The 72089-nt window shown below is 44.0% G+C and overlaps 2 protein-coding genes and 2 pseudogenes across 2 annotated transcripts; 2 read left to right on the plus strand and 2 right to left on the minus strand.

Moving 5' to 3' along the window:
* Positions 1 to 1094: 1094 nt before the first annotated feature.
* On the minus strand, positions 1095 to 31604 carry LOC119842015 (olfactory receptor 5V1-like). Its single transcript, XM_038369903.2, has 2 exons — positions 31524 to 31604; positions 1095 to 1948 (listed from the first exon to the last, which is right to left on the minus strand). Exon 2 carries the CDS (start codon positions 1694 to 1696, stop codon positions 1121 to 1123), a length of 576 nt encoding a protein of 191 aa, XP_038225831.2. The 5' UTR covers positions 1697 to 1948; positions 31524 to 31604; the 3' UTR covers positions 1095 to 1120.
* On the minus strand, positions 27593 to 31565 carry LOC119842037 (olfactory receptor 6F1-like). Its single transcript, XM_038369942.2, has 2 exons — positions 31520 to 31565; positions 27593 to 28527 (listed from the first exon to the last, which is right to left on the minus strand). Exons 1-2 carry the CDS (start codon positions 31563 to 31565, stop codon positions 27593 to 27595), a joined length of 981 nt encoding a protein of 326 aa, XP_038225870.2.
* Positions 31605 to 42183: 10579 nt separating the features above from the next.
* Positions 42184 to 43088, plus strand: LOC119842222 (annotated as a pseudogene).
* Positions 43089 to 69405: 26317 nt separating this feature from the next.
* LOC119841947 lies at positions 69406 to 70495 on the plus strand (annotated as a pseudogene).
* Positions 70496 to 72089: the final 1594 nt, after the last annotated feature.

A 72089-nucleotide genomic window follows, 5' to 3' on the forward strand; every position in this document is an offset into this window, starting at 1 on the left:
ATTGCAAAGGGGAGGACACTTAAATGTGATGTATATGGGATATGGAGTGTTCTCCTGGGAATGCATGTAACAATCCTGCAATGTAACACTAAAGGGAAGAAACACAACAACACATAACCAAACTGCACACACCTATAAGCTGTTATCAGGACTATGTTGCACAAATGGGTCATTGGAACAAATTGTTGTGAATACCTGGACCAGTGTGTACTACCCCATCCCACACCAAGTGGTCAAGTTGTTTTGGAAGATACCAAATTTTACTATTGACATTGAATGGACTTATAATATGGACAAAAGCACTCAAAAATTGCAAGAGCTGCTCACTGCAGCAGCTGACAATTGGACGCACTTGAGATGTATGCTTCAGAACAATGCTGAAAGAATTCTAGCCATGTCAAAGAAGGAGGAGCAGTGCCAGTGGTGGTGGCCAAAATGACAGACTATATTTCATTGAGCCGGACATTCGATATTGCTATGAATTATCATGACACTTGGCCTATTATTAAGTGTTGCTTTTGCAACACTTAGAAGGCAGTGGGCAAGGAGGATATGGCAGTGAAATCAAGAACAGCCATCAATTGTAACATGTGTAAATAGTAGTAAACCCACCCCAGAGTGTACAATCTGGACCCAACCTTCCTGGGCCCCCTATAATGGGAAGCCTGAGACACTGATTGGAATAGTGCAGAATGCCTGTATGAAGAAAGGTGCAGGGCACTAACTCGCAGTAGGGCACATCAGTCAACAGCACATTCCATTTCGAAACCTGGCCCTATCAGGAAAGGTGCCACCCTATGTCCTATGCTTTTCCCAGGATGCCTGGGCAGTGTCTCTTCTACCCAATGGGCCTGCTGAGTTCAATGGAGCCACACCGATTTACACCAGCTGAGCCTTTGACCCAAACTGTCAGTCAGATACCTGAGCTGAGAATCTCCAAAACGCAAGTTACCCACAGTTTTATGCTCTTTGATTTTTTTTTAAATAAAATTGACACTACTTGAGAAACTTGAATTTCCCCAGTAATTTCCCCCCAGCTGTTTTCATCTCTGTATTTTCAGGCTGTAGATGATGGTATTTAGCATGGGGGGGTCAAGATGTTGTACTGGAGAGAAAACATTTAATCCACAACCACGGAAGAGACTGAGCTGGGTTTTGTGTTCTGGACAGAACCTGTTGGGTACCATAAACCAACCACAATCAGGGGGGAGCTGCAGGTGGAGAAGGCTTTACACATGCCCTCTGCAGAGTGTATCCTCAGGATGGTGGCGATGATGTGAATGTAGGAGATCAGGGTGAAGGGAAAGGAGCTTGATCCAAGTATAACAACAGAAGTGAGAAGCACCACTTGATTGGTGAAGGCATCAGTGCAGGACAGATGCAATAGGGGAGGGAGCTCACAGCTGAAATGGCTGATTTGACTCTGGCCACAGAAGTGCAACCTGAGGGCTAAACCTCTGTTAAGCAAGGAATTTATGAAGCCTATTGCCCATGCCCCACTCACTAGCAGAACACAGATCCCTTTGCTAATGGTCTCCATGTAACACAATGGGTCACAAATGGCAGTGTAGCAGTCATACGCCATTGCTGAGAGAATAAAAATGTCAGCACCAGCAGGCAGGAAAATGAAGAATATCTGGACAAAGCAGCCATCAGCAGAAATGGTTTTGTGCTCTGCTAGGAAATTCACCAACATCTTAGGGACAATGGCTGAGGAATAGCAGATGTCAACAAAGGATAAATGAGACAGGAAGGGTGTGAAGGTGAGGATCAGCCCTTATCTGTATGATCACCACGTTCGCTACAAGCATGATTAGGTAAATAACTATAAACACCAGGAATAGGAAAATCTGCATCTGTGAGTCACTGGAAAGTCCCAGGAGAATAAATTTATTCACTTTGGTTTGATTCCCCATTGATGCTGACTCAGGAAATCTGACCTGTCAGACTGGGGGAAAAAATGAAATTAACACATAGAAGTAAATTGAAATGACCTGTCAAAATCATCTGACCAAAAGGATTAATGTAAACCGAGGCTGACTACATCCTATAAAATATGTGCTGTAAAAAGACAAAACGGGCTAGTTGCACAGAACGACTTTGGTACCTACTTACCATTTTAGGTGCCTAAATCCCAGAATCAAGCCCCACTGGTACTCACAAAAACCCTGCTCAGCTGTGACATCGAGGGACCCCATGTCAGTCTGTCCCAGTCTCTCTTGTTGAAGCTGCTCCACTGAGGTTAAATAATAAAAGAGGCTTTGGAGCAGAGGGACTGGATACTCAGCCATCTGCATCAGAGGGTGAGTGCTCTAACCACCAGCATATACAGTCATTCATGCTCTTGCTGTCTCTCTCTGGCCCAATATCTCTTTAATCTGTCCCACTAACTTTAACAGAGCAATATCTTATTTACACCAGCTGGAGATTTGACCCATTGATGCCTATGGAGCTATGGATGATTTACACCAGCATGGGATCTGGCCAATTCTATAAATACTTTACCAAAAATACAGAATGTAATATTGTAGAATTTTATTGGATGGATGCCTTTTAACATCTCTAGGATTCTAGAAGAATCCAAAGACAAAGACGACAAGGAGGAGGCGGAGGAAGTGGAAGAAACCTCCAAGGCCTAGAAATTCTGGTTTACCACCCAGCAGGGTATAGTCTGTCAACCCAAACTAATATGGAGAATACAGGTAATTGATAAATATTATGAATGCCATAAAGGGGCGAGGGGGTCAGAAAAGCTTATCTGGGACAGCCTCCTCCCCTAGCAGAGTGAGTTGTGTGGAGGTGGGCAAGCTCATGTATCATTTAACTATTCAATAAACAACCAGAGATCATTAGCGACAAGAGAGTGAAAAGGACTCATCTTATAAACCAAAAAGTGATCTGAGGTTGTCTTTTGCAAAACCAGAAGAGAGAGGCTGGAGCAAACAAATGCTCCAACACTGGAAGGAGAGAAATGACAACACAGAGAAAGAAATGAAGGAGTGTAGATTCACTGCACAACTGAGAGCTTTGTTCCAAAGAGGAGAATTTATGCAAATGGAGATTGAAAACCTGAAAAGGGAGATTAGTCATGTAGAACTGCATGCAAACATTTTGGTAAAAGCAATGATACACCATAAACAGAAACCAGCAATGGAAGAAAAATTGAGGAAAAATATGAATGAAACACCACCTGAAGAAAGTACAGGAAATATGAATAATTTGTTGATTGAGATCATGCAAAGTGTAACAGACATTGAGGATTGACCAGTGTTGCCAAGTATGAAATCTGTACACCAGGAAAGACTGGATGATAACACAAGCACTTAATGAAGGATTCAAGGAAACTGTGGAGTAAAACCACCAAACGCTGGTAGAATTATATAATTTATGCTACAATAACAGTAGCAGCTCATCAGTGTAAGATCAAGCCATCTGAGGATGTGAGCCATCTTTCATGGCAATGAAGGTTAAAGCAGAAGAGTAAGCTTTTACATCAGCCTACGGGATGCATAAGAAAAACCATGTGAAGAGATAAGAGAAGCAAATGGCCTTGGAGATGAGAGAGTCATGAAGGAACAATGTAAATGAAAGCTGGTCCATCTGAGTCATAGCCTTGAAAAATATTGAGCACAAAGTTATTAGTACCAAGAGAACAGTCTCTTCACCAGAGGCCCTAGGAGATTCTTTGATCTGATGGATGTTAAAAACAGAATAGGCAAAAATAGAGAGCCAATAAATGAAGTAAAAAGAAAAGGAGTACTTGTGGCACCTTAGAGACTAACAAATTTATTAGAGCATAAGCTTTCGTGAGCTACAGCTCACTTCATCGGATGCATTTGGTGGAAAAAACAGAGGAGAGATTTATATACACACACACGCACAGAGAACATGAAACAATGGGTTTATCATACACACTGTAAGGAGAGTGATCACTTAAGATAAGCCATCACCAACAGCAGGGGGGGGGAGGAGGAAAACCTTTCATGGTGACAAGCAGGTAGGCTAATTCCAGCAGTTAACAAGAATATCAGAGGAACAGTGGGGGGTGGGGTGGGAGGGAGAAATACCATGGGGAAATAGTTTTACTTTGTGTAATGACTCATCCATTCCCAGTCTCTATTCAAGCCTAAGTTAATTGTATCCAGTTTGCAAATTAATTCCAATTCAGCAGTCTCTCGTTGGAGTCTGTTTTTGAAGCTTTTTTGTTGAAGTATAGCCACTCTTAGGTCTGTGATCGAGTGACCAGAGAGATTGAAGTGTTCTCCAACTGGTTTTTGAATGTTATAATTCTTGATGTCTGATTTGTGTCCATTCATTCTTTTACGTAGAGACTGTCCAGTTTGGCCAATGTACATGGCAGAGGGGCATTGCTGGCACATGATGGCATATATCACATTGGTAGATGCGCAGGTGAACGAGCCTCTGATAGTGTGGCTGATGTGATTAGGCCCTATGATGGTATCCCCTGAATAGATATGTGGACAGAGTTGGCAACGGGCTTTGTTGCAAGGATAGGTTCCTGGGTTAGTGGTTCTGTTGTGTGGTGTGTGGTTGCTGGTGAGTATTTGCTTCAGATTGGGGGGCTGTCTGTAAGCAAGGACTGGTCTGTCTCCCAAGATCTGAGAGAGCGATGGCTCGTCCTTCAGGATAGGTTGTAGATCCTTGATGATGTGTTGGAGGGGTTTTAGTTGGGGGCTGAAGGTGATGGCTAGTGGCGTTCTGTTGTTTTCTTTGTTGGGCCTGTCCTGTAGTAGGTGACTTCTGGGTACTCTTCTGGCTCTGTCAATCTGTTTCTTCACTTCAGCAGGTGGGTACTGTAGTTGTAGGAATGCATGATAGAGATCTTGTAGGTGTTTGTCTCTGTCTGAGGGGTTGGAGCAAATGCGGTTATATCGTAGCGCTTGGCTGTAGACAATGGATCGAGTGGTATGATCTGGATGAAAGCTAGAGGCATGTAGGTAGGAATAGCGGTCAGTAGGTTTCCGATATAGGGTGGTGTTTATGTGACCATCGCTTATTAGCACCGTAGTGTCCAGGAAGTGGATCTCTTGTGTGGACTGGTCCAGGCTGAGGTTGATGGTGGGATGGAAATTGTTGAAATCATGGTGGAATTCCTCAAGAGCTTCTTTTCCATGGGTCCAGATGATGAAGATGTCATCAATGTAGCGCAAGTAGAGTAGGGGCATTAGGGAACGAGAGCTGAGGAAGCGTTGTTCTAAGTCAGCCATAAAAATGTTGGCATACTGTGGGGCCATGCGGGTACCCATCGCAGTGCCGCTGATTTGAAGGTATACATTGTCACCAAATGTGAAATAGTTATGGGTCAGGACAAAGTCACAAAGTTCTGCCACCAGGTTAGCCGTGACAGTATCGGGGATACTGTTCCTGACGGCTTGTAGTCCATCTTTGTGTGGAATGTTGGTGTAGAGGGCTTCTACATCCATAGTGGCTAGGATGGTGTTTTTAGGAAGATCACCAATGGACTGTAGTTTCCTCAGGAAATCGGTGGTGTCTCGAAGATAGCTGGGAGTGCTGGTAACGAAGGGCCTGAGGAGGGAGTCTACATAGCCAGACAATCCTGCTGTCAGGGTGCCAATGCCTGAGATGATGGGGCGTCCAGGATTTCCAGGTTTATGGATCTTGGGTAGCAGATAGAATACCCCAGGTCCTGGCTCCAGGGGTGTGTCTGTGCGGATTTGTTCTTGTGCTTTTTCAGGGAGTTTCTTGAGCAAATGCTGTAGTTTCTTTTGGTAACTCTCAGTGGGATCAGAGGGTAATGGCTTGTAGAAAGTGGTGTTGGAGAGCTGCCTAGTAGCCTCTTGTTCATACTCTGACCTATTCATGATGACGACAGCACCTCCTTTGTCAGCCTTTTTGATTATGATGTCAGAGTTGTTTCTGAGGCTGTGGATGGCACTGTGTTCTGCATGGCTGAGGTTATGGGGTAAGCGATGCTGCTTTTCCACAATTTCAGCTCGTGCACGTCGGCGGAAGCAGTCTATGTAGAAATCCAGGCTGCTGTTTCGACCTTCAGGAGGAGTCCACCTAGAATCCTTCTTTTTGTAGTGTTGGCAGGAAGGTCTCTGTGGGTTAATATGTTGGTCAGAGGTGTGTTGGAAATTATTCCTTGAGTCTGAGACGTCGAAAATAGGATTCTAGGTCACCACAGAACTGTATCATGTTCGTGGGGGTGGAGGGGCAAAAGGAGAGGCCCCGAGATAGGACAGATTCTTCCGCTGGGCTAAGAGTATAGTTGGATAGATTAACAATATTGCTGGGTGGGTTACGGGAACCATTGTTGTGGCCCCTTGTGGCATATAGTAGTTTAGATAGCTTAGTGTCCTTTTTCTTTTGTAGAGAATCAAAGTGTGTTTTGTAAATGGCTTGTCTAGTTTTTGTAAAGTCCAGCCACGAGGAAGTTTGTGTGGAAGGTTGGTTCTTTATGAGAGTATCCAGTTTTGAGAGCTCATTCTTAATCTTTCCCTGTTTGCTGTAGAGGATGTTGATCAGGTGGTTCCGCAGTTTCCTTGAGAGTGTGTGGCACAAGCTGTCAGCATAGTCTGTGTGGTATGTAGATTGTAATGGATTTTTTACCTTCAGTCCTTTCGGTATGATGTCCATCTGTTTGCATTTGGAGAGGAAGATGATGTCTGTCTGTATCTGTGCGAGTTTTTTCATGAAGTTGACAGATTTCCACTCTATACGGCTAAATTCAGTGCCTTGCATAATCACAGGTTTCAGAGTAGCAGCCGTGTTAGTCTGTATTCGCAAAAAGAAAAGGAGTACTTGTGGCACCTTAGAGACTAACAAATTTATTAGAGCATAAGCTTTCGTGAGCTACAGCTCACTTCATCGGATGCATTTGGTGGAAAAAACAGAGGAGAGATTTATATACACACACACGCACAGAGAACATGAAACAATGGGTTTATCATACACACTGTAAGGAGAGTGATCACTTAAGATAAGCCATCACCAACAGCAGGGGGGGGAAGGAGGAAAACCTTTCATGGTGACAAGCAGGTAGGCTAATTCCAGCAGTTAACAAGAATATCAGAGGAACAGTGGGGGGTGGGGTGGGAGGGAGAAATACCATGGGGAAATAGTTTTACTTTGTGTAACGACTCATCCATTCCCAGTCTCTATTCAAGCCTAAGTTAATTGTATCCAGTTTGCAAATTAATTCCAATTCAGCAGTCTCTCGTTGGAGTCTGTTTTTGAAGCTTTTTTGTTGAAGTATAGCCACTCTTAGGTCTGTGATCGAGTGACCAGAGAGATTGAAGTGTTCTCCAACTGGTTTTTGAATGTTATAATTCTTGATGTCTGATTTGTGTCCATTCATTCTTTTACGTAGAGACTGTCCAGTTTGGCCAATGTACATGGCAGAGGGGCATTGCTGGCACATGATGGCATATATCACATTGGTAGATGCGCAGGTGAACGAGCCTCTGATAGTGTGGCTGATGTGATTAGGCCCTATGATGGTATCCCCTGAATAGATATGTGGACAGAGTTGGCAACGGGCTTTGTTGCAAGGATAGGTTCCTGGGTTAGTGGTTCTGTTGTGTGGTGTGTGGTTGCTGGTGAGTATTTGCTTCAGATTGGGGGGCTGTCTGTAAGCAAGGACTGGTCTGTCTCCCAAGATCTGAGAGAGCGATGGCTCGTCCTTCAGGATAGGTTGTAGATCCTTGATGATGTGTTGGAGGGGTTTTAGTTGGGGGCTGAAGGTGATGGCTAGTGGCGTTCTGTTGTTTTCTTTGTTGGGCCTGTCCTGTAGTAGGTGACTTCTGGGTACTCTTCTGGCTCTGTCAATCTGTTTCTTCACTTCAGCAGGTGGGTACTGTAGTTGTAGGAATGCATGATAGAGATCTTGTAGGTGTTTGTCTCTGTCTGAGGGGTTGGAGCAAATGCGGTTATATCGTAGCGCTTGGCTGTAGACAATGGATCGAGTGGTATGATCTGGATGAAAGCTAGAGGCATGTAGGTAGGAATAGCGGTCAGTAGGTTTCCGATATAGGGTGGTGTTTATGTGACCATCGCTTATTAGCACCGTAGTGTCCAGGAAGTGGATCTCTTGTGTGGACTGGTCCAGGCTGAGGTTGATGGTGGGATGGAAATTGTTGAAATCATGGTGGAATTCCTCAAGAGCTTCTTTTCCATGGGTCCAGATGATGAAGATGTCATCAATGTAGCGCAAGTAGAGTAGGGGCATTAGGGAACGAGAGCTGAGGAAGCGTTGTTCTAAGTCAGCCATAAAAATGTTGGCATACTGTGGGGCCATGCGGGTACCCATCGCAGTGCCGCTGATTTGAAGGTATACATTGTCACCAAATGTGAAATAGTTATGGGTCAGGACAAAGTCACAAAGTTCTGCCACCAGGTTAGCCGTGACAGTATCGGGGATACTGTTCCTGACGGCTTGTAGTCCATCTTTGTGTGGAATGTTGGTGTAGAGGGCTTCTACATCCATAGTGGCTAGGATGGTGTTTTTAGGAAGATCACCAATGGACTGTAGTTTCCTCAGGAAATCGGTGGTGTCTCGAAGATAGCTGGGAGTGCTGGTAACGAAGGGCCTGAGGAGGGAGTCTACATAGCCAGACAAAAAGCCTAAGTTAATTGTATCCAGTTTGCAAATTAATTCCAATTCAGCAGTCTCTCGTTGGAGTCTGTTTTTGAAGCTTTTTTGTTGAAGTATAGCCACTCTTAGGTCTGTGATCGAGTGACCAGAGAGATTGAAGTGTTCTCCAACTGGTTTTTGAATGTTATAATTCTTGATGTCTGATTTGTGTCCATTCATTCTTTTACGTAGAGACTGTCCAGTTTGGCCAATGTACATGGCAGAGGGGCATTGCTGGCACATGATGGCATATATCACATTGGTAGATGCGCAGGTGAACGAGCCTCTGATAGTGTGGCTGATGTGATTAGGCCCTATGATGGTATCCCCTGAATAGATATGTGGACAGAGTTGGCAACGGGCTTTGTTGCAAGGATAGGTTCCTGGGTTAGTGGTTCTGTTGTGTGGTGTGTGGTTGCTGGTGAGTATTTGCTTCAGATTGGGGGGCTGTCTGTAAGCAAGGACTGGTCTGTCTCCCAAGATCTGAGAGAGCGATGGCTCGTCCTTCAGGATAGGTTGTAGATCCTTGATGATGTGTTGGAGGGGTTTTAGTTGGGGGCTGAAGGTGATGGCTAGTGGCGTTCTGTTGTTTTCTTTGTTGGGCCTGTCCTGTAGTAGGTGACTTCTGGGTACTCTTCTGGCTCTGTCAATCTGTTTCTTCACTTCAGCAGGTGGGTACTGTAGTTGTAGGAATGCATGATAGAGATCTTGTAGGTGTTTGTCTCTGTCTGAGGGGTTGGAGCAAATGCGGTTATATCGTAGCGCTTGGCTGTAGACAATGGATCGAGTGGTATGATCTGGATGAAAGCTAGAGGCATGTAGGTAGGAATAGCGGTCAGTAGGTTTCCGATATAGGGTGGTGTTTATGTGACCATCGCTTATTAGCACCGTAGTGTCCAGGAAGTGGATCTCTTGTGTGGACTGGTCCAGGCTGAGGTTGATGGTGGGATGGAAATTGTTGAAATCATGGTGGAATTCCTCAAGAGCTTCTTTTCCATGGGTCCAGATGATGAAGATGTCATCAATGTAGCGCAAGTAGAGTAGGGGCATTAGGGAACGAGAGCTGAGGAAGCGTTGTTCTAAGTCAGCCATAAAAATGTTGGCATACTGTGGGGCCATGCGGGTACCCATCGCAGTGCCGCTGATTTGAAGGTATACATTGTCACCAAATGTGAAATAGTTATGGGTCAGGACAAAGTCACAAAGTTCTGCCACCAGGTTAGCCGTGACAGTATCGGGGATACTGTTCCTGACGGCTTGTAGTCCATCTTTGTGTGGAATGTTGGTGTAGAGGGCTTCTACATCCATAGTGGCTAGGATGGTGTTTTTAGGAAGATCACCAATGGACTGTAGTTTCCTCAGGAAATCGGTGGTGTCTCGAAGATAGCTGGGAGTGCTGGTAACGAAGGGCCTGAGGAGGGAGTCTACATAGCCAGACAATCCTGCTGTCAGGGTGCCAATGCCTGAGATGATGGGGCGTCCAGGATTTCCAGGTTTATGGATCTTGGGTAGCAGATAGAATACCCCAGGTCCTGGCTCCAGGGGTGTGTCTGTGCGGATTTGTTCTTGTGCTTTTTCAGGGAGTTTCTTGAGCAAATGCTGTAGTTTCTTTTGGTAACTCTCAGTGGGATCAGAGGGTAATGGCTTGTAGAAAGTGGTGTTGGAGAGCTGCCTAGTAGCCTCTTGTTCATACTCTGACCTATTCATGATGACGACAGCACCTCCTTTGTCAGCCTTTTTGATTATGATGTCAGAGTTGTTTCTGAGGCTGTGGATGGCACTGTGTTCTGCATGGCTGAGGTTATGGGGTAAGCGATGCTGCTTTTCCACAATTTCAGCTCGTGCACGTCGGCGGAAGCAGTCTATGTAGAAATCCAGGCTGCTGTTTCGACCTTCAGGAGGAGTCCACCTAGAATCCTTCTTTTTGTAGTGTTGGCAGGAAGGTCTCTGTGGGTTAATATGTTGGTCAGAGGTGTGTTGGAAATATTCCTTGAGTCTGAGACGTCGAAAATAGGATTCTAGGTCACCACAGAACTGTATCATGTTCGTGGGGGTGGAGGGGCAAAAGGAGAGGCCCCGAGATAGGACAGATTCTTCCGCTGGGCTAAGAGTATAGTTGGATAGATTAACAATATTGCTGGGTGGGTTACGGGAACCATTGTTGTGGCCCCTTGTGGCATATAGTAGTTTAGATAGCTTAGTGTCCTTTTTCTTTTGTAGAGAATCAAAGTGTGTTTTGTAAATGGCTTGTCTAGTTTTTGTAAAGTCCAGCCACGAGGAAGTTTGTGTGGAAGGTTGGTTCTTTATGAGAGTATCCAGTTTTGAGAGCTCATTCTTAATCTTTCCCTGTTTGCTGTAGAGGATGTTGATCAGGTGGTTCCGCAGTTTCCTTGAGAGTGTGTGGCACAAGCTGTCAGCATAGTCTGTGTGGTATGTAGATTGTAATGGATTTTTTACCTTCAGTCCTTTCGGTATGATGTCCATCTGTTTGCATTTGGAGAGGAAGATGATGTCTGTCTGTATCTGTGCGAGTTTTTTCATGAAGTTGACAGATTTCCACTCTATACGGCTAAATTCAGTGCCTTGCATAATCACAGGTTTCAGAGTAGCAGCCGTGTTAGTCTGTATTCGCAAAAAGAAAAGGAGTACTTGTGGCACCTTAGAGACTAACAAATTTATTAGAGCATAAGCTTTCGTGAGCTACAGCTCACTTCATCGGATGCATTTGGTGGAAAAAACAGAGGAGAGATTTATATACACACACACGCACAGAGAACATGAAACAATGGGTTTATCATACACACTGTAAGGAGAGTGATCACTTAAGATAAGCCATCACCAACAGCAGGGGGGGGAAGGAGGAAAACCTTTCATGGTGACAAGCAGGTAGGCTAATTCCAGCAGTTAACAAGAATATCAGAGGAACAGTGGGGGGTGGGGTGGGAGGGAGAAATACCATGGGGAAATAGTTTTACTTTGTGTAACGACTCATCCATTCCCAGTCTCTATTCAAGCCTAAGTTAATTGTATCCAGTTTGCAAATTAATTCCAATTCAGCAGTCTCTCGTTGGAGTCTGTTTTTGAAGCTTTTTTGTTGAAGTATAGCCACTCTTAGGTCTGTGATCGAGTGACCAGAGAGATTGAAGTGTTCTCCAACTGGTTTTTGAATGTTATAATTCTTGATGTCTGATTTGTGTCCATTCATTCTTTTACGTAGAGACTGTCCAGTTTGGCCAATGTACATGGCAGAGGGGCATTGCTGGCACATGATGGCATATATCACATTGGTAGATGCGCAGGTGAACGAGCCTCTGATAGTGTGGCTGATGTGATTAGGCCCTATGATGGTATCCCCTGAATAGATATGTGGACAGAGTTGGCAACGGGCTTTGTTGCAAGGATAGGTTCCTGGGTTAGTGGTTCTGTTGTGTGGTGTGTGGTTGCTGGTGAGTATTTGCTTCAGATTGGGGGGCTGTCTGTAAGCAAGGACTGGTCTGTCTCCCAAGATCTGAGAGAGCGATGGCTCGTCCTTCAGGATAGGTTGTAGATCCTTGATGATGTGTTGGAGGGGTTTTAGTTGGGGGCTGAAGGTGATGGCTAGTGGCGTTCTGTTGTTTTCTTTGTTGGGCCTGTCCTGTAGTAGGTGACTTCTGGGTACTCTTCTGGCTCTGTCAATCTGTTTCTTCACTTCAGCAGGTGGGTACTGTAGTTGTAGGAATGCATGATAGAGATCTTGTAGGTGTTTGTCTCTGTCTGAGGGGTTGGAGCAAATGCGGTTATCCTCTGATCCCACTGAGAGTTACCAAAAGAAACTACAGCATTTGCTCAAGAAACTCCCTGAAAAAGCACAAGAACAAATCCGCACAGACACACCCCTGGAGCCAGGACCTGGGGTATTCTATCTGCTACCCAAGATCCATAAACCTGGAAATCCTGGACGCCCCATCATCTCAGGCATTGGCACCCTGACAGCAGGATTGTCTGGCTATGTAGACTCCCTCCTCAGGCCCTTCGTTACCAGCACTCCCAGCTATCTTCGAGACACCACCGATTTCCTGAGGAAACTACAGTCCATTGGTGATCTTCCTAAAAACACCATCCTAGCCACTATGGATGTAGAAGCCCTCTACACCAACATTCCACACAAAGATGGACTACAAGCCGTCAGGAACAGTATCCCCGATACTGTCACGGCTAACCTGGTGGCAGAACTTTGTGACTTTGTCCTGACCCATAACTATTTCACATTTGGTGACAATGTATACCTTCAAATCAGCGGCACTGCGATGGGTACCCGCATGGCCCCACAGTATGCCAACATTTTTATGGCTGACTTAGAACAACGCTTCCTCAGCTCTCGTTCCCTAATGCCCCTACTCTACTTGCGCTACATTGATGACATCTTCATCATCTGGACCCATGGAAAAGAAGCTCTTGAGGAATTCCACCATGATTTCAACAATTTCCATCCCACCATCAACCTCAGCCTGGACCAGTCCACACAAGAGATCCACTTCCTGGACACTACAGTGCTAATAAGCGATGGTCACATAAACACCACCCTATATCGGAAACCTACTGACCGCTATTCCTACCTACATGCCTCTAGCTTTCATCCAGATCATACCACTCGATCCATTGTCTACAGCCAAGCGCTACGATATAACCGCATTTGCTCCAACCCCTCAGACAGAGACAAACACCTACAAGATCTCTATCATGCATTCCTACAACTACAGTACCCACCTGCTGAAGTGAAGAAACAGATTGACAGAGCCAGAAGAGTACCCAGAAGTCACCTACTACAGGACAGGCCCAACAAAGAAAACAACAGAACGCCACTAGCCATCACCTTCAGCCCCCAACTAAAACCCCTCCAACACATCATCAAGGATCTACAACCTATCCTGAAGGACGAGCCATCGCTCTCTCAGATCTTGGGAGACAGACCAGTCCTTGCTTACAGACAGCCCCCCAATCTGAAGCAAATACTCACCAGCAACCACACACCACACAACAGAACCACTAACCCAGGAACCTATCCTTGCAACAAAGCCCGTTGCCAACTCTGTCCACATATCTATTCAGGGGATACCATCATAGGGCCTAATCACATCAGCCACACTATCAGAGGCTCGTTCACCTGCGCATCTACCAATGTGATATATGCCATCATGTGCCAGCAATGCCCCTCTGCCATGTACATTGGCCAAACTGGACAGTCTCTATGTAAAAGAATGAATGGACACAAATCAGACATCAAGAATTATAACATTCAAAAACCAGTTGGAGAACACTTCAATCTCTCTGGTCACTCGATCACAGACCTAAGAGTGGCTATACTTCAACAAAAAAGCTTCAAAAACAGACTCCAACGAGAGACTGCTGAATTGGAATTAATTTGCAAACTGGATACAATTAACTTAGGCTTGAATAGAGACTGGGAATGGATGAGTCGTTACACAAAGTAAAACTATTTCCCCATGGTATTTCTCCCTCCCACCCCACCCCCCACTGTTCCTCTGATATTCTTGTTAACTGCTGGAATTAGCCTACCTGCTTGTCACCATGAAAGGTTTTCCTCCTTCCCCCCCCTGCTGTTGGTGATGGCTTATCTTAAGTGATCACTCTCCTTACAGTGTGTATGATAAACCCATTGTTTCATGTTCTCTGTGCGTGTGTGTGTATATAAATCTCTCCTCTGTTTTTTCCACCAAATGCATCCGATGAAGTGAGCTGTAGCTCACGAAAGCTTATGCTCTAATAAATTTGTTAGTCTCTAAGGTGCCACAAGTACTCCTTTTCTTTTTGCGAATACAGACTAACACGGCTGCTACTCTGAAACCAATAAATGAAGTGGAAGAGTTTCAGCACTACTGGAAAGAAATCTGGTCTGAGACTTTACAACATAATCAGACAGTGAACCGGATTAAAAACAAGAGGAAAAAATTACAAATCACACCCCAGAGGAATACCTAGAAAGATCAAAGAAAGAAAGAGAAATGAGGTACTGAGAGGAATGAAAAATTGGAAAAAACACTCAGACCAGCTGGTATGTTTGGATTCTGGATGAAACGTCTTAGATACACTCCATGACTATTTATTTTAACAACTTCATAAATGTTTGAAGAATGGATTTCCAGGGTGGATGATGACAGGAACAACTCTCCCCATGCAGAAAAGAAAGACAGACATAGTGATCCTAAGAATTATAGACTGACCATATGTTTACCCGCTATATGGAAACTTCTAACAACAATTCTGGCAAAAAAAATCTGAAAAGTGCCAGTTAGCAATGGGATGCTGGTTCCTGAGCAAAGAGACAATACAGTAAATATGAAAGGGACAAAAAACAGCTCAGGCCGAACAGGAGGATCACATGAGTTGCAAACAAAAAAATAGTTAGTGACCGTGCGGATAGACTACCTTCAAGGCATACAAAAGCATCTCACAGTCATGGATCATTGAAACACTGAAAATGCCTAAGGCTCATCCAAAGATCATTTCCTTTCTGCAGCAATCTATGTTTAACTGGAGCACTTGACTCTCACTGGAAGGGACTCATTGATGAGGTCTAAATTAAAAGAAATCTTTCAAGGATATGCCTTAGCACCAGTGCTGTTTGTGGTAGCCATGGTGCCACTGGCACAGATCTTGTTGAGATATGATAAATTGTGGTGATCAGCAAAGAGCAATGACCAGTTAACCATTTGTTAGACCTGGGCAATCTGAAACTCCATGAATAGTCACGAAAAGGGGCTACAAAGATGGATAATATGTGGAAAAGTTTGGTGAAGATACAGAGCTACTGATTGGCTTGGCTAACTGTGTGCCAGCGTCTGTAAAGATGGCCAGACTGGTACAATCTGATGACATACACATTAATGAAGGAACTGTCCATGCTATCTCAGCATGACCCCTACAAATATCTTAGAATCAGGGAACCGTCGGAGCTACGACATAAGAAATTGAGAGACAAAACAAGGAAAGAATATTGCAGATGTGTAAGAACTACACTCTACAGACAAAACTCAAGTCTTAAGAATTTGATCTGAGCCATTAATATGCGGGTGATGCCAGTAGTACACAAGATTGCTGCAATAATCAAGTAGAATCAAGAGGAGAAGAAAAAAGTATGTATCAGCAACAGCTGTCTTGCTTGGATGTCAGTGTATTGACTAGCAACCAAGGCATGGACAAAATGTAAATCCCATGATGTGACAAAGGGAAAATCTGCTATCTGTGGAGGAAGCACTTGATAATGAAGAATATTATATCAAAATATGTGAGGAGTCAATCAGAATAAAGATCATCTGATCATGTTAACAAGCAATGATTGAGCTGCATCCTAGCCCAAGAAATCATGAAAGAAAGGAGAAAGGATACTGCTAGAAAAGACTGGAAAGATGTACATAGAAATCAATGCACAGACAATGGTGGAGAGAGATCAAGCCTATTAATGATTGAAGTTTAACAAATTCATGGCTTGTAGAAGGATCCCTCAAAAGAGAAGCAGAGAGCCTCATTATGAGTGGACAAGAAAAAAGCCTTAAATCTTAATTCTGTAAGAAGTAAAAGCGATCGACAGGACTGCTCCTTGAAGTGCAGAATGGGTTTTAAAAAGGAACAGATGGTGGAACAAGTATTAAGCATCTGCTAGAGCCTATCTGGGAGAGAATATAGGAACAGACACAGTGAAGTGAATGAAGAGGGTAAGATGTTATGGAATATGGCAATTGTCAAAGACTGAATGAGAATGACATAGTTCGAGAAAAGAAGACAAAACAAGCCTGTGTACATTGATGTTGCCATGCCAGCAGACAGCAACATAAAGAAACAAAGGAGAGAAGATGCTGAAGTATGAAGAATTCTGCCTCCAATGGCAGCACTTATGGAAAACTAGAAAAAAGGCAATCCCAGCAGTTAATGGAGCACTTGGAGAGATTCCTATGGTATGGACATGTTCAGACTGCAAGACATCATGGTCAGTGACTTCCAGCAGACAGCACTCTCAGCCCTGGTCTACACTAGATGTTGAGGTCGAATTTAGCAGCGTTAAATCGATTTAACCCTGCACCCGTCCACATGACGAAGCCCTTTTTTTCGATTTATAGACTCATAGACTCATAGATACTAAGGTCAGAAGGGACCATTTTGATCATCTAGTCCGACCTCCTGCACAGCGCAGGCCACAGAATCTCACTCACCCACTCCTACGAAAAACCTCACCTATGTCTGAGCTATTGAAGTCCTTAAATCATGGTTTAAAGACTTCAAGGAGCAGAGAAGCCTCCCTCAAGTCACCCATGCCCCATGCTAAGAGGAAGGCGAAAAACCTCCAGGGCCTCTCCAATCTGCCCTGGAGGAAAATTCCTTCCCAACCCCAAATATGGCAATCAGCTAAACCCTGAGCATATGGGCAAGATTCACCAGCCAGATACTACAGAAAATTCTTTCCTGGGTAACTCAGATCCCATCCATCTAATATCCCATCTCAGGGGATTAGTCCTATTTACCCTGAATATTTAAAGATCAATTACTTAACAAAATCCCATTATCCCATCATACCATCTCCTCCATAAACTTATCAAGTAGAATCTAAAAACCAGATAGATCTTTTGCCCCCACTGCTTCCCTTGGAAGGCTATTCCAAAACTTCACTCCTCTGATGGTTAAAAACCTTGGTCTGATTTCAAGTCTAAACTTCCTGGTGGCCAGTTTATACCCATTTGTTCTTGTGTCCACATTGGTGCTGAGCTGAAATAATTCCTCTCCCTCTCCTGTATTTATCTCTCTGATATATTTATAGAGAGCAATCATATCTCCCCTCAACCTTCTTTTAGTTAGGCTAAACAAGCCAAGCTCCTTAAGTCTCCTTTCATAAGACAAGTTTTCCATTCCTCGGATCATCCTAGTAGCCCTTCTCTGTACCTGCTCCAGTTTGAATTCATCCTTTTTAAACATGGGAGATCAGAACTGCACACAGTATTCTAGGTGAGGTCTCACCAGTGCCTTGTATAATGGTACTAAAACCTCCTTATCCCTACTGGAAATGCCTCTCCTGATGCATCCCAAAACCGCATTAGCTTTTTTCACAGCCATATCACATTGGCAGCTCATAGTCATCCTATGATCAACCAATACTCCAAGGTCCTTCTCCTATTCTGTTACTTCTAATTGATGCGTCCCCAACTTATAGCTAAAATTCTTGTTATTAATCCCTAAATGCATAACCTTACACTTCTCACTATTAAATTTCATCCTATTACTATTACTCCAGTTTACAAGGTCATCCAGATCCTCCTGTATAATATCCCGATCCTTCTCTGAATTGACAATACCTCCCAGCTTTGTATCATCTGCAAACTTTATTAGCACACTCCCACTTTTTGTGCCAAGGTCAGTAATAAAAAGATTAAATAAGATTGGTCCCAAAACCGATCCCTGAGGAACTCCACTGGTAACCTCCCTCCAACCTGACAGTTCGCCTTTCACTAGGACCCGTTGCAGTCTCCCCTTTAACCAATTCCTTATCCACCTTTTGATGTTCATATTGATCCCCATCTTCTCCAATTTAACTAATAATTCCCCAGGTGGCACAGTATCAAATGCCTTACTGAAATCTAGGTAAATTAGATCCACTGCATTTCCTTTATCTAAAAAATCTGTTACTTTTTCAAAAAAGGAGATTAGGTTGGTTTGGCACGATCTACCTTTTGTAAAACCATGTTGTATTTTGTCCCATTTACCATTGACTTCAATGTCCTTAACTAATTTCTCCTTCAGAATTTTTTCCAGGACCTTGCATACTACAGATGTCAAACTAACTGGCCTCTAGTTACCCGGATCACGTTTTTTCCCTTTCTTAAAAATAGGAACTATATTAGCAATTCTCCAATCATTCGGTACTACTCCTGAGTTTACAGATTCATTAAAAATTCTTGCTAATGGGCTTGCAATTTCAGGTGCCAATTCCTTTAATATTCTTGGCTCTTAAAATCGATTTCCTTACTCCACCCCCGACGAGGGGATTAGTGCTGAAATTGGTTTTGTTGGGTCAAATTTGGAGTACTGTGGACACAATTAGACAGTATTGGCCTCTGGGAGCTATCCCAGAGTGCTCCATTGTGTCTGCTCTGGACAGCACTTTCAACTCAGATGCACTGACCAGGTAGACAGGAAAAGGCCCGTGAACTTTTGAATTTCAATTTCCTGTTTGGCCAGTGTAGCAAGCTGCAGGTGACCATGCAGAGCTTATTAACAGGTGACCATGATGGAGTCCCAGAATCGCAAAAGAGCTCCAGCATGGACTAAACGGGAGTTTACTGATCGCTGTATGGGAAGAGGAATTAGTGCTATCAGAACTACGTTCCAGTTTTCGAAATGCCAAAACATTTGTCAAAATATCCCAGGGCATGAAGGACAGAGGCCATAACAGGGACCCGAAGCAGTGCCGCGTGAAACTTAAGGAGCTGAGGCAAGCCTACCAGAAAACCAGAGAGGCGAACGGCCGCTCCGGGTCAGACCCCCAAACATGCCGCTTCTATGATGAGCTGCATGCCGTTTTAGGGAGTTCAGCCACCACTACCCCAGCTGTGTTGTTTGACTCCTTCAATGGAGATGGAGGCAACATGGAAGCAGGTTTTGGGGAAGAGAAAGACGATGATGATGAGGTAGTAGATAGCTCACAGCAAACAAGTGGAGAAACCGGTTTTCTCGACAGCCAGGAAGTGTTTCTCACCCTGGACCTGGAGCCAGTACCCCCCAAACCCACCCAAGGCTGCCTCCCGGACTCGCCAGGTGGAGAAGGGACCTCTGGTGAGTGTACCTTTTAAAATACTATACAAGATTTAAAAGCAAACACGTTTAATGATTAATTTGCCCTGGCATTCGTGGCTCTCCTGGATATACTCCCAGAGCCTTTGCAAAAGGTTTCTGGGGAGGGCAGCCTTATTCCATCCACCATGGTAGGACACTTTACCACTCCAGGCCAGTAGCACGTACTCGGGAATCATTGTAGAACAAAGCATTGCAGTGTATGTTTGCTAGCGTTCAAACAACATCCGTTCTTTATCTCTCTGTGTTATCCTCAGGACAGTGATATCATTCATGGTCACCTAGTTGAAATAGGGTGCTTTTCTTAAGGGGACATTCAGAGGTGCCCATTCCTGCTGGGCTGTTTGCCTATGGCTGAACAGAAATGTTCCCCGCTGTTAGCCACGCGGTGGGGGGAGGCAAAATGCGACCTTGTAACAAAAGCACATGTGCTATGTATGTAATATTAACAGCAAGGTTTACTGTGAAAGAGTGTACCCCTTGTTCTATAAAAAGTGTCTTTTTAAATACCACTGTCCCTTTTTTTTTTCCTCCTCCAGCTGCATGTGTTTCAAGGATCACAGGATCTTCTCCTTCCCAGAGGCTAGCGAAGATTAGAAGGTGAAAAAAATGCACTCGCGATTAAATGTTCTCTGAGCTCATGTTGTCCTCCCACACTGACAGAGCACAGACAAATGCGTGGAGGCAGACAATGTCAGAGTGCAGAAAAGCACAAAATGACCGGGAGGAGAGGTGGTGGGCTGAAGAGAGGGCTGAAGCTGAAAGGTGGTGGCGGCATGATGAGAGGAGACAGGATTCAATGCTGAGGCTGCTGGAGGATCAAACTAATATGCTCCAGCATATGGTTGAGCTGCAGGAAAGGCAGCAGGAGCACAGACCGCTGCTACAGCCTCTGTGTAACCAACCACCCTCCTCCCCAAGTTCCATAGCCTCCTCACCCAGATGCCCCAGACGCACTGTGGGGGCCTCCGGCCACCCAGCCACTCCACCCCAGAGGATTGCCCAAGTAACAGAAGGCTGGCATTCAGTAAGTTTTTTAAAGTTTTAAAGTTCTGTGTGGCCTTGTCCTTCCCTCCTCCATCACCCCTCCTGGGCTACCTTGGTAATTATCCCCCTATTTGTGTGATGAATTAATAAAGAATGCATGAATGTGAAGCAACAATGACTTTATTGCCTCTGCAAGCGGTGATCGAAGGGAGGTGGGGAGCGTGGTTAGCTTACAAGGAAGTAGAGTGAACCAAGGGGCGGGGAGTTTCATCAAGGAGAAACAAACAGAACTTTCACACCGTAGCCTGGCCAGTCATGAAACTGGTTTTCAAAGCTTCTCTGATGCGCACCGCACCCTCCTGTGCTCTTCTAACCGCCCTGGTGTCTGGCTGTGTATAACCAGCAGCCAGGCAATTTGCCTCAACCTCCCACCCCCACATAAACTTCTCCCCATTACTCTCCCAGATATTGTGGGTGCACAGCAAGCAGTAATAACAGTGGGAATATTGGTTTTGCTGAGGTCTAACCGAGTCAGTAAACTGCACCAGCACGCTTTTAAACGTCGAAATGCACATTCTACCACCATTCTGCACTTGCTCAGCCTGTAGTTGAGCAGCTCCTGACTACTCTCCAGGCTGCCTATGTATGGCTTCATGAGCCATGGCATTAAGGTGTAGTTTGGGTCCCTTAGGATAACTATAGGCATTTCAACATCCCCAGCGGTTATTTTCTGGTCTGGGAAGAAAGTCCTTCCAGCAGCTTTTGAAACAGACCAGAGTTCCTGAAGATGTGAGCGTCATGTACCTTTCCCGGCCAACCCACGTTGATGTTGGTGAAATGTCCCTTGTGATCCCCCAGTGCTTGCAGCACTATTGAAAAGTACCCCTTACAGTTTATGTACTCACTGGCTTGGTGCTCCGGTGCCAAGATAGGGATATGGGTTCTGTCTATGGCCCCACCACAGTTAGGGAATCCCATTGCAGCAAAGCCATCCACTGTGACCTGCACATTTCCCAGGGTCACTACCCTTAATATCAGCAGATCTTTGATTGCGTTGGCTACTTGCATCACAGCAGCCCCCACAGTAGATTTGCCCACTCCAAATTGATTCCCAACTGACCGGTAGCTGTCTGGCGTTGCAAGCTTCCACAGGGCTATTGCCACTCGCTTCTCAATTGTGAGGGCTGCTCTCATCTTGATATTCTTGCGCCTCAGGGCAGGAGAAAGTAAGTCACAAAGTTCCATGAAAGTGCCCTTACACATGCAAAAGTTTCGCAGCCACTGGGAATCGTCCCAGACCTGCAACACTATGCGGTCCCACCAGTCTGTGCTTGTTTCCCGGGCCCAGAATCGGCGTTCCACTGCATGAGCCTGCTCCATTAGCACCATGATGCCCACATTGGCAGGGCCTGTGCTTTGAGAGAAGTCTGTGTCCATGTCCTCATCACTCTCGTAACCACGCTGATGTCGCCTACTTGTCCGGTTTCGCTTTGCCAGGTTCTGGTGCTGCATATACTGCTGGATAATGTGTGTGGTGTTTAATGCGCTCCTAATTGTCAAAGTGATCTGAGCGGGCTCCATGCTTGCCGTGGTATGGCATCTGCGCAGAAAAAAGGCACGGAACGATTGTCTGCTGTTGCCCTGATGGAGGGAGGGGTGACTGACCACATCGCTTACAGGGAATTAAAATCAACAAAAGGGGTGGCTTTGCGAGCAACTGAATGGCTGCCTCAAGGATAGAACTCAAAACCTCAAGGATACAACTCAAAACTGGATTTAGCAGGCCGTTAATTTCACAGAGGGAGGGAGGAGAAAATGAATACAAAACAAATCAAATCTGGTCTATTTCTTGTTTTGAGCCACTTCATCTCTCTTTATACATCTTGCTGGCAGCAGACTGTGCAGTACGACCACATCGTCACCTCCTGGGTGCTCGGCAGAAGACGGTGCAGTATGACTGCTGGCCATCATCTTCTGCTGGCTGCAGATTAAAAGACAGTGCACTGCCGGTAGGACTCAATCACCATGAGACGAAACAAGGGAAATGACCTGACTGAGTCACTCCCATGTTTGCCCAGGCGCCCGGTTAAAAGAGCACCCAGGACTACGTTGACGACGGCTACCAGTCATACTACACTGTCTGCTGCCAAAAGGCAATAAACTGCTGCTGTGTAGCAATGCAGTACCATGTCTGCCAGCACTCAGGAGACATACAGTGACGGTTAGCTGAGCAGGCTCCATGCTTGCCATGGTATGGCGTCTGCACAGGTAACTCAAAAAAAAAAGATGCAAAACGATTGTCTGCCCTTGCTTTTATGGAGGGAGGGAGGGAGGGAATGGGGGCCTGACGATATGTACCCAGAACCACCCGCGACAATGTTTTAGCCCCATCAGGCACTGGGATTTCTACCCAGGATTCAAATGGGTGGTGAAGACGGTGGGAACTGTGGGATAGCTACCCACAGTGCAAAGCTCCGGAAGTCGACGGTTGCCTCGGTACTGTGGACACAGTCCGCTGACTACATACACTTAGAGCATTTGTGTGAGGACACACACACACACACGTGCACACACACACACACACACACACACACACACACACACACACACTCACTAGACTGTATAAAAATGCTTTTTTACAAAACCGACTTCTATAAATTCAACCTAATTTCATAGTGTAGACATACTCTCAGGCACCAGGAGAATATGAAAGAAAGTCAAAGGAGAATGAATAAAAGTGAGCGCCTAAAATGCAGGAAATCTGCAGAGGGTTTAACAAATATCCAGAGTACCCAAACCTACAAAGTCCGTTCAGCCAGGATTTATTGGTGACTCATGCGGATACATTTTAGTCAGCAGCTTTCTCCTTTTTCAGCTTAAAGATTTAGTATGGTGTAAAAGCTATTTCTTTTTTAAAAAGCCACCATATGTAATACTGAGAGACATTCATAATCATCATAATAATATAATGTGCCCAGCAAACACGCTAGGCATGCTGACATGATTTAAAAAAAGAGTGGTACAACTGAACGTTAAAGGGAATTTTGTGCTTAAATCACTTAAGTTCCTTTGAAAATCTGACCCACTGGCACTTCTGATGCAGTGTCCCGCAAGTCTGAATATCAGGCTGCTCACTCATAAGAGAATCTTTCCTGTCATCTTGGAAGCGAGTGGCTATTTTGACATTGATTTTTAGTGGAACTGAGAATGGAGACAGAGTTCTGTCCAATTTCAAATCTATTTTTATCCCCGAATGCCTCCCAGAGACAAACTAAATCTTTGCCCCATTATCAGCTCATCAGACAAACACCCAAGGGACAAGATCTTGTGCTAGAATGTGAATGTCACCACAGGCAGATTCTGTGAAAAGTGAATTCCACAGCTAAGTGCCTGCTCCAGAGAATGCCCTGCAATCCCCTAACACACACACACACACACTATGGCTAACACACACCAACTGATCTCGTTTGTCATTGTGGTGAGCGAGCGAAAGTAGCTGGGTTGCCAGTCATGGCCCCTGTGCTGTAACTGACTGTGCAGGAGCAGACTGCTGCATCCAGGCAGAAGTCAAGGGGAACCTGCAGAGATATCCACCCCTAAACAAGTGGGGCAGCATCTGGTCCTTTGAAATTGAAACAATAGAAAGATTACAAGTAATAAAAATATGGATCAACTCACCTGCCTTTTAAACATGGATCATACATATGGTGAGATCATTCTGACCTGTGATTTCTCTTTCTGTTTTCTTAGTTTACCTACTAATGTATGGAATTGGCTACTTAGCCTGTCTATCTGCGTCTGGAATGCAGCATCTCAGTACATCTAGTGTATCTATGGATGTGACCCTTGCACCCTTTCCCTAGGGCAGTGAAACCACTCCAGGTGTGTAGGGTTATCTGTAGAAGTGTAGCAAAGGTGACTCCAAGATTAACAGTTGATTTCTTGAGAACTGAAACCTGTTTAAATGCTGTTTTGGTCCTCCTGGGACAAGATTCCTGAAGTTCACTCTCTGTAACGAGCTCCCGGTAACACTGGGCTGGGTCAGCCCTTAAGCAATGCTCTGTAGTGTGTGACAATGAGAGCAATGAGGCTTGGATCATCACAGGGTTTAGGCATCCAATCTCAGCAACTGTCCATAAAAAGGTGTGGATTTAGGCCCCTATTTTCAAAACAGTCTAAGGAGATAGACACCCTAATAGCAAATCATTTCATCTCCCCTATAGTGCTTTGAAGCTCCGAGCCAATATATATATATATATATATATATATATATATATAAAATTACCACTAGAAGGCAACATAGCCAGCTAGACTTAAACTTCACTAAAAAATGGACACAGGTTAAGGAATGGGGAAAAGGAGTAAACAGACTGTATATCATGGTTGTAAATAATAAAGGAGGAGATAAATTGTAAGGAAGTTTATTTCTGAAAACACAAAGCCAATGTCTGTAAAACACAAGGTCCATGCACTGCTAAAGTCCAATAAACCCATCTTCCTCTTACCACGTCATCCAAAAGTTGTGGGGATCCTTGTACCCACTGTGTTTCAAGAGTTACAACTCTGGCCTTGCTGCAACTGTTTCATGGGATGGATTTGTGTCCCTGCAGATGTACCCAAGGGAGTCATAGAAGTCCTATTTCAAGGGCTTAATTGGCCAGGTGCTGATTCTGCTCATGGGTAAATGTCACTTTGCATGAACAGAGAAATGTTACAACTTATCACGTGGATTCTTTTAGATCAAGGGTGATTTGTGGTGCTCTAAAGAAAGGCAGATGGTCCCTCTACATTAGGGCTGGGGGACACTGACTAGAATAAAGAGATGGGGAAGAATGCAATGCTTAGATTCATAGATTCTGATGCCAGGAAGGACCATTGTGCTAATATAGTCTGGGCCCCTGTATAACAAAGGCCAGAGAACTTCTCCAAAGTAATTCCTAGAACATATCTAGGATGCTGCCCACAGTATATCTATCTATCTCCTGTGGATGAATATAAGGTTCAAGTCAAGCATGTGTTTTTTATCTGGCCAGCCTGATCCAGCACATCCAAAACACACAGGTTGTAATTTTCAAGGCTACCAGAGGGTATGATTTCCAACTGGGCCTAAGGGAGTTAGCTACCCAACTCCCATTGAATTTCAGTGGGAGTTGGGCACCAGATTTCCTTAAACTCCTTTGTGAATCCCAGCTGGATGTCTAATTCCCTTAGGCTCTGGTCTGTCTGTGAGAAAGGATCAGACCTGGATACATCAGGCCAAATTCTCCCATCACTTTCACCGAATCTAATCCTGAGTTGCTGCACTGAAGTTGTTGGAGAGTGATCAGTGCAAAAAAACAAAAAACAAAAACAAAAAAAACCAACCACAAACTGGCATGAGTGAACTATCCAGTCAGTCGTTTGTCCTTCTGTTAACCACACTAGTTAGGGACTGAGTCATGCATACCCTCAGATGTGCCTAACCCTGAAAATCCTTACTCATGTGAGTAAGTCTGCTGACAGCAGTGGTTTTTCTGGTAACAATGAGATCACTGGGGTAAGAAGTACTTTCCTCAGTAACAGCTGGCAGGGTCAGCCTATTGAATAGTTCTTAATCAGGAACTGCTGATGGTGCCAGGTATTCAGCTGCTGTTGACTGACATAGCTCTGTTGGTTTACAACAGCTGGGCATTTCATCCCTTTGACATTAGTGGAGGTGGCCCACTGTCTGCACTGGAACTATGCTGATTCACACCAGCTGGGGATCTGGCCCCATTGGTAGGTATGGCCAATTTGCTCCCACTGGGAATGTGGCCCATTGAGGTACAGGTAGCTATTCCTGATTTAGACCAGAGAAAATGAGAGGGAGGGGGATCAGACCCATAGACACGGACATCTCTAGTTTGTTTGTTTTTTTAAATAAGAATGCCTAGCACTGCTCACGTGGGATTCTCAAATAGGTTAAGTGCCAGATGGGGAAGGGGAGGCACAGAATCCAAACCCACTACAAGTACCTGGAAGTGCTGTAAAAAGAACCAGAAGACTGAAAAACTTCTTATCTTGTTCACTATGGAGTCCAGCTGTTAAATTCAGTGGTGTTTCTCTGGGATTAGATCAGTGTAACTGAGGTCAGAGTAACCCAAACTCTCCTGGCTCATGGTTCAGTGCCCTAGACACCGAATCATAGATGCTCCGTGATCAGTGTACTGGGGAATAGGTCAGAGGGAAGAATTTACGCTGCGGTTTCAAAAGAATCCCAAGATAATTAGCTAGCCACTTCTGATGGGATTTGGGTAGCTGATCTCTTAGGGTCCTTTTGAAATCTAAGCTTTAGAGTAGATATTTTTCTTTCAAAATTTATTTTCTTTTTCATGTTTATATTATTTCTGTTATTTTTCACAATATTTCACAACGTAAGTTAAAATAGTCTATTATTGCATTGTATCTTTCTACTATACTTAAGAAAAACCTGACAGTCACTGCTCAGAAGAAATTGAAATATCTTCTTTCTAGATCAAAAGGGCTCATGTTTCTGTTTTAATGAGACAGTTTGCCATTTTCACACTTTTATCCTAGTTTCTGCTCAAAATTGTTGAGGAGGTAAACTACTCCAATCTCTGCTAAGTAGCAGCTGTCCTCCAAAACTGGTTGGTTTGTTTGTGAAAAGGAAAAAGGGAAGAGAAAAAAACAAACGAGAAAAGAAAAGAATGTTTTGACTATTATATTGTGAAAACTTGACATAATAAGGCATGCCATAGAGTGCACACTACTGACATGTCATGACAATGTTAAACTAATAAATGGAATAATAAAGTAAATTGCAAAACGAACATTTTGAAGTGGAATTTTGATTCTCCCCCCAAAACAAAGGGTTTGAAATGGGTTTCTTTTGCAATTTCCATTTCAAATGACATTTGGAAAATACTTGTTTCTGCTGTGATTTGGAATGAAAACAAATATCAAAACATCTCCATTTTCCCCCACTTGATTTCCCCTCACTGCCTGCCTAAATCAATTATATCCAGACCATTGGACAATAGTATCATGTCCTACTAGGGTGCCCAGATGTCCCAATTTTATAGGGACAGTCCCGATTTTTGGGTCTTTCTTATATAGGCTCCTATTAGCCCCCACCCCCATCCTGATTTTTCCCACACTTGCTGTCTTTTCACCTTATGTCCTGCTGAATGCCTTTCTCAAGATTTCTTTAATGTCTTTATTCCTTAGCGTGTAAATGAAAGGATTAAGCAATGGTGTCATGAAAGCGTTCAAGAGGGTGACAACTTTGTTAATTTCCAGTGAGCTTTGTTTGGAAGGCTTGACGTAAAGCAAGATGGAGCAGCCATACCATAAAACCACAACGGTGAGATGGGCAGAGCAAGTGGAAAAGGCCTTTTGCCAGCCTTGGGCAGATGGCATTCTCCGGACGGTGGAGATGATGTAAATGTAAGAGACCAGAATGATGGCACAGGACCCAAGGATGACAATAAAGCAGATAGTAATATACATCTTCTCAATGAGACGCGTGTCGGTGCAGGACAGCTCTATCCAAGAATCTACATCACAGAAGAAATGGTTGATGACGGTAGAGTCACAGAAGGACAACCTGGTGATCAGAAATGTGAGCACAGAAGTAATCAGGAAGCTACTTGCCCATGATCCAAGAACCAGCTGAATGGACAAAGTGCTGTTCATGATACAGCTATAGCGCAATGGGTGGCATATGGCCAGATAGCGATCATAGGCCATGACAGTCAGAAGTAGATATTCGGTGCCACCAAGGGAGAAGACAAAGTACATCTGCAGGAGGCAACTGGGGAAGGAGATGGTTTTGCTTTGGGACACTAGGAGAGCAAGAGTTTTGGGAATGTAGCCCGTGGTGAACCAGATATCCAGAAAGGAGAGATTGCAGAGGAAGAAATACATCGGGGTGTGCAGGTGGCGGTGGGTCCCCACTAAGGAGATGATGGTGATATTTCCCATCAGCATCAGGAGGTACATGAACAAGAAAATCAGGAAGAGAGCAATCTGCAAATACCGAGAGCCAGGGAACCCCAGCAGAATAAATTCCCTCACATTGGTCTGATTTCCCTTCGCCATTGAGTGCCCTCTTAAAATTGTTAAGACACAGGAAACTATAAAGGGAAGACAAAAACACTCAGGTGACTTGGTTAATTGCAGCTCATTGTTAACAAACTGAGCAGTCATGTAGATAGATAATATACATTATATTTTTTAAAGCCCAAAGGGATTATACAGTCTGACCTCCTGTATCACACAGGTTGGATAATTCCTTTCACCAAAGCCCAGTAGCTAATGGTTGAACTAGAGCTTATCTCTTAGGAAAAAGATATCCTATCTTGAGAAGAGCTCCCATCTCACATTAAAGAGCAGTATCCTATAGGATACTGAACATAATTTATGTGAAGTAGTGCACATTCAGTTCTCAATAGGGGATGTGAGTATGTTGTCATCTCTGAGATCTACAGTTTCAATGGCAGATTGGCACCTAACTTCCCTAGGTTCCTTTGAAAATCCCAGTCTTAGATTCTGCTCCTCCCACAGAGCCAAGAAACCTGGCCTAACTCACCTCCCAAAGCCAGATGCAGAATCCTGGATTTCTTGCTCTCAGCCCTCTGCTCTAACCATGAGACCCCACTTCCCTCCTAGAGTTGGGAATGGAACCCAGGAATCCTGACTCCTAGCCCTAGAACCCTTAGACCCCATCCCACTCCCAGAGCTGGAAAACAGAACCGAAGCATCCTGATTCCTTTTTCTAAGCCAGAGGTTCTCAAACTGTGGTCTGCGGACCACTAGTGGTCTGCAAGCTCCATTCAGGTGGTTCACGGATATTTCCCTCTAAGGTGAGCATCTGGGCAGCTGCACATAAGAGAATGAAGGGCCACCTACCTAATTAGTGGAGCCATGAAGGTGTGGCTTCACTAATTAGGTGCCTGGACCCTTGAGAAGATGCACATGTAAGGTGAGATTGTGGTCTTGGAGGGAATAGGGGGTAGGTGGGAGGGGCAGCGGGGTGAGAAGAGTGGGTGGGGTAAATTTGGGAAGTGCAGGGCTGCAGCAGCCAGAGAGGCGACTTTCCCCAGCTCCAGGGCTGCGGATGCCGGGGAGAGATGACCCTCCTTCCCAGCCCCAGCTTGGGGGTTGCTGCAGTCGGGGAGAGGCACATCCATTGCATTAGAAAGGTAAGACTACCGATATTAAAATATGAAGTGTGCTTTTATTTGTAGAACACAAATACATTAAGGTTTTTTTTATATCGCGCTTTTATCCAAAGCACTTTACAATAGTTAGCTAACGGTACAAACATTTGGAAAGATCATTAAGTGGTCGCTGAGACCCTAAGCAATTTTCAAGTGGTCAATGGAAAAAAAAAAGTTTGAGAACCACTGTTCTAAGCTATTAGCTCACTCCCTCCCTCCACAGAGCCAGAACATCAGAACAGCCATACTGGGTCATAGGGGAGGGATAGCTCAGTGGTTTGAGCATTGGCCTGCTAAACCCAGGGTTGTGAGTTCAATCCTTGAGGGGGCCATTTGGGATCTGGAGCAAAAATTGGGGATTGGTCTTGCTTTGAGCAGGGGGTTGGACTAGATGACCTCTTGAGGTCCCTTCCAACTTTGATATTCTATGATATCAAAGGTCCATCTAGCCCAGTATCCTCTCTTCCAACAGTAGCCAATGCCAAGTGCCCCAGAGGGAATGAACGGAATGTCTGCCTTGAGACATTCAAAGGACAATCCTGTTGTTGATGAGTGCATATTTGACTTATACCTCCTTTGAACCATTGGTAACCATAATGGTACCCCCAATTTCCAGACTCCATTCACTTCTAATTCTGGGTATTCTCTATATTAAGGTTCCATTCATACATAGTTTGTAAAGGATTAATAATTGAAGTTTTAATAAATGCTTACCCAATTTGTATTGAGGCCAACCTCTCCAGATGTGTTTATAAACCAGATATATAAACATTTCTGAAACTTTCTACTGATGTGTTTATAACCCTGGGAACATCTACTGCTTATGTCTTTAACATGCTTAAAATCATTTAAACTTTGTCAATAGGCATGGAAGAATTCATTTTCCCCATAATTGACGGCTAATATCAATGCTTATTTTTAAGCATTGCTCTTCTATTTTTATGGATTTAGATTTTCATATTTGCGCAGTATTACGCTTTTAAGTGTTTATTTCCATTTTTATCAATTCAATGTTCAAAGTTGCAGTTCATTATGTGGGCCAGACAATGGAGCAGAGTCAGACAATTATTTAATGACAGTAGATGTTGAGATTCAAAATGTTAAAGGTTTATAACTGTTAAAACTATCAACATCACTTGTCAAAATAAGCAGAGCAAATACCCTTAAGCAGCATTTTCCTTCCTTACCTGTTAATTTGGGTTATTGATGGAAATATATTTATGTCATTTTCTGGGTGTGTAGTGAAATCAATGTTTGCTGATTTATATTTACTGATAAAAATCCGATAATTCCAAGCCTGTTTCTAAAGGATTTAGAATGGGAACCCTAATATGATGTGTGATCCCATTTTCTTCAGTTTAATTAGCCTCTCTGTAAACTGCGCTGTCTTCAAAATGTTCTCACAAGAGAGACTGACATGAATGTAGTAAACAATTCTGTTAGTGATAAAGATTCTAGCGATTGTATCTCTTTTTCCCCTCTAAAGTCACCATATATGACTCAGACTAAGTTTGGGGGAAGATTGTTTTATTTTGGCAGGTCTAAAATATCTCTGCATAGTTTGCAAAACTACAACTATTTTGTAAGACAGCAAGAAGGTCAAACTGATCAGAAACCAACTATAAACACAAGCGAAATGGCATAACATGTTTTTATACTGGAGAGTGAGTGCAATGCAGAAGCATAGGATTGCATGTTCTATGAAGCATGAGGGAATTATGAACCCAAATCCATTGAATTTCTGAAGGATTTGTGCAACTTCCTCTAAACTAGTATTAATTTGAATGCTAGGAATAATACCACCACCACATCTGATTTCATTTAAACTGGTGTAACTTATAAGCATTCTGAGTAGATACTCAAAGAACTTTCAGAATACTCACTGTGTGGGTGGCAGTTCTGTGGCTGCATCCTGAATGAAACATAATTGCTATCACATCAGATGTAGAAAAAAAGATGGTCTCTTAAGCATGGAGAGAAAAAAACAGTTATTTTTTAAAAAACAGACAATAATTCTGCTTCTCTGACACATTTTTTGAACATTTTCAAAAGATTCAAGCACACAACCTGCTCTACTGAAGTCAACCATCAAATATCCTTAATAGATTATCAGCATATCATAGTATATACTTATAATTGAAAATGAACTGTGTGTATTTTATATGCTATTGTCCTCTCTCTCTCGGCACTGAGATCTATTTATCTCTCTCTCTCTTATATACTACTGTCGTCTTAGGTGCTCCATTCAGGCAATGTAAGAGTGTTCAATTCAGGATGGCTTATTTCATCAGCTCAGAAGGCCACCTTGGGACATAATCTTCAGAGAAATTCACAGACTTTCTCAGAACTACAGAGGGAATTGCTTGAGGGGCCATGAACCAAATAACTCAAGGGCCAGTCCTCAGAGAAGCTGGCTCTAATTCCCACCTGGGTTTTGTAAACTCTCACACACACCTACCTTCATAGATTTCCTCTGCACTAAATTCTGAGCAACTTCTACATGCTCTTGCCGCATGTCAAACCTCCATCATTATTCGTGGATCCAGTCCCGAGATGAGTTGGTTGAATAACAGAGCACAGTTGGACAGATTCCTTAGGCAGCCAACCAATAGCAACAACACTTAGCTCTTATAGTGGGCTTTAAATCAGTAGCTCTCAAAGAACTTTACCAAGGGGGTCAGGGTCACGATCACCATTTTACAGATGGGGAAACTGAGGCACAGACAGGGGAGATCCGCGCTGGAATGGGTGAGAGGGGAATCAGCCAAACTGAGTGCAGTGGAGTTACTCTGGATTTACACAGGGGTAAATGAGGGGAAGAATCAGGCCCATTGACTCCAATGGGCCAAAAACCAGAGTCTCTTCTCCTGATCATCCACTCACTGACACTGGGCTTACACAGGTATAACTCCACTGACTTCAGGAGAGTTACTCCAGATTTGCACTGGCATAGGAGCAGGATCCTGCCCCATGTGAACACAGCAGGTGCCTGAATTTTAGAGGTGCAGAGGGGAATCACAACCTTGGTCAAACTGCATGAACCAGATCCTTGCCTTGTGTAAATCAGCAAACCTCTATTGATTTCAGTTGAGCAATTTTAACTTGTATCTGCTGAGATCTGACCCAGTTTGACTTGGGATATCAGGAACTATAGGTGCCCATGTCTCATTCTCTTGCCCTGAACTGAAATCTAGTAGACACTGCATTTCATTCTCAAAAACACATTTCCTTTTTTGTTTCCCTTCACTCAATTGAGTTAGAAAGTGGTTTGTTGTCTTGAAACACAGGAAAGTAAAATAAAGCACAAAGTATCTGTCATTCCCTCCTCATGTACCAGGCCTCTGCAGGAGAAACAGCAGCCAGACAGCTAGGTGCCCACTCACACTTTGATCTTGTAGGCTAGGTGTTTATGCACATAAAGGTGCAGCAGGAGTCTAGGAGGACTTTCCAAAGCACCTGAACAGATGAGGTGCCTAACTCCCTTTGGATGTTACGTGGCTATCCTGCTTAGGCACTTTTGAAAATCCCATTGAGGCCTAACTCATCAAAGGTATTTAGGTGCCTAACTCCCATTGATTTCAATGGGAACCAATGTGGCACCAATGTGTCTATGTGTATCTTGAGGCACCAAAATACCCTCCATGTAGTGACCTCAGATTTCTATCTACATTTATTCCTTCAATAGAGCAGGAGTAGCCCATTATGTAGGGATTGTTTACAAATGTTTCCCATGGCGGTCAAGAGGTATGTGAACAAGAATAGCAGGAAGAGAGAGATCAGTAAATACCAAGAGCTAGGGAAGCCAAGCAGAATAAATTCCTTCACATTGTGAAATCAATGGTGAAGGGAAATCAAACCAATCTGCCAAAACACAATAAACCACAAAAAGAAGGCAAAGAAACCTCAGGTGGTGTGGTAAGGGGTAGCTCATTGCTGATAGATAAATAATTGAGCTAGGAGAAGCAAGCCAATCTTAATATCAGAAAATGTGGAATAGCTGAAATCAAAAATTATCCACAGGAAAATGTCAATTTTGATAAAATATCTCAATTTTCTGTTGGAAAATTAAAACTATATATTTAAGTTGGACAGTAAAATAATCAAAAGATGTTTTTTGTTTCCAAAAATCAAATAAAAATATTTAAAAATCAAATCCTTATTTGAAAATAAAATAGACATACATTGACATTAAAATGATGTGTTTCAATACCATTTTAAGTCAACATTTTATTAATACCAAATATTTTGGATTTTGAAGGGATACTGCAATGAAATATTTCATTCTGAAGTGTTGGAAGTAGAGCAATCAAAAATTTTCTGATAGAACAGTTCTACGGGAACATGTTAACACCATCAGAACTTTTAACATAAACCATAGACTCATAGATTCCAACTCCCAAAGGGAACATTGTGATCCTCTGCTCTGACCAACTGTATAACACAGGTCAGAGAACTTCTCCAAAATATTTTCTAGAGAAGATCTTTTAGAAAAAAAATCCAATCTTGATTTAAAAATTATAAGTGATGGAGAATCCAGCATGAGCCTTGGTAAGTTCCTCCAATGGTTAATTACTCTCAATGTTAAAATTTTACACCTTATTTCCAATCTGAATTTGTCTAGCTTCAACTTCCAGCCATTGGATCATGTTAGACCTTTATCTGCTAAACTGAGGAGCCCATTATTAAATACTTGTTCCTTGCATAGAGACTGTGATCAAGTCACCCCTTTTCCCTCTTTGTTAAGCTAAGTAGTTTGAACTCCTTAAGACACATTTTTTAATTTCTCTTTGCTCTTCGCTGAACTCTTTCCAATTTATCAACATCTTTCTTGAATTGTGGGCCCCAGAACTGGACACAGGGTTCCAGCAGCGATTGCACCATTGCCAAATAGAGAAGTAAAACAACTTCTCTACTCCTCCTCAAGATCCTCCCATTTATGCAATCCAGGGTCACATTAGATTTTTTGGCCACAGCATGACCAGGACCCCCAGACCTTTTTCAGAGCCACAGCTTTCCAGGGTAGAGTCCCAGCAGTGATGTGAAGACTCACAGGTGCGATGTCTCCTGCTGGTCATCTGGTAATTAGCTCTTTTCCAGCCCTTGGAGAGCCCTCTGCCAGCAGGTGTCTCACCTGCCTCAGGCACCGTGTTCCTTAATCAAGGAACCAAAGGACATGAAAAAAAATTATTGAACTGCCTCTACACAAATGCTAGGAGTCTGGGTAACAAACAAGGAGATTTGGAATTGTTTGTTTATTAAAATAAATTTGATCTGTTTGGCATTACTGAAACTTGGAGGGATGATTAATGCAACTGGAATGTTAAAATCAATTATGATAACCTATTTAGGAAAGATCAAATAGGGAATGGGACTGTAGGTCATAAATGACATTACTTGTTTCTGAGTTACTGATAACTTGGAAGAAAATGATTTTACCTTTACCTCAGTGTGCTGCCCCACTGCAGTGCCCCCACACTCTGGGTCTCCCCTTCCAGGGGAACCCACAGCCCTCTAAACCTACCTTGCCTCAGTGGCTACTGCCAGTCATCATCTAACCCCCGCTCACTGGGGCAGACTGCAGTCTGTAATGGCCACTCATCATTGGCAAGGAGGTAGGACTTGCTGCCTTTGCCTATCTCCAGGCTGTGTCTCTGCAGCCCCTAGTACCTTTTGTAGGCCTTCAACAAGGCCTGCAGCCTGAGGATTTACCAGGCTGGAGCTCCCCAGCTTCCTTTACCCTTCCCCAGCACTGCTCTGCCTCGGGTCCCTTGCTTTCAGACAGCTAGTCTATCCCACTCCAGAGCTAGAAGAGACTCCTCTGTCTCTTGGCCCCACAGCCCTCTTATCAGGGCCAGCTGGGCCCTAATTGAGCTGGCCACAGCTGTGGTTGCTTCTTCAATCAGACTAGCTTGGCTGCTTTCAATCCCTGTTCTCCAGGAGTGGGGCAGCCGCCCCACTATAGTCCCCTATTGTGCAAGTACGGCCAACATTCTTTGTTCCTAGATGTATATATTTATATTTAGCCACATTAAAACACACATTGCTTGCTAGTGCCTAGCTTGCCAAGTCACCCAAATCACTTTGAATCAGTGATTTGTCCTCATTATTATTTACCCCTCCTCCAATCTGTGTGTCATCTGCAAACTTCATTAGTGATGATTTTATGTTTTCTTCCAAGTCATTGATAACAATGCTAAATAGCATATAGCCAACAACCAATTGCTGCCAGACCCCACTGGAAACACCCTTCCTCGAGGACCATTCTCCATTTGAGTTACATTTTGAAACCTATCACTTAGCCAGTTTTTAATCCAGTTAACATATCCCATGTTAATTTTAGGTCATTCTATTTTTTTAATCAAAACATTGTGTGATGCCAAATCAAATGCCTTAGAGAAGTCTATGTGTATTATGGTAATACAATCATCTTTAGCAACCAAATGTGTAATCTCATTACAAATATGTATATCACTAAGTTACTTTGACAGTATCTCTTTTCCATAAGCCCATGCTGATTTGCTTTAATTACATTACTCCCCTTCAATTATTTATTAATTGAGGCCCATATCAGCTACTTCATTATCTTGCCAGGGTTCAGTGTTAGGCGGACAGGTCTGTAATTACCTGGGTCATCCCATTTACCTCTTTTAAAAATTGGCATAATAGCTTTCTTCCAGTCTTCTGGAACATCCCCAGTATTCCAAGATTTATTGAAAATCAACATTAACAGTCCCATGAGCTCCTCAGCCAGGTATTTTACAACTCTTAGTTACAGGTTCTCTGGACCTGCTGGTTTAAAAATATCTAACTTTAGTAGATTCTCTTTAACATTCTCCAGAGATATCAGTAGAATGGAAAGAGTGTTGTTATTGCCATATGATGAAACTATATCATCTGTTTTTTCCCCAGATTCAGAACAGAAATATTTATTGAACACTTATGCCTTTTCTAGATTTTTGCCAGAAGTTGGGAATGGGCAGCAGGGGAAAGATCACTCCATGATTACCTGTTCTGTTCATTCCCTCTGAGGAACCTGGCATTGGCCACTGTTGGCAAAGAGGATGCTGGGATAGATGGACCATTGGTCTGACCATTATGGCCTTTTTTATGTTCTTATCATTGATAATTCTGCCATTTCCATCTATTAATGGACCAATACCATTGACAGGATTCTTTTTGTTCTTAATATATTGTAAAAATGCATTATTGCCCTTAACTCTGCTGGCCATAGATTTCTCCTTGTGTGCCTTTGCTTCCCTTATTATTTTTCTACAATTCCTAAATTCTGCTTTATATTCATTACTATTACTACTTTCTTCATTTATTATTTCTTAATTTTTATAGCTGCCTTCACTTCCCCTCTAAAAAAGGTAATTTTTAAACCAGCACATTTTTCTTCAGTTGTGGGATTGTGGCTTTTAGGGGAATCTAGTAAAGTGTTTTTTGAATGATTCCCAAGCATCATTTACATTTTCATGATTAAACTCTTTGTCTCTGTTCATCTGGCTCATAATTGCTTTTAGCTTTGTGCATCTGGTCCCACTAAAGCACCAAATTTTATAACTAACTAACTAACTAACTAACTAACTAACTAACTATATATATATATATATATATAAAACACCTGGGGAATTCTGTGCCAAAAATTAAAAATTCTGCTCACAATATTTTAAAATTCTGCATATTTTATTTGTCAAAATAACACAATATAATCATGCCAGTTTCAATTATTTTGGTAACTTATTTCAAAATATCTGTCATCAATTATGTCTGTAACAATACAGACACACACACATAAAGATTCTGGTAATTGTTTTTTAACAAATAGATTCCTTACTAGGCATATTAATACAGAACTTTAAGTAATTCATTTAAATTACAATACCAAATTGTATTTCCTACACCTGTCAGAAGCAAAGTAAAGGCTTGGGGGAGTCAGATCAACTTAAGCATTAGTGTAGACTAGCCTTTAGATCTGGGAAGGCAGCACACCATGCTGTTGTCCACCAGTCCCTTGCAGAACATTCTTTTAATTCTTCTGAGTATTGAATCTACAATAATGATCATCTGTCTTCCCAGAACAACTGGAGAACTGGGCTGTCCAACTTTTGTTTTGATTTTTTATACAAAAAATTTGTATTCAGAATTTTGGTCTGTAGAGAATGCTGAAATCTTTATTTTTGTTCTCATTCAGAATAAAAGAAAAAAATGACATTTTGGAAATTCTAATGGAACAGAAATTCTGGGTTCTGACCTGCTCTACTTCTGATCAACATGAAATCTTTTGACATTTCTGAGACTAAAATTTTTGGAACATTTGATTCCACAAAAGTGTTTGGTAGTTCATCTTTTCATCCTGATTCAGCATGAAAAGAAATGTCAAGCTATTGGAATTTCCTATGTGATGGACATTCCATTTTCCAGGAAGCTCTAATTATGGATGGGATGTTCAAAGACACCAAGTGGAGGTAAGTGCAAAAATTCTATTGAATCTCACTCAGGAGCCTTTGGTAAACCCTAACTACATCATCTAGGATGCTGTAAGGACGAAATTTGTTCCCCAGTATGCATAGGCCCAAATCCCAAATGTGTGTGATTTAACAGATCTGATTGAAAAATAAAAATGTATGTCTCCAAAAAAGTTGGCATGATTTTGGGGATGTTTTTTATTATCCATAACAAAATATTTAGTTTGAAAAGCAACAAAACTAACATTTTACTTCATTTACTTTCAAATTATTTCTGTAAAAATAAGCTAAATTATTTGAAATCACATTGTTTTCATGAAACATTTTGATTTTGATGAAATATCATGTGAAACATTGAAAACATTTGGCCAGTTCTGGTGACTGAGAAATGGGTTTTACTAATGGGGTCTAAGAGGGTTAAGCAACCTCCTTGAATTGAAAGTCATAGTGTAAGGCCAGACGGGACCATTAGACTATCTAGTCTGACGTTCTGTGTATCACAGGCCATTGAATTTCATCCAGTTACACGTATATTGAGATCAATTACTTGGGTTAGACTTTCAGTCCTTAAGAGACTAAGCTGTTGTGAGCCACAGGCAGAGACCAGGAGAGACCGAGGTGACACCAATGCCCAAGGCCCCTGCAAGGGAACTGGTCAGCTGAGATCTGTCCAGATGATTGTACCAAGCAATCTAGGTCCCATGCTGAGGAGGGTGAAAAAATCCCAAGGGAAAATTCCTTTCTGACCTAAAATCTGAGGATCATTTTGACCTGATCATGTGAGGAAGACATACCAACCAAGCTCTTGAGAAAGAAGTTTCTGTACTACCTCAGATCACCGACCCACCCCGTCCGGTGTCCTGTCTCCCACTGTTTCCAATCTCTGATGCTTCAGAGGAAGGTTTAAACAAACAAAACCACCACCACTGCCACCCACAGAATACGGAGCAGCAGAGGAACAAATCCCACCTTCTTCCTGACCCTTGCATGTGACCAGCTGAAGCCCTGAAGCATGGCATTTGATTATAGTCATTGCCTGAATGCAAGTTTTATTAGAATGTTGAGGGCAATGCAGGCAAATCTGTTCTCTCTTGGTATGTCTACACAGCACAGTAAGCCTGGGTGTCTGACACAGGTTTGAGACCAAGACCCTCTTCTGTCCACACACAAATCAGTCTGACTTAAGTCAGCAAGCACTCAGGATCTGGGTCCTAGGACTGTACTAGGGGCATGGATCAGAGCCCACATCCTACTGTGACTTGGCTCCAAGCACTATCATTTTGCTGTATGGACATAGCTCAACCCATAAACCTGAGTCAGAAGTTCTGCATAGTGCAATATGGACATGTTACCATGGCTGTGGGACCTGGGTCTAGCAATTGTAAACCCAGGTGGACGCTCAAGCATAGGCTTGAGAACACTGAGTCCACAAGGCCATGAAGGAGGGGGATGAACAGGTGGATTCATAGACTCACATTTTCACAGGCTACAAGGCAGGTAGGAATCATCACTACCATCCAGGCTGACTCCGCAAACCCACATACACAAATACATACAGGCCTCAGAATTTCTCCCAGATGCTGGATTAAAGCATGTCTTTTACAAAGAGATCTAATCTTGCCTTAAAGACTGCAAGTTATTGTGAATCCACAACTTCCCTGGCAAACTGTTACAATGTTTTATTACCCTCATTGCTAGGACACTGCAAAGGCAGTTGGATGTCTCATTTTCTTGCACTCTTTTGAAAAATCCCATCTTAAATAAGTAAAATACTTTCCAAAAGATTGGGGGATAAAAAGATACAATACAAAATTCATTTACATTCTGATATTATGAATGAGCTGTAAGCAAATATACAACAGACATCAATTTTTCACATACATAGGACATTTCTTATTACAATTACATTGAAAAATGAAGGGCATTCATTTCCATATTTGCAATTATAAGAAGATTTTTTTCTTATATCTGTGCTCTACAGAATCTTCCTGTAGCTAAATCTTCGTTTTACAGTAAGATAAAATACATGGACTGGAGAGTCCATGTACTTCAGTCCACTCACCAGGTGAGCCTGGGGACACCACTTAAAGTGAAACTTATAGTCCAGTGCTGTTAGATATTGCTTCTTTTGTTCAAGGGCAAGAGGCTTCTATTTTCACACTGTCTATATGTTGATATGATTTCTCAAAATAAACCTAAATATAATCCAGATTTGTTTGTCATCTCGTTCACCAATGTGTATTATATGCATTTTTTCTAGGGTTTTCTAAATATTCTAAGAAAGCTAGTCAGCCAACTCTAATTGAAATTCATTGGAAGTCATTCTCCTAACTACCTTCAGTGCATTTGAAAATCCCAACTAGTACTCCAGTAGTGTCCACCAATGCCGTATACAGAGGTAATATCTCCTCCTGTCACCTTCTTGGTATTTCCCTACCTATGACCTACAAGGATCATATAAACCTTTCTTTGCCATAGCATCACACTCCCCAGTTGGTTATCCACACTGACCCATAAGTCATTTTCAGAGTCACCACTTTCCAAGATAGAGTCCCCTCACCCTGTACCATCTACAGAAAATTGATCCATAGTCAGATCCCCTCAACAGAGAGTGCAAATTTGTTTGAGCGTAAGCTTTCGTGAGCTACAGTTCACTTTATTGGATGCATGCAGTGGAAAATACAGTGGGGAGATTTTATATACATAGAGAACATGAAACAATGGGTGTTACCATACACACTGTAATGAGAGTGATCAGGTAAGGTGAGCTATTACCAGCAGGAGAGAAAAAAAGCCTTTTGTAGTAATAATCAAGGTGGGCCATTTCCAGCAGTTGACAAGAACATGTGAGGAACAGTAGGGAGGGAAATAAACATGGAGAAATAGTTTTACTTTGTGTAATGACACATCCACTCCCAGTCTTTATTCAAATCTAATTTAATGGTGTTCAGTTTGCAAATTAATTCCAATTCAGCAGTATCTCATTGGAGTCTGTTTTTGAAGTTTTTTTGTTGAAGAATTGCCACTTTTAGGTCTGTAATCGCGTGACCAAAGAGATTGAAGTGTTCTCCGACCAGTTTTTCAATGTTATAATTCTTGACGTTTTGACTTGTGTCCATTGATTCTTTTACGTAGAAACTGTCCAGTTTGGCCAATGTACATGGCAGAGGGGCATAGCTTGCACATGATGGCATATATCACATTGGTAGATGTGCAGGTGAACGAGCCTCTGATAGTGTGGCTGATGTGATTAGGCCCTATGATGGTGTCCCCTGAATAGATATGTGGACACAGCTGGCAACAGGGCTTGTTGCAAGGATAGGTTCCTGGGTTAGTGGTTCTGGTGTGTGGTTGCTGGTGACTATTTGCTTCAGGTTGGGAGGCTGTCTGTAAGCAAGGACTGGCCTGTCTCCGAAGATCTGTGAGAGTGATGGGTCATCCTTCAGGATAGGTTGTAGATCCTTGATGATGTGCTGGAGAGGTTTTAGTTGGGGGCTGAAGATGACAGCTAGTGGTGTTCTGTTATTTTCTTTGTTGGGCCTGTCCTGTAGTAGGAAACTTCTGCGGAACTACCTGATCAACATCCTATACAGCAAACAGGGAAAGAATGAGCTCTCAAAACTGGATACTCTCACAAAAAAACATGAATGAATGAAGGAAGGAAAGAAGAAAGGAAGGAAGGAAAGAACATGAGTAGACATAGAGTAAGGGTCTCTGCATGTAGGTGAATAAGTAATATTAAGTAGGATTTAGGGAGACTTGGGCAGGGGTTGAATTTTTCCCCCGCATACTCCCATATCCCTCCATTCAGTCACTTTTCCCAATTAATGTTTTGGCAGTGAGGAAAGGAGACTGTGGAGATGAAAGAAAAGGAGTACTTGTGGCACCTTAGAGACTAACAAATTTATTAGAGCATAAGCTTTCGTGAGCTACAGCTCACTTCATCCGATGAAGTGAGCTGTAGCTCACGAAAGCTTATGCTCTAATAAATTTGTTAGTCTCTAAGGTGCCACAAGTACTCCTTTTCTTTTTGCGAATACAGACTAACACGGCTGCTACTCTGAAACCTGTGGAGATGAGAAAGGGAAACCACTCCTCACACACTGACTTCATCATCTTGGGCTTCCCAGGGCTCCCAGAGCACCAGTGGCTGCTCTTTATGCTGTTTGTAACCATCTACGTTCTGACCCTTATGGAAAACCTGGTCCTGATTGTGACCATCAAGTTGAACTGCCAGTTTCACACCCCCATGTATTTCATCCTGGGCAACCTCTCCCTCTTGGAAATCTTCTATGTCTCAGTGACTGTTCCCAAACTTTTCTCCAACTTCCTGTTGGGGGAGAAGATGATCTCTCTGGGGGGATGCATGGCTCAGCTGTATTTCTTCTTGTCCCTGGCTTCCTCTGAATGTTTCCCCCTGGTTACAATGGCCTGTGACCGCTATTTAACCATCTGCCATCGGCTGCACGACCCAGCCCTTTGAATCACAGAGCCTGCACTGTGCTGAACCTGGGCTCCTGGCTGAGTGGCTTCCTGGCTTCCTTCCCATCCACTGTGATGATCTGCAGGCTGCAGTTCTGCAGTGCTAACACCATCCAACACTTCTTCTGTGACCTCCTGCCCCTCCTGAAGCTGTTGTGCACAGACACCTCCACCATCGAGAAGCTGGATTTCGTGGCAGCGTTGTCTGTCCTTGTGACATCCTAACTAGTGACAGGAACCTCCTACATCTGCATATTCTCCACCGTGGCCAGGATCCCATTCACAGCTGGGAAACATAAAGCTTTCTCCATCTGTGCCTCCCACTGTCGGCACCTTCGACCTTAACAAGCTGGTGTCTGTCTTGTACATGGTGGTGGCCCCATTCCTGAACCGATCATCTACAGCCTAAGGGACAGGAAAGTGAGGGAGACCATGAGAAGAGCACTCGGCAGCAAAGCCAACTCCTTGGTCTTCATCGTTAGAGTCAAGTGGGGATAGAGTCAAAGAGTTACAAAATTTAAGACCGGAAGGAACCACTAGGCTATATAATCTGACCTCCGGTATATCACAGGTGACCAACACCACCCAGCCCCTACACACTAAACCCAACAACCAAAATTAGACCAAAGTATTACAGCCCACAGGAGACTCAACTATGGGAGAAGAGGAAGACCGAGGTGCTACAATGCCCAACACACTTGCAATGTCAGAGAATTGATTCAATGAGAGATACCCAGATGGGAAGGTGAAACCTTACTGAACTGACCCCATTTATAATATTATTAGGTCAAACCATGTTCCTCACAGTAGAGTGACTAACTCTATTTATGTCTTATTTCTGATTGTGGGGATCTGATTGTGACATTATTGACATGAACTGTGATGTATGATGGATAAGGTCAAAGTACTTTTTAAGTCCTTGAAGGGGGGATGTTGCATAGGACGCTAATGGAATTAGGTGCCAAAATCCCATTGTATTCTAGTAGGAGTTGGATGACTAACTCCTTTGGTCACTTGGTCTAAGGCAGTTAGGTGCCCAATTCCCATTGATTTTCAAAGGTATTTGAACACCTAAATCATCACTGAATGGGTGTGTTTCCAAGGGGGTCCCACAGGGACCGGTTCTTGGCCCTTACACTAGTTCACATTTTTATTAATGACCTGGGAGAAAACATAAAATCATCACTGATAAAGTTTGAGGATGACACAAAATTTGAGAGAGTGGTAAATAATGAAGAGGACAGTTCACTGATACAGAGCCATCTGGATCACTTGGTGAACTGGGTGCAAGCAAACAATAAAGGTTTTAATACAGCTAAATGTAAATGAATACATATGGGAACAAAGAATTGGGCATATACTGGGAAGCAGTGATTCTTCCCTGGTAGCAGAGAAAAGTAGAACATGATCCAATGGCTGGAAGTTGAAGCGAGACAAACTCAGACTGGAAATAAGGCATAAATTTTTAACAGTGAGAGTGTCAGGCCAAAGTCGGGGGAGGACTTGGATACACTCAATGAAGCCACACCAGGTGTATAAGTATAACCGGTTTTATTGCCAAAGTATAATAAGCTTCCCAGCCTTGCAGCGTTACTAAATACATGCTTTCCAGCAACCAAGCAAGCAAGAATCAATGCTTACACCCCTTCTGCTGCAGACTGTCCCGGACCCCTCCAGCCTTGTCCTTGAGGGCTTATAGCAGACACTGCTCCAGCATGGGGAATTCCTAGGCACACACAAGGCCAAGGTCCGCAGGTGAGACCGTTTGTCTAAAGTAATTCTCATAGCCATTTTTATCATCATCTCTTTCTCAGGGGGTGTATTCATCCACAAGCAGGCTCTGGCAGGAAACACTATTACTTTCTATTCTCACACTTTACACTCTTAGGCTCTACTTATCTCTTTACTTGATTATCCAGTCAGAGTGGCTGCAAGCCAGCCCAGCAGATCAAAGCCTGTTCACCACTAGCTCCACCCGGACCATTCTGTAACAACAGGCCAAAGTAACTTGTGGTCTGCCCCAACAGAGAGCAATTAACCATTGGAACAACTTACCAAGGGTTGTGGTGGATTCTCCATCTCTGACACTTTTAAAATCAGGAGTGGATGTTCTTCTAAAAGATCTGGTCTAGGAATTATCTGGGGGAAGGTCTCTGGCCTGTGTTGTACAGGAGGTCAGTCTGGATGATCACAGTGGTCCTTTCTGGCCTTGGAATCTGTGAATTCCCTTTAAGTCTTTTGACAATCCCAGCCAAAATAGGTTCTAATTGGTGATCAGGTCCTGTGTTCTACAGGGATGAATTTCACCTATAGAGTGAAGGAACTCAATTCTGACTTTAAAATCTCACATTTGATTTGTGTTAAATTATGGCTGTGAAACATGGAAGAGGGGACTAATCAGAACCCATGAGGGCTGGAAGCTGAGACCAGGAAGAGATGGACCAAAGGCTGTTGGGTGGCCACCACAGATTTAGGATGGTAGATTGGTGTTTTCCTTTGAACTTTGATTGCACCCAAGGGGTGGGGCAGAAGGTTTAGCTAGAGAGCTGAGACACCTCAGCAACAGAGCTGTGCTGAAAGCCGAGAGAGTCATTGAAAACCCAGGAGGGAAACTGAGATAAGTTGACTGCAGTGCCACACCCTGAAGGGGTGTGCTCCAGAACTGCAGCCTCCTACAGGTCTCATTGAAAATCCCAGTCCTGATGTCTAGCCTGTTCTTTGGATTTCAGAATAAAAGCTACCTCATATCAGGTACAAAGGAAACACAGACTCAGGTACCACAATAATCAGCTTAGCTAAATAGACAGATCTTCATACAGGGATCTAATTGTGATGTTAAAGACATGAACTGTGACGTATAGATCATTGTTGCAACCAGGGTTCTATGGTTGCACTAGGTCTTGTAAGGAGGAGGTCAAATGGGATGTCTATGGAAAGGTTGTAGTTTGCTGGTTATGATTATACTGTCTGTATGTGTGTATCATTTTTGTATTTGAAGTTATGAATATTGGCTATGTATTTGTATCTCAATGTGTTTGATTCTAAGTAGCCTCAGTGAAGCATTTGGTCAGCTTCTTGAGGAAGAACTATTCTCAGTAATTGCCCAATCAAGAAACACTTAACTGACAATGGACTTTGGGAGATGCCAATCCACATCTGAGCTTTCCTAGGAATGTTCAAACTAACATGTAAACAATGGCGTCGACCTGCGAAAAGCTGAATCATTCATGGACATGTGACTTGCCCAGGTGGCTACAAACTCCATCTCATTGCTGTGACTTTACACAGAAGAACAAAGGGGTTTCCGCCCACAAGAGAAAGAATCTAAAAGGCCCTGTAAACCTCTCCATTTTCTGTTCAGTTGGCTCAAGAAGAGATGGCGTCTCCACCCCGAATTGATGCCTGAAAGAAACTGGAACAAAGTACAGTAACTATGGGGCTGTGAGTGATTGCTGGACCCTGGCTAGGAGGGTGCCAGTCTGTGAAAGAAGCTTATTGGAACATCTCCGGAGGTGAGATTTCATCTGTAATCAGTTTCCTACTGCATTAGGCTTAGATTTGCATGTTTTGTTTTATTTTGCTTGGTAACTGTTAAGGTTCCTTCCCCACTCTGAACTCTAGGGTACAGATGTGGGGACCTGCATGAAAGACTCCCTAAGCTTATTCTTACGAGCTTAGGTTAAAAACTTCCCCAAGGTACAAACTTTGCCTTGTCCTTGAACTGTATTCTGCCACCACCAAGCATGTTAATAAAGATGAGGGAAAGAGCCCACTTGGAGATATCTTCCCCCAAAATATCCCCCCAAGCCCTACACCCCCTTTCCTGGGGAAGGCTTGATAAAAGTCCTCACCAATTTGCATAGGTGAACACAGACCCAAACCCCTAGATCTTAAGAACAATGAAAAAGCAATCAGGATGTTGCTGGCACAAAATGCCCAAGGCAGGCAACAGCTGGATTCATTGCCCGGTGTGCATCACCCAATAATCACAACGGGGTGGAGAAGTAGAAAAGTTTATTTGAAGCTTCAAGCGGTACAGGGAGACAACAATCTCAAATCCTGCACACCAGTGCAAGCAGTTACACATATTTTATACATTCATTCTTTAGCATGCTTATCCAATAGCAAGCTGTCCTAAGTACCCATATAGCCAATCCAGTATACCGGCCAGTTCCCTTTTTTCCTCTTATCATCTATTCCCCCATATATGGAGTTGTTTGTTCAGCACTATCTAACATTCCTGTCCTGCTTGACCTAATCTTGCTCCAGCCAGTTTGTGCCTGCAATACACTTTTGCAAACTTCTCAGCGTGACCACTATGAGTATTTCCAGGCAGAAAAGGGAAGGAGGGGGGCCATCTCGGCCTAGAGCGAGGGTGCTTTATCGACACTTGTGGTCTTCCATTCCCTTGAGTTACCTAGTGGCCAAGCCCAGTGTCCCCAACAACTCCCTCCTTCGAGAATACTCAACAGCCTTGTCTTTGAGTTTTCTCACTTGGGCTCTTATCTTTTTATAAGGGGACTTTGCATAAGCACTTTGTGGTAGCCCTGAAGGGAATGCATTACCATGTTTTTTACAAGGGCTCTGACACATGATATTGCACAACATAACACCATTAGTACGATTAAGACAGGAAGAAAACTTTTTAACAACAGACTAAATAAACCACCAAGCCAAGATGACAAACCCCAGCCTGAAAACAAGGTTTGCAACCAATCACCCTCGGGGGCAGTGTAAGCAGCCTGTGCTCTGGCTCAGGCATGGGCCTCAGCCTGTACCACCATATCATAAATCTCATAACTGCTGTCATTTATATATACACAACATCGGGACCCGACAAGGGCACAAACACCCCCTTGGGATGCCAAAAGGTAGTCCAAGGCCAGCCTCTTTAGGAGGGAATACGTTCTGAGCTGCTGTACCTTCTTGTTTAATGTTACTACTGCTGACCCTAGATTACGAATCGAGTCCTTTAATTCTAAGGCTACTTTTTTAAGCACCATTTGAAGCCTTACAATATAGCGGCCTATGCATGCTATGGCTGGCCCGGTAATCAGTGGCACAATTTCCAGTATGGAGCACCCTGTAAGCTTTTCAGTTGTGAGGGGATTCTTAGCATTGCCATTCAAGGCCGTGTTGAGTCGCCGCAGGGTTTTTTTTTCGTGACTCAACAGAGGTATCTCAGGTATTCCTAATCTTTCCTTTGGGCAGTGTGGTGGTTATTGAAAGATGAGGAACTCCATAAGCTGTATAACAGCTACCTGTCCAATTGGCTGGCAATACCTTGTAAGCCTTTTGGCCACATACAAAATAGTGGCCCTGTAGGGCCCAGTAAGGACTGTTTCTTAGAGGGATTTCTGGGATATTTAAGGCCGCTTTTTCCAAACAATTCATATGCCCCCAGGGGGGCTTCCCATCCTCCCGAGTGGGTGCAAGGGGGGTATTCCTAATTGTGCTGTTCAAATTGCACTTACCATAAGGACCGCTGCAAACCCACCATTGGCCTGCTATAATGGAAATATTAACTGAACGGCAATTTATATTTCCTGACCTTCTTTTTGTGGAAGGATTATTTGTAAGAGTTTCCCCAAAAGCGGAGGAACCATTACATCCACACTGTTGACCTCCCCTCTTGGTTTTTATCCAATATCCATCGGCCCACTGTGTAATAACACAGGAGTCCCTTCCAACAGGACGCCTATAGTGATCAGATTGGTTTCGGGTAAAACAAAACACTCCCTCAGTGAGCCCTGCAACTGAATACTCCTGATCCTGGTAGGTAGCTTGCTGCAAAGAGCTCTTATCCCACAACGGTGAGTTCATTTGATTTCTACTTTCCTGCTCTTTGGTGGCGGCTAATTCTGCTAGGGTTAAGGGCAGCATGACAAGGGACACTCCTGTTCTGGGGGAAAGTGGAGTCGGAGCACACACCCAGCAATCAGTTTGGTTTGTTAAAGTAGCAACATGGTGTGCAAGTAAAACAAAGGAAATATGTTCCCGATATGCACAGTTTAGAAATAACAGCAAAGAAAATAACAGGGTTACATCATTAATTATTACTGGGGTCCTCCCGGTCCAGGGTTTCCAGTTTTTGAGTGGGCCCATTTTGGTGTTAAGGAGCCTGCTGTTTGTGTTTCTTAAACAGTAACTTTAGCCCGTGATCGTCACTAGATGAGGAGTCAACGGGGTGGAAGGTCCACTGCTCCGCTGATGAAGGGGTGGGTACTGCCTTCAGACGTGAGTGATGGATCCAGTTCTTGTGTCCCTCGACCCTTGCCGCCGTATGGGAGATCAGCAGGACGCTATAGGGTCCTTTCCACTTTTCCTGGAGAGGCTTGTCTTTCCAGGTGCGAACAAGCACAGAGTCGCCGGGCTGCAAGGAATGGATGGGAGAGTCCAAGGGAAGAGGCTGGGAGTCTTTAGTATACCTGTGAAGAGACAAGAGAACAGCAGACAGGGAACACATATACTGAGACAAAAAACCATTACCCAGCTCCCACTTCCCTGACAGAACTGGTGTGCAATTCATAGGCCATACCCTCCCAAACATAATTTCAAAGGGACTAAGCCCTAATTTACCCTTTGGGAGAGTGCAGATGTGGAGCAGGATGAGGGGTAAGGCATCAGGCCATCGCAGGGAGGCTTCTTGGCACACTTTTGAAAGATGTCGTTTAAGGGTCTGATTGGTACGCTTTACTACGCCACTGGCTTGTGGTCTCCAGGGCGTGTGGAGTTTCCAGGGGATTTGCAAGGCATTTGAGATGCTTTGGACAATACATGTGAAATGTGTCCCGTTGTCAGATTCCATCCACTGGGGAAGTCCGAAGCGAGGAATGACCTTCTTAACAAACTTAAGGGCCACCATTCTGGCAGTGCAATTGTGGCATGGGAAGGCTTCTGGCCATTCGCTGAATCGATCCAGTAAGACGAGGAGATATTTGTACCCGTGGGTTCGAGGAAACTTAGTAAAATCTATTTGCCACACCCGCCCGGGGCCCGGAGTGGGTTCCAGAGCAGCGGGTGGCCCTGGATGTCCTGGTCGGGGGTTATTCTTTTGGCAGACTAAGCAGTCCGCCTGTACCTGGGTAGCCAGGGGTCAGAGTCCAGAAGTTATAAAGTATTTTCCCATCAGTTGGATAAGTGCTTCCCTGCCAGCATGAGTGGTTTGATGTAATTTTTGTAAGACTGGCTGGATCAGGCACTTCGGTAGAAGGACCTTCCCTTTCAGGGAATGGAGCCATCCCTCCTTTTCCTGGAGGCCAAGTTTGTTGATTAGCTGTTTTTCCTCTCCAGAGTACTGGGGGGTTGGAAGCTTCCCCACAGATGGGATAAGGGCATGCATATGGGCATTTTTAATCTGAGGGGATATCAGGGTGGCAGCATGCTTAGCCTCTCTATCTGCCCAGGCATTACCCCGGCCACATTTTGATTTTTCTTTTGATGGGCTTTACAGTGTACCACCGCCACTTCTGAGGGGAGTTGTATGGCTTTTAGGAGCCGGAGGATTTGGGGCCCGTACTTGCCTGGGGAGCCTTGAGATGTCAGCATTTCCCTTTGCTTTCATAAGCCAGCATGAGCATGTAGCACTCCAAAGGCATATTTTGAATCGGTAAAAACACTGACCCGCTTTTCTTTTAACAGTTCAAGCACACAGGTGAGGGCGACTAGTTCAGCCAGCTGGGCAGAGGTCCCAGTGGGCAAACCTTTGGCTTTGACAGTATTTTGGAGGGTTACGATAGCATAGCCCGCCCTCCTTTGCCCATTTATTACAGTGCTGCTACCATCAGTATACCACTCATGATCTGCATTTAGGAGGGGTATATTTTTTAAGTTCGGGCGGCTAGAGTATTGGGCATTTATGATCTTTAATCAATCATGTTCCTGTTCCTCAGTCTCCGGTAAGACGGTGGTGGGGTTAAGGGGGGGGCAAGACTGTAAGGTGACTTCGGAGTTCTCCAGAAGTTTAGCCTGGTACTTAGCCATCCGAGCCTGCATGAGCCAAAGGCCTCTCTTTGCATCCAATAAGGCTCGGACCATATGAGGGGAATATATTTGTATTGTTCCTCCCAAAGTTAGTTTTTCAGCTTCAGCCAGCGTCAGGGCTGTGGTTGCAACTGCCCGCAGGCACGCTGCCCCTCCCTTTGCCACTTGGTCCAGCTGCTTAGAGAAGTAGGCCACTGGACGTTTCCATGCTCCCAACAACTGTGTGAGCACTCCTAGGGCCACCCCCTTTTGTTCATGTACATACAACTGAAATGGCTTAGTGAGATCCGGGAGGCCCAGAGCCGGAGCTTCCATCAGCTTCCTTTTCAAGATTTTAAATGCCCTGTCAGCCTCTGGGGTCCAATAGAAGGGGTCATGATCTGCTCCTTTTACACAATCATCCAGGGGTCTAGCCGACAGTCCAAATTCCGGGATCCATATCCGACAGAACCCCGCTATGCCCAGGAAGGCTCTGAGGCATTTACAATTATTGGGAACGGGAACCTGGCAGACAGCCTCCTTCCTCTCATTGGAAAGCTGACGCTCCTCCTGTCTTACGTGGAACCCCAGGAATTGTACCGTCGGGAGGGCAATTTGAGCCTTGCTTCTCGATACCCGATATCCTCGGAGGCCAATAAAATTCAGGAGACCCACAATGGCTTTGAGGCATGGGGTTAGGCCCACTGTAGCAATTAACAAATCATCTACATATTGAAGAAGAAGAGCCCCCTCCTCGTTCCAGTCTTCCAGATCCCTGGCCAAAGCCTGGCCAAAAAGGGTGGGGAAATTTTTAAATTCCTGGGCCAATATTGTTCAGCATAGTTTCCTTTTAACCCTTTTTGTGTCCTTCCACTCGAAAGAAAAGATTTCTTGGGATGAGGTATCTACAGGAATAGCGAAGAACACATCTTTCAAATCAAGGACCGAAAAATGGGCGTACTGGCCTCCTACAGAAGCCAGTAAGGTATACGGATTTGGAACCAGGGGGTGCAGAGTTTTAACCCGTTCATTAACTGCCCTTAGATCCTGTACCAAGCGATACGTGCCATCAGGTTTTCATACGGGCAGGATGGGAGTGTTCCAGGCTGACTGGCATTCCCGGAGGATTCCATATGTTAGGAACCGATCTATAGTGTCCTGTAAACCGTCTCTGGCTTCCCTCGCAATTGGATACTGTTTAACTCGCACCGGGCCTTTTCCTGTCAGGAGCTGAACCTTAACTGGGACTTGATGGGTAGCTTTTCCTGGGACCCCCGCTGCCCACACTAGAGGGTACACCCGGTCTTCCCACAGGCTCCATTCTGGGGCTTGCATAACTGAGGGCTCAACTGTAAGGGTCATGATCCCTGCATTCTCAGGGGGTAGGGTAACGGTTATTTCATCTTGAGTAAACTGCAAGGTGGCGCCTAGGCGACAAAGCAGATCCCGTCCTAGCAGAGGCGTCGGGCACTCGGGGAGATAGACCAGCTTGTGGGATATAGTCCTATTTCCCAAAGCACATCCGCTGGGGCATACGCTGGGCACTTGGTGCCTCTGCCTGTGGCAGTGAGCTGTAACTCACGAAAGCTTATGCTCTAATAAATTTGTTAGTCTCTAAGGTGCCACAAGTACTCCTTTTCTTTTTGCGAATACAGACTAACACGGCTGCTACTCTGACACCCACCATGGTAAGGGAGTCTGCTACCAGCAACTGAAGGGGTCGATTCATGGCAGTTCATGCCGCGCCAGAGTCCACTAAAAAGTCTATTTCCGAACTTCCCACCCGCATCTTTACTCGGGGTTCCAGGGGCAGGGCGGTCCGTCCCCCCGACATCCCTATTCCTGTTCCTCCATTGCCATTATGGGGGTGCCCCCCCTTTCCATTTCTTTCTGGGCACTTATTTTTTCAGTGTCCCTCTTGTCTACACAAGGCACACTGGTTGCGACCCAGTCATCTCTCCTGCGGGCCCGGACGTCCGCGTCCACGGCCCCTTTCTCCCCTGCCACTTCCCGTAGTGCCGGCCTGTACCACCGCTACCATTATTCTAACTTGCTTTTTCTTCTTTTCTGCCTCCCTTAGACTGTAAGCTCAGTTTTCAGTCTCTAAGATTTGTGCCATGGTCATGCCCATTAAATCCTCTTTTTTCTGTAACTTTCTCTTAATATCAGGGGCTACTCTGCTCGTGAAAATTCCCTTAATGATTGCCTTAGTTTCCTGATCATCGGGGTTTGCATTGGTATTTTGTCGAATAGCGTTCCGAATACGCTGTAGGAAGGCCCCTGGGCTTTCCTTTAGATCCTGCATTACCTCATACGGTTTTGCCCAATTATTATGCCAGGCAGCCGAGTGACGGAGTCCATGCAAAAGCAACTGCTTATAGGTGGTAAGCCAGGTCATACCCGCAGGATCATTTGGGTTTCACCTGGGGTCTATTCAGGGGACCTGCTTATTCAGGTCAGGGACATTATTACGATCCTGGTCATACCATCTCTGTGCCTCCTCCCTTGCCTTGGACATGACCTGTTTTCGTTCGACCTCAGACAATAAAGTGCGCAAGAGGACGTTGCAATCGTCCCAATCTGGCTTATAGCTGCTAAGGCAGCCCTCAAAAACTGAAATAAACCTACTCGTGTTGGTGGAAAACTTCCCTGCCTGTACTTTGAAAGCAGCCAAATCCACAGGGTTAAAGGGCACATGGGTATAGACCTGCATACTCGTGGTCGGACGCTCACCCGTGCCAGTACGGGAGATCTTAGTTTTAGTAAGTAAAGGATATATGCACACTGTAGGGGCCCTATCAGGTGGGGGCATGGGGGCCGAAGGGGACACCGGACTTGCCATCACAGTTGGGATGGGGGTCTGGGGACTAACATTAGCCACTACCGAACCAGTCGGAGTCAAATGACATTTTGATTTGCTGTGTAACACACAGCTGAAGGCAGAACCCCAGCTGGCGTAAGTGAATGTAGCACCACGGAGGACAACCCAGTTGGCTGGTGAAAATGAGTATGAGGATCTATCCCCATGTTCCAATGTCTCTTTGATTTCTCTCCCATACCACTGACGTCCAGGCACAATTGTGCTCCACAGAGCTGCTCCTGCAATTGGCTGATGCTAAATGCACCACTGCCTGAGGTGGTATGGGGCCAACAGCATCACTGGCAGCAACTGCGTATTGCCACAGTCTTACAGGTCTGTCCAGGCCTCTCTGTGAATTGCTTGGTGGTCTCTGTCTAATCCACAGCAGCAACAGGCCTGAATGAATCTTCCTGGACTTCAGGATCTGAGACCAAAAAAGATCAGATCCAAACACCCCCAATTAACCTGGTGAGTCTCAGAATCCAGAACTGCAATGCACAGCCCTGGTCATTCGCGAGTTCTTAATTGGACAAGCAGCCACATGAGAACCATCACACTGTGGATCACACCAATTGATCTCCTTACTGGCAAGCTCCGAAGCCACATGAAGGGACAATAGACAAGGAGTGTGAACAAACTTCTGGGTTCTGACCCATAGAAATGAGCACCTTGGGGCACTTAGGGAGCTCACTGCCTGATGAGGGTCAGGGAGAGAGCATGTGCATGTATCCCTGCTCATCTACCTTGTCATCTCTTTATCCATCCATCCATCCATCCATCCATCCATCCATCCATCCATCCATCCATCCATCCATCCATCCATCCATCTGTATAATCATCTGTCCATCCACCTAATTGACTTTCTTGGCTGTCCATCAAGATACCTGTCCATTTTCTCCTCCTGCTATTTGTCCATCAAAGTATCTACCCCTGGGTCAGCCTGTGGAAGTGGACTTCAGTGGGCAGGGGCTACTGAGTGGGGTCATGTCACAGTCACAAGCATTAAATTCAATTTAAAGATATAACCTGATATTTGGTAACTAAGAAATATTCCTTCTCACTCTGTGTGCTGCTAATTCACAGGCAAAGCAGGTGGGAATTGGAGCTGACAAGAGGCTGGCAGAGTGACTGTAACACTCTGGTAAGGACAGCAGTGGCAAGGAGATAGACTTGTAACAAGTGCTATCTTGGTCAGAGAAGTGGCAATGAATGGTCTGTCCGTGGTGCAAAAGGTGCTTGACCTTAAGGATGCAGCTGATTCTATAGGTCTGATCACACATTTGCTGTGACAGATCCCCAGTGTGAAGGAACCCAGATCAGTTTCATTTGAACATGTTAATTTCACTGATGCTTTGCTTAGATAAAAATATTTTTTTAAAAAAAACCTGCTTCCTTGTGTGCTTGTTAAAACCATCTCAGCTAGCAACACACATACTAAAAAGAAGTCTCTCCAATTAGCACCTGTGACTCTAGAGAGATTTAAAGGAGGACACACAGATCATTAAAACTTCATGTGTCTTAATCAGCACTCTGAGGAATGTTAAATCCAGCCAAGAGCTGGATACTGCTTGGAGATTTAACAAACCTCTCAAGGAGTTACAGGCCAGTGGCAGAAACAGAGTTCCTCGTTATTTTAATAGGTCCCATGGAGGGCCATTAGAATAGAAACAGTGTCGGGAAATGCAGGTCCCAGAGGTAGTCCCATAGGGGCTGATTAGAAGAGAAAGTCAGAGGCATTGATTAAAGTTAGACAAAGGAAGGGACAGGTCTGTTCCTGTGTCAAGTAGCCCCTGCTAGTTACAATGAAAGGTCAAGCCAGTCATTCCCAGCCCCTGTGAATGGTGGTCCCTTCCTTCATAAATTCCATCAGACCCCAGGGAGTGAGGGAATGCAAGGGAGATGGATGGCTGCAAGGAAACTGACGTGTAAACACACCTCAGATTCCCTCTAGGTTAGCCAAGGCAATTCCAGGCAATTCCAGGTTTCTAGGCCTCAGGGAAGGAGCTCAGCCAAAACTGAACCCCAGCTCTGCTGATCCCCCTCAGTCAGAACCCACAGCCTCCTCCACTGTTCCATCTCTGGGTTCACACATCCACAGCTCTGATCCTGCACCTGATTCCCAGCCTGCAGCCCTTGCTATCCCAGCCCCGGGCTGCCCCACAACACAGCACTCTGCTGATGGGCTTCAATCCTGATCTGCAACCCCCTGAGCTCCCCCCACCCATGCACAGTTCTGTCATTGCCCCTCAGTCCTGGTCTGCACCTCCCCCCCCCTCCCGTTCTATGCTGAAGCCCATTAGTCCTGAGACAGGTCTTCGCTGCTTTGGTGACATGTCTCAGTCCTGACTTACATCACCCCTTCTATTCCTGCCCCCAAACAGCTCCCCAGCTCAGCCAATGCATCACAATAGCGAGCAGCAATCCGCCTATCATTGCTGTCCTACCCCCAACAAACAACACTGACAATGCTCCTCGGTCCCGACCCACTGCCACTCCAGTTCACACCCACTCCTCTTTGAACACCCCGATAAACCAGGCCTGACACCCTCAGCGCTGCTGAGTTCTGCCCCAGAGCACCCCCTGGCCAGGCCTGGGACAAAGCTGAGCTGTCTCAATGCATTGCAAAGCAGCTTGTGCTTTCCTTCCTCTACGCACACACACACACACCGCTGCTATGCTCCTCCTGGGCCACACCCACCAGAGTACATTGGGCTTTACCTGTAACAGCCCCTTACCCATGTGCATGGAACAACAAACCTACAACAATCAGCAACCCACACCCCTGCCAAAATACTCCACATTGCACAAAACTTTGCTATTCATTTTGGATGTGCGCACACACACACAAGACCTCAGTCCATCCAACAGGGAAGTCCACACACACACCAGGCTGCAGCCCATCAAACAGGGGCAGTAAGTACACACACACCCCACAAGTCTTATTGCCTCCAGAAGGGGGTAACAAGACACACATGCATACACAAATACACACACTGAACAGGATTCATTTTTCCATCGGGGAACTGGAATCTCTATCTCTCTCTCTCTCTCTCTCTCTCTCTCTCTCTCACACACACACACACACACACACACACAGAGTCTATGTCCCTCAACAAGGCAATGACAGACAGATGCAAGTGCATACTGAAACGCTCATTCCATGCAGCAGGAACACACAGTTACACACCCATAGAACAGGGTTGTTTACCACCAGCAGGGCTCACTCAGTGATTCCTGCACAGAGATGAAGTTCTGATCATGGGTTTAAGGCACTTGACCAGCCCTCAGACCTCTCAGCTCAGTTTCTGGCTTTACCACTGGTCCTGCAGGGGGCACTGAAACGGTGACTGAGGGTGAAGTTTACAAACCAAAATTAATGGGAATTGTGTCTCCAAATCCCACAAGCAGGCTAGAAAAAAAAAATCGTAACCTTAAACCCTGTGGACCAGACCTTCAGCTGGTAGAAACTGGCCATAGCTCCATTTGATTCAATGGGGCCAGACCCCAGCTGGTTGCAATGGTCCATAGCTCCTTGTGTGAATCACTTAATTGTAGTAGATCACTTAAGAGTTTCCATGCCTTGGTTTTCCTATCTGTAAAATAGAGATAATCACATGTCTCACCCTCACAAGGTGTTATGTCATTAAAGTCTGTTCTTGACTGTGAGATGCTCAGACACTACATGGATGAGGCCTGTGTAAATACTAGAAAATATAGAAGGCTGGATCCTCAGATGCTGCAAATATACCTTTCTGTGCCTCAATTTCCCTTCATTTAACATGGGGATAAATCCCCTCTCCTTATTTCACATGAATGATGGGAGGTTACATTTATCATTGGTTGTGGTGTGCCCAGACTCTACCATGCTGGGAAGCATTTAGCTACCTAGACAGACATAATCCCAAACAATGGGCCCCAACCCCACTAAGATCAAAGACCAAGCTCCCATTGTCTCAGTGTTACCAGGACTGGGGCCTACGTGCATTGCTGGCTGATGAAGTAACAATACAGAGGCAAATTTCTGTGGGTGCCTGGGGCATTGCAAACCCGTCCAGATTTCAAGTGCCCCAACTTGGCTAAGGAGCTGTTTTGATTTAGCAATTTTACACTCAGACTTTCAGGTCAGAAAGGACCATCATGATCATCTACTCTGACCTCCTGCACGTTGCAGGCCCCAGAACCTCACCCACCCACTCCTGCAATAGACCTCTAACCTCTGGCTGAGTTACTGAAGTCCTCAATTCTTGATTTAAAGACTTCAAGTTACAAAGAATCCAACATTTGTCTAGTTCAAACCAGCAAGTGACCCATGCCCCATGCTGCAAAGAAAGGTAATAAACCCCCAGAGTCTCTGCTAATCTGACATGGGGGAAAATTCCTTCCCAACCCCAAATATGGGGACCAGTTAGACTCTGAGCATGTGGGCAAGACCCACCAGCCAGACTGGGATAGAATCTCTGTAGTACTCCGAGCCCTCCCCATCTAGTGCCCCATGTCCGGCCATTGGAGTGGTTTGCTAATAGCAGTTACAGATGGGCCATATGTCATTTTCACTGACAAACAGGAAGCACTGATCTGGATCATGATCATGCTATCAAAGTAAAAACAAGAGACTGAGAAATAGGGCTCATATTAAAGAAATGCTGTTGCTTTCATGTGATCACTAGAGGGAAACAACAAGTAAGAAATGAGAAGGAAGCAGCATTGTAGGGAATGGATGGAAGGAGACAATCATTCACCGATTTTAAGGCCAGACAGGACCAATGTGATCTTCTAGCCTACTCTCCTGTTTAACACAGGCCATGGGACGTGCCTCACTTAATTCCTGCTTCTAATGCAAAATAGCTGTTGTTGGACGAGAGCAGATTTTAAAAAAACACATTCAGAACCAGGCAGCTCCTCTGTGAAATGACAATGATGAATATGAAGAACATACAACACATTGACCATCACATTACCAGTATTATCACCACCTTTTACTATTGATTGTCATCTAGTGAAAACATTGGTTTTCAAAGTAGTCTAAGCCAACTCCAGCCCACACATTAGTATAGCACCCAGAGGCCCTAACTGAGATCAGGGTACCATTGTACTATACCTTAGTACAAGACAGCCCCTGCACCCAACAGCTTCCTGTCTAAGCAGAGAGGGCAGACAAAGGGAGGAGGGAAACTGAAGCACAGAGCAGGGAAGTGAGCTGTCCAAGGTCACACAGCCTGTCAGTGGAAGAGCCAGGAATTAAACCCAGGGCTCCTGGTTCAAGTTTTACTAGAGAAAAATTAGAATACAATTCATTCGAACTTGATGGTACCTTGGAGTGAAAATTAACAGGCATGTTTATATCATTGTTTTGCATTACTCTGGCACCCAGATGCACCAGTCAAGACCAAAGCCCCATTGTGCAGGGTGCTACAGAAACACAGTGAGAAACAGCCCATGCCCAAAAGAGCTTATGATTAGGCTCAAAAGAATTTAATTTTATTGGTAATGCCAACTTCACCGAACACACGTGAACCGACAAAAAATATTTCCATCGTTAATAAGCAAAATTTACAGAGAAGCAAAATAAGAAAAATGTTGCCTGAGAACACAGAGAGTTTGATTTCAGGCTATTTACTGTATATTATGATACGTGATGCCGATAATTTGTGTTTTAATGTTTATAGAACTTTAACTTTTTGAATTTCAGTGTCTACTGTCATTAAATAATTACTGCCTCACCCCTCCCCCAATGTCTGGCCTCCCACATCATTTCCTGCAACTGTGAAAATGTAAAAAAAAAATGGAAAAAAATGGATTAAAAATAAGCTTCAATATTATCTGCTGAAGTGTTAGAAAATAAATTAAATTCTGTTAAGCCTACTTATAATGGAAACAGACAAGACAGACGAAGGGTGGGAGGGAACCAATGGCCCAGCGAAGTGAACATTACACTCAGTTTAAAGAAGTTATTTAAACATCTGAGGAGTGTAGGGGAAAGTGATGTTTTCACAGGTTTTGTAGGGTTTAGGGCCAGAAGGGACAACTGGATTAGCTAGGCTGATCTCCTTCTGTAGAACACAGGCCATTAAGTCTCACCCAGATACCCCTATAGGGAGCTGGGCAAAATTTGTTGGCTGAATAGTTTATTTGTGGAAAAGGCAATGTCATTCATCCCAAAATAGTCACAAATTTTACAAAAAGTTGCCAAATAGTTTTGGACAATATTGCAGGGGTTAGGGGATTTAGGCATCTTTCAGCAAACAGCAATGCCCTTCTTGTGACCTTTAGTCCCAGGGTTAGGGCACTCATCTGGGATGTGGAAGGTCCAGGTTTCATCCACCCCTCTGGGTCAGGGCTGGGACAGGGGCAACCTGTGTGCACTGGCCAGGCAATGAGTAGCAGGGCTGAGGGCGAGCCAGGTCAGAATGCTAGGCCCAGGCACCAAGTTGCAGGCGGCAGGTAAATAGGAGCGTCAGGGTTGTGCTAGGTCAAGAGATCAAGAAGTTGTGGTCCGGTGTCAGGTTATAGAGAACAAGCAAATAGCAAAGTCACAGATAAACCTGGGCCAGAAGCCAGAGTCTAGGGTGCATGGTAAGCAAAATCCAGAGCAGAAGAATGCAGAAATTGTTACTCAAATAACCCCTCTCCACCCCACAATCATGGCTTCCTGGTTTAAATACTAGTATCAGCCAATCAATGGGCTGCGAGGGGCCATCACTCAGGCCCTGCTGGGCAGTACTTCCTGTAGACCCTAGTTCCACAGGGTCCTCCAGCAGAGCACACACCCGTACCACACCCACCCCTGAGCTTACAGTGGTGCTGTGGAAACTTCAATAACCTCCAGTACCTATCGTCATAGGTTTGCCTCCTGAAGGGACTTATAGTCTATGCCTCCTAAGGAGAAAGGACTGGCAATGGGGTCTTGCATATTGCAAAAGAGTGCCTTAGCTACTAAGCTAGTCAGTTAGGAGAGTAAACTGAGTTTCTCTTGTCACAGGTGTTCCCTGTTGTTTAAACAGTCATTAGCACTGGCATTCACCTTGCATGCCCCAGCTATCAGGCTAGAGTCATTTGCATTTTCATTCTGTCCAAGTGCCATTATCAATGGTGCTGTATTGCCACTAATGATAACAAAGTAAGCATCCTAACCACTGAGTTAAGCATTATAAGGAAGGTATCTTCACCTCTACCACCACTGCCCTTTTGGGAATGGAACCTAAGTACCTCCTTTTTTTCTTTTTTTTTTTTGTTGGGGCCCTAACTAGCCAGTGAATTTATTGAGCTGATCATCTAGGTTGACCCCTTATGTCTGCCTCTGATTCACTTCTTTCAAAAAGAAAAGGAGTACATGTGGCACCTTAGAGACTAACAAATTTATTTGAGCATAAGCTTTCGTGAGCTACAGCTCACTTCATCGGATCACTTCATCGATGAAGTGAGCTGTAGCTCACGAAAGCTTATGCTCAGATATATTTGTTAGTCTCTAAGGTGCCACAAGTACTCCTTTTCTTTTTGTGAATACAGACTAACACGGCTGCTACTCTGAAACTTCTTTCAAAGACAGACTCTCCCATCTTGTTGGTAACAGCCTGCATTCTTGGTTCCCAGATGGGTTATGTTGCATTTTGCAGTGTTAAAACACATTTTGTAGGACTGTGATCATTTAACCAGGTGATTCAGATCTCTTTCCTCCACATTATTTACCACACACTTATCTTTGTGTCATCTGCACAGTTCACCAGCAAAGATTGCATATCCTGTCTAGATGCACCAGAGACAATAAGGCCAGACTCAACTACCTATATAAAGCAGATAAAAAGAATGAAGTGACCACAGTGAGATGTGATCCACTAGTGGAGAAGGATTTGCATCTGCCCTATGTTGCCTGGATTCTCAGGATGGATGAGATGATGTAGACATAACAGATGAGGATGTTCAGAAATGAGCTCATTCCTATGATAACACTAGAGATGAGGACCACTGTATCATTGACAAAGGGGTCTCTGGAAGACAGATATGGCCAGGGAGCAATCTTGCAGCTTATCTGATTCTGTTTGGCCAAAGAAGTCTAAGCAATTCAAGAAGAGGACATTCACCCAGTGCCTTCAGAAGCCCAATGACCCAAGCACTAATGAGCATCTGAATACAGGCAGCTCTGTTCATGATTTCCATGTAATGTAAGAAGTGAAGTGTCATATATACACGTCAGTCATAAGCCATTGCAGAGAGAATGTGATAGATAGATAGATAGATAGATAGATAGATAGATAGATAGATAGATAGATAGATAGATACTCTCTTGAACTCTGTCTCTCTTTTGTTCTCTATCTGGAGAAGCAACCCATGTCATGGCAGAAATCTATACTTGGAACCTGGCAAACCCTCTCCAATGTTAAATTTTAATAAAATTGTAGCCTGGTGTTTAAAATCCATCTATCTATCCCAGTGTCTGTCCTCATACACTTTCATGTCCTGATCACCATTTTAGAATAGCACCCGGTGAAAATAACTGGATATTTATATTTGAAAAACTCTGTATAGTTGGCTGTCTCCCTCATCTCCATCCACTGAATTAATTGTGTTTGCTTTCTTAGGGCCTGATTCTGCAAACACTGTAACACTTGAGTAACTTTGTGTAGTTTGTCACAGTTCAGGGCAACTGCACCTGTGTTCCCCCACTATGGTCCATCAAGGTCACCCGCTCTAGGCTCCTGGCTTCCCAGCTTCACTTCTCTTGGGTGGAGACACATGTCTTTCTCTCTCCTGACCAGGGTTATTCCTGTCCACACTGTTCCATGCCTAATTGTGAATTCCCTAGAATTCCACAACAGGCCTGCTTTGGAGGACTTCCTCTTCTCCTCTGAGGCAATACGCAACATAATTGCCCACAGTTCAGTCAGCACAGAACTCTCTGTAAGCAAACACAGTTATTATTAAGGTGAAATCATTACAGAGAAAACATCTTAAAACAATAACAGAATTTACATGCTGTGACAGGATCCCCGGGGTGCAGCCTGGGATGGTGGGACCGCTGTGCCCCCTTAACTGTCTCCACCCTGGCTGACTCTCATAATGCCTTGCTAGTGACCAGCAGCAAACCCCTCCAGGTGCAGTTATCACTCAGCACAACTGCATGTGGAGACCCCGCAGCCAGCTAGATTGCATGAATGCTCCCAGAGCCATTCATGAATCACAAAGAGAAAGGCACCAGATCCAAATTCCCCAGCTCCCAGCATTGTACCTCAGGAATATACCATCTTGCATTGCTCAAGACGAGCAGTGCAAATTTATTAATTGGTTCACCACTTCATCAATGGAAAATGGACAGACAGCAGCCTTTGCATACCTGAGCATATTTGCCACACATTTCAGGCAAACTCACTAGTAAAGGTAAACAGTAAAAGACGTTTATTGACTACAGAAGATAGTTTTAAGTGATATTAAGTGATAGGCAAAAAGTCCGAGTTAGTTACCACAGTAAAATAAAATATAACCATGCAGTCTAAACTCTGAACCCTATTAGACTGGGCAACATCTAGATTAAGCTGTTTTTCTCACTCGACTGGATATTACAGTCCATAGTATATAGATTTCACCCTTGAAATCTGGGATGTCCCCTCAGTTGGAGTCTTCAGAGTATCCTTGTTGCTTGCAGCATAGGTGGGTGAAGGAGAAAGGCCCAGTATTGGTCCCCTCTGTTTGGTTTTATACCATCAGTCCATGTGCTTGGAAAACACAAGTCCAGGCATGTCTGGGGGGAATTGCTGAGTCTCCAGAGAAGGTTGAGCAATTCCCGTGGTGTGGGCTCATGCAGGTGAGTCATTGCATTGTAGCTCCCTTGCTGGACAATGGTTGTTGATGGGTTGATTGATACCCCACCCCGGTGTTGGCTACTTTCCTTGCTGTTGCCTCTGGAGAGCTAATATCTGACTGATATCCCAACTTAAAGCATGTTTTAGTGACCACCATACAACACAATTCTCATAACTTCATATGCATTAATAATATATGTATATGGACAGAGAAATGACTTTCAGCAGATCATAATCTTTCCCCTGATACCTTACAAGGCCTGCTTTATATGTAAGATCACGATTATTTAAAAATGAGAAATATGGGGTTTCCAAGACACTCTCTCAAGGTATAGAACATCATACATGCATGCTAATAAGTCTACCAAATATGATCCCAACTCCAACAAGGGACTTGGCCAGTGATCAGTCTTTCAATACTCACACAGGGTTTATTTTTTTCAGTGGTTACAAGTTCATGACAGCTGTTCTCTCAGAACAAGCACACCCATGAATCTGAGAGTTAGTTATAACCCATTTGGGTCTCTGGTCTGGTCTTCGTGTGACAGGGTGATCATTAGATAATGGCTTTCTTCTTAGGATGCAGCTTAAAAGGATGGTTCCAGGGGAAAGAATTTGCCTTCCCCTCCTCCCAGGTATTTCCTAGCATCCCACATAACCGTGGTTGTCTAGCACATGATTTCAAAGATTCCTTTGATGCTAATAACACCTCCAAAGATTTACGCGTCACATTTCCTTCAGAAGTTATAGACAATCCAACAACAGCACATAAACCTTTGCTTTTTTAATACATTGAACTCTTAAATACTTAAACTTAATTCAATAAGGTTAAACTCAATTCCACTTTGTACAGTGTATACAACTTGTACTTTCCACAGATTGCTGGGACAGGCTCAGAGTCAGCAGGTTATGATGATGGATGAAATAATATAGCACAACAAATGCAGACATCTATGGTGTAATTTTGGCCTTTTTAAGTCAATGAATATTTTACCACAATTTTGCACGTAGTGGCTCCATAGCTCAGCAGTTAGAGCACTAGCCTTATAAACCAGGGATTAATGAGTTCAAATCTCACTGTGGCCTTGGCTGTTAATATGTTTGGTCAGGGTGTGTTTTATATCAGGGAATATCTCAGAATTAACCCCTAGGATCCCCCTCAGCCCCTTCAATTTTATTTTCACTATAGACCTGCCCCAATGAATGAATTTTTCTAGGACACAACATGGGCTCAGGTTTCTGTCCAAGCACAATCTGCTGTCGAATCAGAACCTAAACTAGATTCCTCTTGTTATAGATGGTGAAAACCAGTGAGAAACCCCCGGTCAAATGCTGACCCAGGTTGTCTATGCCTCCTTCAAAGTCCTTGGAAATCACCTGGTATTAACTAATGGATCAATCAGTGCTAATGGCCATTCCTAGAACTACCCTGCCTCTCTGCTCATCTCTTGGCAGGCAAAGTAATTGAGCAGGTAAGAGGAGAATCAGAGGGATGGCCATTAATATGAAAAAGATAAAAACAGGCAAGCGATCTCATGGTCTGACAGTAATGATGAAGTTGACTTAGAACTGGCCCAAGATTCAGTACACCTGGGTTCTATTCTTAGCTCTGACAGTGACCTTCTGTTTGACCTTGCTGCAAATACTTCAAATCTCTGTTCCAGAGTGGGCCATCTTTATCCTCTAGTCTGAGCTCCTGCATAATACAGCCCATAACATCCAGTTGAACCATAGCCTTGCTTAGAAGCACATGCAGTCCCACTATGGCCCAGATTTTCAAAGATATTTAGGTGCCTAAAGATGTAGACAGTCACCTAGTGAGTTTTTCAAAAGTGCCAAGACACCTGACTCCCACTGAAATCAAGGCACGTAGGCATGGTTGAAAATCTCACTAAACCCCTATCTTCTTCTTTAGGCATCAAAATACCGTTAAAAATCTGGCCCTGTATGCTTAAAAAGTACCTACCAAAATGGGACCCCACTCTTGGTTGGTGTCTCTAGCTATTCCTGTAATAGAAATAATACATAGACATTTTAGTCCAGAACGGTATTAGCTCCCAGTTCCCAACTCTTGTCACTAGAATGTATTTTCTCTCTGAGACAACAATGGACTCCTAGGGCATGTCTACACTGCATTGTAAACACAGGTCTGTGGGATCTGGGCTGGTGGACTCAGTGTTCCCAAGTCCTCACTTAAGCATCCACATGGCATTGTAATCCTGGGTTGATCTGGGTCTCACAGCCACAATAATGCATCCATATTGTACTGCCCGGACCTTCTGATTTGGGTCTGCAGCCTGAGCTGTGTCCACACTGCAAAATGGCAGGAATTAAGACCACATTGCAGTGGAAGTCAGGCACAGACACACACCCCTACCAAGGTCTGCCAGCCTGAGTCCTGAGGGCTTGCTGACCCAAATCAAACTGAGTTGTGTGTGAATGATAGGGGGATTTGGGCTTAACCCTGAATCCAAGCCTGGGGTAATTATGCATGCTCTCCAGCTTCAGACTGCCCTCTGCAGGATGGTGTCTCGCCTGACGTTGGCCCCCGTGTCCCTCCTGGACCCTGGTGCCCCTTTATCTTGGGGTGCTGCCCTGGCAGCACCTCCACATTCTGGGTCTCCCCTCCCAGGGGAACCCCCAACCCTCTAGCCCCACCTTACCTCAGTGGCTACTGCCAGTCACCATCTAGCCCCCGCTCACTGGGGCAGACTGCATTCTGTAAAGCACTCATCATCATCAAGGGGGTTTTGGACCTGCTGCCTTTCCCTGCAGCCCAGTAACTCTCTAGGCCTTCCTGTCAGGCCACAGCCTGGGAGGTCACCAGGCTTGAGCTCCCCAGCTCATCCTATCCCTTCCCCAGCACTGCTCTGTCTACAGTACCCTTTGCTCCTTCAGGCAGTTAGGTCTATCTCTCTCCAAAGCTAGAGAGAGACTGACCCAGTTCCTCCCTGAGCCCTTATAACAGGGCCAGTTGTGGCCTGACTGGGGCATGACCCCAGCTGTGGCTGCTTCCCCAGTCAGCCTAGCCTTTTTTCTGGGAGCCAGGTAACTGCCCAGCTATGGGCCTATGTATGGATCCAAGTTAATACGCACAAAATAATGCATCCGATGAAGTGAGCTGTAGCTCACGAAAGCTTATGCTCTAATAAATTTGTTAGTCTCTAAGGTGCCACAAGTACTCCTTTTCTTTTTGCGAATACAGACTAACACGGCTGCTACTCTGAAACAAAATACTTTGAGATATTTGTGGGTCACAGATCCTGCTGAAGAAAACTGGTCAATTCTGCCATTGTGAAGTGAACAAAATAATTGCATCCTGAGTCCAAACTGAGGGCCATATCTAGCCCAATATCATGTTTCTGATGAACCAGACATTCAGAGGAAGATTCACAGTAGACAAAGATGGCATAATCAGTCTACACAGTAGAATTGTTAACTATTAGATATTTGCTTAATCCCTGAAACATGATGTTTAATATCCCTTCAAAATATGTTGTCCTAATTAATTTATAATAAACCTGAATATTCTTCTTATCTAAACCTTTTCTGAATCTTGCTACATTTTTGGTCTCAACGTCTCTCTGTGCCAAGAAGTGCCACAGTCTAATTATGTGTCTTCTTAGTGCCATCAGCACATGCACAGAACACCCTCCCAACACTGGTTCACCAAACCATCATCCTCACCTTATAAAAATCCTACACAAAAAAGAGAAGAGGTTTCCACTGAATGGACTTTTTCATTCTTCTATTATGTGTTTTGTGAATCTCTTCTTCTCTACAGACATGATACTGCATGTACTTGAGTGTTTAGACTAACAGACATATTCCTACAGCCTGTCTGCATTCAGAACTCCAACAGAGGCTACTGGACTTCTACTTATAGATCATCTGCATTATTGAGCCTAATAAACATTATGCATCATCCCAATCCTGCAGACAGATTTACTCTCATGTTAGTAGTGCATACTCTCATGTAATTTTAATAAGATTATTCATGTGTTCAACCTATTCACAGATGTACAGCTTTTGCTGTATTGGGCATTATATGCCTATTTGTATAAACATATGCCTACTTATATAAACATATAAACATTATATGCCTATTTATATAAACATCTTAGCCTATCAAATTGAAAAGTGAGATATAAAATATGTTAATTAGGCCTGAACTTTCTAGGGCTCTGAATTCTGGGCACTGATGAAGAGACAAGAGCAGATCTTGAATACAATGGAAATGAAAATGTAAAGATGGGTGCTTGGAGTTACATGGCTGGTCCATTATTTGGAACCAATGAAGTAGGAGAAATGTGAAGGTGGTACAGGCTGCCGTATGTGAAGGTGGTACCAATTGTATGGTATGTGAAAGGGTAAATAACATTCCCTTATTCACTTTTTCTACATCATTCATGATTTTGTAGATCTTTATTATGTCCCCCTGAGTCGCCTTTTTCCAAGTCAACAGTCGTTTTAGTCTCTCCTCACATGGAAGCTGTTCCATACCCCCATGATCATTTTTGTTGCCCTTCTATTTTAATATATCTTTTTGGAGATGGGCCAACTACAACTGCACACAGTATTCAAGGTGTGGACATACCATACATTTATATAGTGGCATTCTGATATTTGCTGTCTTATTATCTATCCCTTTCTTAACGGTCCCCAATATTCTGTTAGTTTTTTTTATTTCCGCTGCACATTGAGCAGATGTTTTTAGAGAACTATCCACAATGACTCCAAAATCTCTCTTCTTAAGGGATAACAGCTAGTTTAGACCTCTTCATTTCTTTTTATGTATGGATGGGATCATGTTTTCCAATATGCATAGCATTGCATTTATCAACACTGAATTTCATCTGCCATTTGTCACCCAGTTACCCAGTTTTGTGAGATCCCCTTGTAACTCTTCTCAGTTTGTTTGGGTTTAACTATCTTGAGAAATTTTGTATCGTATGCAAAAATTTTGTATGATTTAACCTTTTTTCCAGATCATTTATGTCTATGTTGAAGAGCAATGGTCCCAGTAAAGATCTTTGCGGGGGCCAGCTATTTACTCCTCTCTATTGTGAAATTTCCCTTCTACCTGGGTTTACATTCATTCTATTATAAAGTCAATCTCTGTGTTTAGGTATTTGTCTTATGAGTTGATAATGAAGGAATGGTTATTTTCTTTCTAAGGTCATATGGGGAGAAAAATAAATGGGACATTGGAGAGAGCATTGGCTTCATTCCCATTTCCATTGAAAACTAATGTCAAAACAACTACTGACGTCCGTGGGGGCAGGATAGATGCTCTTCTATATGTAAAGCCTGATATTCAGACATGCAGAACAATGAGTCAAAAGTCCAACTGAGTCAGAGTTTAAATGACTTAGGAAAAACAGTCCCATTAATTTTCTATCAGGCCCTTCTTTTCAAGTGTATGCCACAGTGCCGAGAGAATGTTTGCTGGTCCCATTCACTTCTTCTTCTTGAAAAATCCTGATGATTTTAATAGATATGACTCCAATCATACGCTACAGACATTAAATAGTATTTTCAACAAAATTATCTAGAACAACTGACAAAATGTAATAGAGAAAGAGATTATTTTTATAGATTTGGCCAGATGCCCAGCTCTTGCAAATTGGCCATAGCTCCATTGGATTCAATATTCCAGACCCCATGCTGTCCTAACTCATCTGTAGCTCTGTTGAAGTCATAAGGCCAGATTGAAGAGAGAGTGTGGGAATGCCTTCATAACCTTGTGGTTAGAACCCTCATCCCAGATGCAGAAGTCCAAGGATCCAGTAACCCTGCTGCACTGCCTCTTTTATCATGTATCCACAGCAGAACAGGATCAAGAAAAGAGCCTGAGGGAGCCCCACAGCAGACTGTCCCTTAGTCACACCTGAGCAGGGTATTTGTGAATACCAGCGGGACCTGATGCTGGGATTTAGGCATCGAAAGTGGCACTTAGTTGCCCAAGTCCTTTTGTGAATCCAGCCCATTTTGTCAATTTAAAACACACAAATTCCATGCAGCGTCTCTCTCTCTCAATTTACTCTGTTTAAAACACACCTTTTACATGCAGGAATAGGGCTCTCTTTATAGGCATGCTACTGGTCTGAGGATCTCCACGTGCTGTTTCAATTTACTTTTATGAGAAGTGTTAATTTCATTTTTTTCTGGTCTCCCAGATCACAGATTTCCAAAATAAATGCCAATGGAAAATCAAGCCAAAGTGAATGAATTTATTCTTCTGGGACTTTCCAGAGATCCACAGGTCCAGATTTTCCTCTTCCTCGTGTTTTTAGTTATTTACCTGGTTACTCTGGTTGGGAACATACTGATCATGCTAATATCAGATAAGAGCTGATTCTCTCCTTCACATCCCCATGTACTTCTTCCTCTTCCATTTATCCTTCGTTGATATCTGCTATTCCTCCATCACAGTGCCTACAATGCTGATGAACTTCCTAGCAGAGCACAACATTATTTTAGTCAATGGCTGCATTACCCAGATGTTCTTCTTTATCCTCTTAGCCAGTACAGAAGTTTTCATTCTTTCAGCAATGGCTTATGATCGCTACGCTGCCATCTGCGACCCATTACATTACACAGAGATGCTGAGCAAAGGGATCTGTGTTCAGCTGGTGAGTGGGGCATGGACCATTGGGTTTTTATATGCCCTGCTTAACACAGTTTTCACCTTCAAGTTTCAGAGTAACAGCCGTGTTAGTCTGTATTCGCAAAAAGAAAAGGAGTACTTGTGGCACCTTAGAGACTAACAAATTTATTAGAGCATAAGCTTTCGTGAGCTACAGCTCACTTCATCGGATGCATTCATTGGATGCACCTTCAAGTTGCGTTTCTGTGGGCCCAATGAAATCTGCCATTTCAGCTGTGAGCTTCCTCCCCTATTACAACTGTACTGCACAGATACCTTCACCAATCAAGTGGTGCTTCTCACTTCTGCTGTGATACTTGGAGCAATCTCCTTCCTCCTCACCCTGATCTCCTACATTCACATCATCTCCACTATCCTGAGGATGCCTTCTGTGCAGGGCAAGCAAAAAACCTTCTCCACCTGCAGCTCCCACATGATTATGTTTGGTTTGTTCTACCTGGCAGCTTTTATCCAGTACACAAAGCCCAGCTCAGTCTCCTCTGTAGCTCTGGATGAAATGGTCTCCATCCAGTACAGAATCTTGACTCCCATGCTAAACCCCATCATCTACAGCCTGAAAAACAAGGAGGTGAAAACAGCTCTAAGGAATATATTGTGTAAATTCAAGTTTCTCAAGTAGTGTTGAACATAGAACTGTGGGTAACTAGTGTTGTGATAAATGAAGGTGGGGAGGGAAGCTCCTTTTATTGACACCCAGCTAGCCAGTAGTTATAAAATTCCTCTTAGTAGCTGTTCTCTAATTGCTCTACCCGTAAAGGGTTAAAAAGTCTCACCGCTATGCATAGGTAAAAGGAAGTGAATGGGCATCTGGCCAAAAGAGCCAATGGGAAGGCTAGAACTTTTTAAAATTGAAAAAAGACTCCCCTTTTGTCTGTCTGTTGTTCTCTTGGGGAGAGGCGGACAGGGCAGATCTATGCTGTGAAAAGCTTGGGTCAGGTATGAAAAAATCATCAGTATCATACCTAGAAACTACTTATTTAAACCCCAGATATGTAAGTAGATTAGGAAATGTCTAGGAAGACACGATTAGGTTTATCCCTTTTATTCCTTGATGGCCTGTGGATTCCTCTATGCTAACTCCAGGTGCTTTTGGTTTGTTTGTAACCTTTAAGATGGACCTCAAGAAAGCTATTCTTGGTGCTTAATCCTTGTAATTGCTCTTTTAAAATCTAGCAATAGCTGAATTCCCAGATGTATTTTCTTTCCTTTTTAAAAAAAAATAAAATGTACCTTTTTTAAAGAACAGAATAGAATTTTTGTGTCTTAAGAGGTTTGTGCACATGTTGTTTAATTAGCTGGTGGCAACAGCTGATTTACCCTTTTTTCTTTCTTTCTCAGCTCTTCCCCAGAGGGGGCGTGGTAAAAGGACTTGAGGGTATCCCACAGGAAGGAATTCCCAAGTGCGCCTTCCTGGGCTCTCAAAGGGGTTCTGCACTTGGGTGGTGACCTACCAATCCAAGGTCAGAGAAAAGCTGTAACCTTTGGAGTTTAATACAAGCCTGAAGTGGCCAGTATTAATATTTAGAATCCTTGCAGGCCCTCACCTTCTGCACTCAAAGTGCCAGAGTGGGGAATTAGCCTTGACATGGTGGCAGAGCAGTTTTGAACCAGAGGCACAGACCTCAGGATTTGAAAGGGACACATTTTTCCTTTTGGCAACCTGCAAAGCCAGGGGGGGTTTCTTTTCTTGTCTTGTCTTTTCTTTTCTTTTCTGCCTGAGGGGGAACAGCCACACAAAGGATTCTGCAAAGACAGGGAGTCCAACAAGCAGTTTATTTTCTTTTCTAGCTTCGTGTCAACAAAATAGCTAGGCTAGAGTACGGCAGCCTGTGCATGAGGTTGCGGTAGGGCACCGAAACCCTAGAGCAACCAGTCTTCCCAAAGTGGCAAGCCACGGAGAAGACAGACCCAGATCAAGCCCAGACATCCAGCCTCATGACAGAAATGCAGGGAGGGGATGGGGGACTGGAGATTTCCCAGGAGGGAATGGTCAGCCTTCCCCAACCCAAGATCCAGGTGCCAAGATGGAGGGATACCCTTAACCCAGATTGAGTTCTAACTGCGGAAGAAAGGAATTTCTTCCTAGAGATGACGTGCTGGGAGGTGGAGGAGAGGACAGAGATGAAGTGCTGGGAGGCAGAAGTGGAGGTGAAATGCTTGGAGTTGGAAGCAGAGGCAAAGTACTTGGAAACAGAGGAGAAGCGCTTGGAGGT

This window comes from Dermochelys coriacea, chromosome 13 (assembly GCF_009764565.3).
Source record: "Dermochelys coriacea isolate rDerCor1 chromosome 13, rDerCor1.pri.v4, whole genome shotgun sequence".
NCBI lineage: Eukaryota > Metazoa > Chordata > Testudines > Dermochelyidae > Dermochelys > Dermochelys coriacea.

What these genes read in the sequence shown, in the direction of transcription:
- LOC119842015 (XM_038369903.2), bottom strand. Translation starts at nt 1,696, where the DNA reads ATGTTGGTGAATTTCCTAGCAGAGCACAAAACCATTTCTGCTGATGGC.
- LOC119842037 (XM_038369942.2), bottom strand. Translation starts at nt 31,565, where the DNA reads ATGTTTCATTCAGGATGCAGCCACAGAACTGCCACCCACACAGTGA. An exon ending in AACTGCCACCCACACAGTGA is followed by an intron (nt 28,528 to 31,519) that starts GTATTCTGAAAG and finishes CAATTTTAAGAG; the next exon opens with GGCACTCAATGGCGAAGGGA.